The 72089-nt window shown below is 39.2% G+C and overlaps 13 non-coding genes and 2 pseudogenes across 13 annotated transcripts in view; 11 read left to right on the top strand and 4 right to left on the bottom strand.

The window, feature by feature from the left end:
• LOC140868907 (5S ribosomal RNA) overlaps positions 1 to 54 on the top strand; it is a 119-nt gene extending 65 nt beyond the window's left edge. Inside the window, exon 1 of the ribosomal RNA XR_012146305.1 lies at positions 1 to 54. This exon is cut by the window's left edge and continues 65 nt beyond it. This is a non-coding gene — a ribosomal RNA (5S ribosomal RNA).
• Positions 55 to 456: 402 nt separating this feature from the next.
• On the top strand, positions 457 to 575 carry LOC140868124 (5S ribosomal RNA). Its single transcript, XR_012145556.1, has one exon. It is a non-coding gene; the product is annotated as a 5S ribosomal RNA (ribosomal RNA).
• A 399-nt stretch (positions 576 to 974) lies between these two features.
• LOC140868945 (5S ribosomal RNA) lies at positions 975 to 1093 on the top strand. The gene has a single exon (XR_012146341.1). It is a non-coding gene; the product is annotated as a 5S ribosomal RNA (ribosomal RNA).
• A 400-nt stretch (positions 1094 to 1493) lies between these two features.
• On the top strand, positions 1494 to 1612 carry LOC140869325 (5S ribosomal RNA). Its single transcript, XR_012146704.1, has one exon. It is a non-coding gene; the product is annotated as a 5S ribosomal RNA (ribosomal RNA).
• Positions 1613 to 2008: 396 nt separating this feature from the next.
• On the top strand, positions 2009 to 2127 carry LOC140869149 (5S ribosomal RNA). The gene has a single exon (XR_012146538.1). It is a non-coding gene; the product is annotated as a 5S ribosomal RNA (ribosomal RNA).
• Positions 2128 to 2528: 401 nt separating this feature from the next.
• On the top strand, positions 2529 to 2647 carry LOC140869395 (5S ribosomal RNA). Its single transcript, XR_012146772.1, has one exon. It is a non-coding gene; the product is annotated as a 5S ribosomal RNA (ribosomal RNA).
• Positions 2648 to 28415: 25768 nt separating this feature from the next.
• LOC140868527 (5S ribosomal RNA) lies at positions 28416 to 28534 on the top strand. Its single transcript, XR_012145941.1, has one exon. It is a non-coding gene; the product is annotated as a 5S ribosomal RNA (ribosomal RNA).
• Positions 28535 to 28936: 402 nt separating this feature from the next.
• On the top strand, positions 28937 to 29055 carry LOC140868172 (5S ribosomal RNA). Its single transcript, XR_012145600.1, has one exon. It is a non-coding gene; the product is annotated as a 5S ribosomal RNA (ribosomal RNA).
• Positions 29056 to 29453: 398 nt separating this feature from the next.
• On the top strand, positions 29454 to 29572 carry LOC140868119 (5S ribosomal RNA). The gene has a single exon (XR_012145552.1). It is a non-coding gene; the product is annotated as a 5S ribosomal RNA (ribosomal RNA).
• Positions 29573 to 29973: 401 nt separating this feature from the next.
• On the top strand, positions 29974 to 30092 carry LOC140869208 (5S ribosomal RNA). The gene has a single exon (XR_012146594.1). It is a non-coding gene; the product is annotated as a 5S ribosomal RNA (ribosomal RNA).
• A 401-nt stretch (positions 30093 to 30493) lies between these two features.
• LOC140869297 (5S ribosomal RNA) lies at positions 30494 to 30612 on the top strand. The gene has a single exon (XR_012146676.1). It is a non-coding gene; the product is annotated as a 5S ribosomal RNA (ribosomal RNA).
• A 19366-nt stretch (positions 30613 to 49978) lies between these two features.
• Positions 49979 to 50097, bottom strand: LOC140869582 (5S ribosomal RNA; annotated as a pseudogene).
• A 400-nt stretch (positions 50098 to 50497) lies between these two features.
• On the bottom strand, positions 50498 to 50616 carry LOC140869652 (5S ribosomal RNA; annotated as a pseudogene).
• Positions 50617 to 51018: 402 nt separating this feature from the next.
• Positions 51019 to 51137, bottom strand: LOC140868022 (5S ribosomal RNA). Its single transcript, XR_012145459.1, has one exon. It is a non-coding gene; the product is annotated as a 5S ribosomal RNA (ribosomal RNA).
• Positions 51138 to 51536: 399 nt separating this feature from the next.
• LOC140869244 (5S ribosomal RNA) lies at positions 51537 to 51655 on the bottom strand. The gene has a single exon (XR_012146628.1). It is a non-coding gene; the product is annotated as a 5S ribosomal RNA (ribosomal RNA).
• Positions 51656 to 72089: the final 20434 nt, after the last annotated feature.

Raw genomic sequence — 72089 nt, 5'->3', positions numbered from 1 at the left:
GCAAGAGAAGTACTAGGATGGGTGATCCCCTGGGAAGTCCTCGTGTTGCACCCTTTTTTTATATTAGTTACTTTTTTTTTTACTCGTACATCTTGTTCTTTCGATTCCTCTTCGTCCTATTTCCAACTCTTTCAGTCCAATCCGCGGATAGAAAAGATGCAATAGACTGAATCACATGACGTGAACGTGCGATCTGGGTGATGCGGGCCACTTCGGTGGGTCCCAGCGCGCCCTACGGGAAAAATTCCCCCAAAGACCATCTCCGGGTTTGAATTTGAGCTTCTTCGTCTCTTAGACCGAGATACGCGTTGTAGGTATCGAGAAGAGCTTTGCGTGAGCAGGATGAAGCTCCCGTAACTCTCAGCAGATCGAAATTTATGTCCATTTAAAACTGCAGCTCCTGTTCCTCCGATCCGCAATTCGAGAGACAAAACAATAAAGAATTCATTCACTGTTGGGTGCGATCATACCAGCACTAATGCACCGGATCCCATCAGAAATCTGAAGTTAAGCGCGCTTGGGCGAGAGCAGTACTAGGATGGGAGATCCCCTGGGAAGTCCTCGTGTTGCACCCCTTTTTAATTAATTTCTTTTTTTCTTACTCGTACTTCTTGTTTTTCCGATTCCTCTCCGTCCTATTTCCGACTCATTCAGTCCAATCCGCGGATAGAAAATATGCAATAGACTTAATCACACGACGTGAACGTGCGATCTGGGTGATGCGGGCCGCTTTGGTGGGTCCTAGCGTGCTCTACGTGAAAAACGCCCCTAAAGACCATCTCCGGGTTGTAATTTGAGCGTCTCCATTTCTTAGACCGAGATACTTGCTGTAGGTATCGAGAGGAGCTTCGCGTGAGCAGGCTGAAGCTCCTGTAACTCTAAGCCGATCGAAAGTTATATCTGTTTGAAACTGCAGCTCCAGTTCCTCCGTTCCGCAATTCGAGAGAAAAACAATAAAGAATCAATTCACTATTTGGTGCGATCATACCATCACTAATGCACCGGATCCCATCAGAACTCCGAAGTTAAGCGTGTTTGGGCGAGAGCAGTACTAGGATGGGTGACCCCCTGGGAAGTCCTCGTGTTGCACCCCTCTTTTCATTAATTTCTTTTTTTCTTACTCGTACTTCTAGTTCTTTCGATTCCTCGCCGTCCTATTTCCGACTCTTTAAGTCCAATCCGCGGATAGAAAAGATGCAATAGACTGAATCATACGATGTGAACGTGCGATCTGGGTGACGCGGGCTGCTTCGGTGGGTCCAAGCGCGCATACGGGAAAAATGCCCCGAAAGACCATCTCCGTTTTGGAATTTGAGCGTCTCCGTCTCTTTAACCGAGATACGCACTATAGGTATCGAGTGTAGCTTCGCGTGAGCAGGCTTAAGCTTCAGTAACTCTCAGCCGATCGAAAGTTATGTCCGTTTGAAATTGCAGCTCCTGTTCCTCCGATCCGCAATTCGAGAGACAAACAAATAAAGAATTCATTCACTGTTGCGTGCGATCATACCAGCACTAATGCACCGGATCCCATTAGAACTCCAAAGTTATGCTTGCTTGGGCAAGAGCAGTACTAGGATGGGTGACCCCCTGGGAAGTCCTCTTATTGCACCCCTTTTTTTATTAGTTTCTTTTTTTCTTACTCGTACATCTTGTTCTTCCGATTCCTCTCTGTCCTATTTCCGACTCTTTCAGTCCAATCCGCGGATAGAAAAGATGCAATAGACTGAATCACAGGACGTGAACGTGCGATCTGGGTGACGCGGGCCACTTTGATGGGTCCCAGCGCACCCTACGGGAAAAATTCCCCCAAAGACAATTTTCGGGTTTGAATTTGAGCTTTCTCTTAGACCAAGATACGCGCTGTAGGTATCGAGAAGAGCTTCGCGTGAGCAAGATGAAGCTCCCGTAACTCTCAGCAGAACGAAAGTTATGTCTGTTTGAAACTGCAGCTGCTGTTCCTCCGATCCGCAATTCGAGAGACAAAAAAATAAAGAATTCATTCATTGTTGGGTGCGATCATACCAGCACTAATGCACCGGATCCTATCAGAACTCCGAAGTTATGCTTGCTTGGGAAAGAGCAGTACTAGGATGGGTGACCCCTTGGGAAGTCCTCGTGTTGCACCCCTTTTTTTATTAGTTTCTTTTTTTCTTACTCGTACATCCTTTTCTTCCGATTCCTCTCCGTCCTATTTCCGACTCTTTCAATCCAATCCGCGGATAGAAAAGATGCAATAGACTGAATCACATGACGTGAACGTGCGATTTGGGTGATGCGGGCCACTTTGGTGGGTTCCAGCGCGCCCTACGATAAAAATGCCCCCAAAGACCATCTCTGGGTTTGAATTTGAGCTTCTCCGTCTCTTAAACCGAGATACGCACTGTAGGTATCGAGAAGAGCTTCGCGTGAGCAGGCTGAAGCTCCCGTAACTCTCAGCAGATCGAAAGTTATGCCTGTTTGAAACTGCAGCTCCTGTTCCTCCGATCCGCAATTAGAGAGACAAGACAATAAAGAATTCATTCACTATTGGGTGCGATCATACCAACACTAATGCACCGGATCCCATCAGAGCTCCGAAGTTAAGCGTGCTTGGGCGAGAGCAGTACTAGGATGGGTGACCCCCTGGGAAGTCCTCGTGTTGCACCCCTTTTTCATTAATTTCTTTTTTTCTTACTCGTACTTCTTGTTTTTCCGATTCCTCGCCGTCCTATTTCCGACTCTTTCAGTCCAATCTATGGATTGAAAAGATGCAATTAGACTTAATCACACGACGTGAACGTGCGATCTGGGTGACGTGGGCCGCTTCGGTGGGTCCCAAAATGTCCTACGGGAAAAACGCCCCGAAAGACCATCTTCGGGTTGTAATTTGAGCGTCTCCGTCTCTTAGACCGAGATACTTGCTATAGGTATTGATAGGAGCTTTGCGTGAGCAGGCTGAAGCTCTCGTAACTCTAAGCCGATCGAAAGTTATGTCCGTTTGAAACTGCAGCTCATGTTCCTCCGATCCGCAATTCGAGAGAAAAACAATAAAGAATTCATTCACTGTTGGGTGCGATCATACCAGCACTAATGCACCGGATCCCATCATAACTCCGAAGTTAAGCGTGCTTGGGCGAGAGCAGTTGTAGTGACCCAACCCGGATCCACTACCTAATCAGAGTTATAGTAAAAGCACACGCAATAAAAGCTTAAAGCGTAAAGTGCGGATAAATTAAAGTACAACAAATCCAATCGGCAGAATACAACCGATGCTACCACAAGTGTATAAATACTGTTATACAACCAAATTGAATGTTCAGGGTAAAAAAATCCCTACCCTCTACTACCTCGCACTCCCCAAAGCTCAATCCTGCTGAGAGCCGCCTGGACCGTCTAGCCTCAAACCTGCCCCGCCACAAGGTATACAATACCCAAACACAGGGGCATGAGCTAGAATGCTCAATACGAAGCAATGATATAAATACAAATATGCACACACAGATGATTTAAAAATCAAGTGAAAACACTTGCTCATGGCGCCGAGAATATACAGTACCGGCTAGAGAGCTACTCCGCGGGGTACTCGTAAATTCCATATCAGGGCTGAGCCAACCCCATCCTGACCCGAATCCAAAATAGGATAGAAGTCCCATATGGAAACTGTCATGCCTGACTCGAGTCCAAAATGAGATCATCGTTCCCTATGGAGACTGTCAATGACTCACATCTCTCCGGATGCAGTCACACGTAAAATCATGTATGTGCTAAGACGGTAAAACATGCTAAAACATGATAAAACATATAGCACATACTCATGCAACATATAAGCAAATATATCATGCCGGCTATCTCGTTTAGTACTTACGTACCTCTAACACTGCTGGTCAAACTTAGCTCCTCTGACCTAGACTCCAAGCCTACTAGTCCAGTCTACTGCTACTACAATGCAAATATCCATGCATCAACAATTAAGCTCTAAAAGCTTTAACTAAGCTATTGCATACTCCTAAATATTTTTAGAATGCCAAAGCTATACCTGCGTCCGTCGTTAGCCCTTTGCTGTCGATAGCCTCAAAACTAGGTCGTAGCTCCGCGACAACGTCTAGATCACTAAGCCACTTCCGGATTCCCCGTAGGATGCCTAGATCTCCCTAGATCTGAGTTAGAAGGCTTAGGAATCAGAGAGAAGAGAGGAAATTGGTGCGAGAAAATGAATTCTCGGACCCTCTATTTATAGGCAACGTTCGGAGCCTCCGAACCTGGTTCGGACCGTCCGAACTCGATCGGAACCTCCAATCGCACCTTCGAAGCATCCGATCGCTCAATATTACGTCAGCCATGACATCACCTTGCTGATGTAAGCGATGACGTGTGACCTGGTCCAGATCGGAGCTTCCGATCTTGCCGACGGAGCGTCCGATCTCGATCGGAGCCTCCGATCCTGGCACGGAGCTTCCGATCCACTTCGGATCGTCCGAACTTCCTCTTCGGACCGTCCGATCCTGCTGAACCAATTCAACTAATTCGAGTGCTCTGAATCCATTTCTGAAGTCCGTTATCCCAACAGGAACTTACCTAATCATGTTTTACTTAATCTAAACATGATCACGTGATTAATTACTCATTAATCACTAATTAGAAATGCGGGTTACTACATTCTCCCCCACTTAAGAAATTTCGTCCTCGAAATTTAAGTCTTAGAGGAAAACATAAATAGCCAACCAAATGTTCTTTATTACAACTGAACAAGTACAAACTCGATACAAAGAAGTACAAAATCTCAAAATAACTCGGGGTGCTCGGCTAACATCCGGCTCTCCAACTCCCAAGTAGCTTCCTCTGTACCTCTGTGCTGCCATTGTACCATAACCAATGGTATGCGCTTGTTATGAAGTACCTTGTCCTTCCTGCCAAGAATCCGCAGGGGTTTCTCTACATATGTGTGAGACCCCGATTTTAATCATCTAATCGAGAGATAATCCTATCGAGAACCATTAAAATTCCAAAAGATAAGACATCAAATGAAATAAAAAAAAAATTATTTTTGGTGAACAGTGCTGCGCTCGATCCGGAAAAAAGCCAGGATTGAGCGCACCATATTCCAGAATTCTCTGCCGAGAAAAATTCAAGTGCTGCGCTCGATCCGAAAAAAAGCCAGGATCGAGCGCACCACTCTGTGCAACTCTCTGCCTCGGACAAAACAGGGGCCGCGCTTGATCCCGCAAAAACCTAGGATCGAGCGCACCCCCCTGCCATGAAAAATTACAAAACAGGGTGTGCCTTACTTTACCAACTCAATCCAATATCAATCTAACATGCTCAATTCTGAATTCAACAACATGCAATCAACATATAAACTTCAGTACTCATCATTCAATCGATTCTAATATTCCATACTTCAAAATCAAATACAATACATTTGAATTCTAACATGATTTCAAAACATAAATTAGATTGGCATGCATTTCCAATTCTAACTCGAAGTCTTACTTCTAATCTTCAATCTCGTTCTATCCCTGTCGTCTTTGACTCGATCCTGCCCCACCTGTTGCCATGCACACATACAAAAACAAGGCAACAACCGGATAATCCGGTGAGAATTGATATTCCCAGTAAAAGAGACAATCATGCAGTATCAATCAAACATATCAATCAAGACATGCATCAATCCAAGTCATATATCAACTTCAGATATAAATCAAGTAAACATATCAAGTCATGACATGTATCAACTTCCATATATCTATCACATCAAGATAGAATTCAAGTAATTAATCCAAGTACTGAATTAAAATGATATGCATGTCTTTAAAACTTCTGGATTATCAGACTCAGATAATCAAATGGAATTCTTCTTTCTTTCTTTCTTCAGTTTGGGATCCCGAAGTTAAAATATCCAACAATCACACCGAACTCCCCTCTCGAGGTGGACGAGGCATATTTTAATCCTCTAGACTCCAGAGCATTATAGAGAGTTTATTTGACAAGGTATAAAATCTCCAACCAGGTCATTCAACTACAATCTCTAGATCGTCTAATCAAATTGAAATGAATCAAGGCTCAATATGATTGCATATGTCATCTCATGCATTCTAATATCATTTCAATCATCAGTTCATATAAGCATTCAATCATGCTTTCATTCATCAATGCAAATAATAATTCAAACATGATTTCGTCAATATAACATATATAATCTCATGCATTCAAATAAACATTCAATCAAGCAAGTATGTGATTTCTTTGGAACACTCGAATAAAGTCTAATTCGAGTTAATCGTTCCATTCAATTCTAAGTCGTCTTTTACCTTATTCACTTCGAAGGTACTTCAATCTGAAATCAATAACAAGGATAATAGTCAATATCCAATCAAACTCTTTCAAAACTCAATCAACTTCTTCAATCGATAAATAAGAAAATCGATAATGTACCGACTTCAATCTTCCAACTGACCAAAGCTACTACCTCGCAACTCTCCTGACTTCAATTCAATCTATCATAAGAAGTCAATAGGATCAATATCGACATCCAAAAGCTCAATCAAACTTGATACGATCAAAATATTGAACGATATCCAAAACTCAAACTGACGGCATAACGGCTATAAACTGATCAAACCGGAAACACAGACAGCAAGATATCAATTCAATAAACTCATAATCATCTCAATATCATCAAAACAATTCAAATCCTTCAAATATAAAATCTCCAATTTCGAAATAATCTTCCAAAAATCATAACAATTCCGAACGACTCTCTATTTCAAAACCGACAGAGAATAAACGATCAGAACTCTGCCAAGATCAACATACTCCAAACTCAATCGATTCTAACAACATCTGAAAATAGAAGTCTAGCTGATCGAAGAAAAAATTTACTATAGAACGAAGCTCTCGCAGACGTGATCGCTAATCTGCCTTCAGAAATAAATTCCAATGGACGGATCGAGCTAAAATGGAAATCACAAAGCTTGGAAAGCTTTGGAGACACCTTCAATGGAGGGAGACGGCTTGGAGGGGAAGGATGAAGTAAAAAGTAGAGTCAAAGCTTGCTTAAATATCTATTTAAGTCCAAATTTGCGTTTTAGTCCCTGAAAATTCCAAAAATTTCATTCTAGTCCTTGATCAAAATCGAATCGGCCCTCGACTTCTAAAATCTCTGATTATCTCAAATAAAGTCCATTAAGATAATTTTGGGGAGTTACAATTCTCCCCCTCTAAGAATCGATTTCGTCCTCAAAATCAATCATTGTTCTATCACAAGGTCGAGGATCTAGTCAAAGGACCGCAATAAGAATTTACATCTTGGAACTAAGTCCAGAATCTTCTTCCAATCAAACTATGAATCGTTCGTCTCAACAGCTCAACATCTCAATCAATCAGAAAAGTCAGAAACTCTAGTCGAATAATTCATCAACACTCCGTTTGTCTATCAAAAGTCATCTAATCCTCGTCAGAAAATTCTTCTAAACTCAGCCACAATTCGAATCTTCTTTCGTTCTAAATCCTATGACACAAAAGTTCATAACAAAAGCAAGGATATCTTCATCTCTCCTCGTACAACTTCTATAACGTGCCTCCAATAACTCGTCAAACTCTGTCATTGCACGAAATTTTCACAAACATCAAGAATTTCTGTCAACTAGTGCTAAGTCGAGCACTACTACTCAATGCAATTCTTCTAAAGTTTGACTCATCTGATCTTGCTGTCCGTCGTTTTGAGGGTATCGAATCGAAAGTAGATGAATTCAACAACAAATTTCTCTTCGAAGTCTATGTCGAAAGGACAATGCATCAAGGATCTCAGTATAAACTGACAGACTTCGGCAATTCATGACATCTGACAACCTATATTCATTCTCTCCTCTACATCATAATCATTCTGTACAGAAAACTATAACGGATCTTGTCTATCGGTCAATCAAAATCAGGCAGTAGATAAAATAAGAACAAATTCTTTGGTTCTAAACATCAATTGCTGCATTCACTCCTTCTGCTAAAAAGATTCAAAACAGAAATCTCAATAAGAAGAAAACCAAGTACTGCAAGATTGTCAGTACTAAAACTCAGAATACAGAAGAACGAATAATCAGAAATTCCATTATCAGATAAACAGATCAAAGAAATTCATTCGATTCAATCAGAATTTCAAACGTCGAGATTAGTCTACAAATGATCGGCGTACAATTCTGAAAAGATTGAAGCACTGAACGATCAGTACAATTCTCACATCCAGAAAACAAGAATTCATCAATAAGAACTCCTAATTTCAACTCATACTTCTGAGAGATTCGATCAACAGAAAATTTTTCAACAATACAGGAGTATTCTTCAAATAAAACGGCCTGTCAAAAGCTCAAAATGGCCATACCTCAATCGGAAACGCTTCTGAGAAAGCTCACTTCACAAACTTCCTGTAGATAAAAAAAAAATTTGAATCTCAAATCAGTGTCGAACTCGTTCTGACAATCGGGACCAATCTAGAAGTTCAATCCGAACAACTTCATTCGTTCAATAACCACTGGCACATCAACCAGTTCAGGTTACAATAAAATACATCAACTGTAAAGTTTCGAGAGTTCGTTCATATTATTCTGTAACAACAGTCATTCTACAGAATAAAACAAGAATTCTTAGAATCGAGATTTCTTAACAGAGTATTCCATCACTCGATCAACGATACTCAGGTGACATCTCATCTCAGACTCAACAAAGTAGCCTTGCCACGAAAATCATCAAAATGCGATCTCAATTCCCTTCTGAATCAGAAAAGACTGTACAACAAAAAATCGGATCGCTCTCTCTCTGACTGCTGGCAATTCAAAACATCAGAAGCTATACTTCGAACTTCATGCTTCATCATCCTCTATTCGATCTGATTCCTCAATTCATCAAACATCTTCCGATCATCTGGAAGAACTCTGAATAAACTTCAAAGTGCAAATCTCTTGATACTCTATCTCAAACCGAAACATCTGGCACAACAAAAGTTATACGCTAAAAGGCATCACTAAAACCCTGAAACTCATATTATACTCAGATCTGATCTATCTTAGCGGTTACCATCAGTTCTCCAGATAACAATAAAAATTCGCAGTCAGAAAAATAATCCTCTAAAACTCTCTCTCCCAAAACAAAATCAGTTCGGACTGCGACAATCAAAACTTCTATCTTCCTAGATAAGAATAGATTACTGAAATCTTTCAAGCAATAAGATCTATGTGAGATTAAAATCGTAACTAACATTGCGTCTCGAGCGTCTTCAAATTCTTCGATGCTCAAGATAATACTGATTTCTTCTGAACAAGAATAAGTCTCAATACTCAATAAGAAGAAGTGGAAAGCACCAAAAGATCACCAAAGATACATTGAACAGAAGAGAATAATCTGCTGAGTATTCGTCTAATCAACAATAATAACTCCTCAAAGGATTCGCGATAGCACTCGCTAAATCCAAGAATCTTCAAATTCAGATAAGGACGTCGAACCAATCATTTCATATCAGCTCTAGTCTTGAGGTATTCAACAAAATTCCATATTCCCAGAGAAAGTTGGAGGAAAATACAACTCGGTCTCAAAAGATTCAGACGTCAGAAGAATAGCATAATTGATCGGCATGCAAATCTGCGAACAATTCTTAAAGAATCTGAAAGATCAATATGGCTCTTCGAAGGATAAAAGATTCATCGATAAGAATATTCAAGAACTCATCTATAAATCTCTGAAAGATTTGGTTCAAAGGACTCATAAACATTGCAGATGCAATTCCAATTCAATCTGTACGATAAAAAAAAATTCAAATCGGTCGTACCTCATTTCGAATTTGATCTCTGAAACCTCTTCCCTTCAGATTATCAGTCGATGATGTCTGATCTAAAATTAATGTTGAACTCATCCTCTCGACTCGGAGGTAAATCTGGAATCTCCACTAGAACAACATCAGCAAACTTAACATCTCTGATAAATCAACCAACACGGGCTGATTGAAGACATCATCTACATACATCAAACATTCCTCCGTACCATTCTGTAACAAACGGTAATCAACAATCAATAAGAAAGGAATTCTTAATTCAGGAGTTTTACCGGAGGAAATCCATTCGTCTATCGTCTCGGATCTGAATCTGGCAACTATCTGAAATCAACCTCGGTTGCCCTGTACTCGGTTAATATACTACATCGATAATATAATCAAATCTGATAACCGAAGTATAGTACTATTTAGTACAATCAACTCCCATCGAATCAAAGTTCAAAAATTCGAACTAAACTCACCGCAACTAATTCAGATACTCAAATGTAGAGGAAGTATTAATCTAACTTCTCAATAAGAAGAAAAAGTTGCATCAATATCTAACAGCAAAAGAGTCGAAAGACTAAAATCGAACAATTACCTGCTTCATCAACGTCAAGAGCAGTTAGAGTCTGTGAATCTTCGAGCAAGTACTAAAGCCTATCGCAGAAACTCGGATTTAACAAACTCTACGAAACGAACAAACCTTGTTTCTCTAAGGCTTTCTTCTTTGATAACCACCAACTTTTCGCAATGTCTTGCAGTTGGTAACCAACTAACTGAATCCGTCGTTAGTCGCTGTAGTTTAAAAGAATCAAACAACTGATCGATCACTTCTAATCAGCTTTCACACCAAAACTCATTCTCAGAAATCCTCAAAGTTGAAGGGTTAACAGACTGAAATCTCATCAGTAATGCTTCCATCAGTGTCGGAGTGAAATCCATCAGTCCAGTCACAGAACAATTTTGTACAATCGGGTTTGTTACTAGTTGAATCATGTTCAAAACTTTCCGAATAGAAAATCTGATTCAAGAGGATTAGGACACAATATCTCAATTACATCTATCTGGTGTCCAACAATCTCAACTCGACATACTCATTCGATCTCTAGAGTATTCAATGCAACCAGTAACCCGAAACAGTTCGTATCACAATTAATTCATGCTTTAAAATTTAAATCACATATCCAAGTAATTCAATTAATTCTCAATCATAAAGCATGCTCGCATATTCTTCAATCATAGAATTAATCAATCACATGCAAAAAATTAAGTTCAAGCGGACTTATAGAATTAATCAATCACATGCGAGAAATTAAGTTCAAGCGGGCTCAATCTACCCCGCTCAATTCTAAATTCAGTCCAAGAATCTTATTGCTTTGATACCACTTAATGTGAGACTCCGATTCTAATCATCTAATCGAGAGATAATCCTATCGAGAACCATTCAAAGACCAAAAGATAAGACATCAAATGAAATAAAAAAAAAATTATTTTTGGTGAACAGTGCTGCGCTCGATCCGGCAAAAAGCCAGGATCGAGCGCACCATATTCTAGAATTATCTGCCGAGAAAAATTCAAGTGCTGCGCTCGATCCGGCAAAAAGCTAGGATCGAGCGCACCACTCTGTGCAACTCTCTGCCTCGGACAAAACAGGGGCCGCGCTCGATCCCGCAAAAACCTAGGATCGAGCGCACCCCCCTGCCCAGAAAAATTACAAAACAGGGTGTGCCTTTCTTTACCAACTCAATCCAATATCAATCTAACATGCTCAATTCTGAATTCAACAACATGCAATCAACATATAAACTTCAGTACTCATCATTCAATCGATTCTAATATTCCATACTTCAAAATCAAATACAATACATTCGAATTCTAACATGATTTCAAAACATAAACTAGATTGGCATGCATTTCCAATTCTAACTCGAAGTCTCACTTCTAATCTTCAATCTCGTTCTATCCCTGTCGTCTCTGACTCGATCCTGCCCCACCTGTTTGTTGGAGAACGCGGCGATCAGATCAATTAGGATTGATACCCGGTGCAGCGGAAGTTTAAAACTTTTGTATGGAACGATTCCATAATAGGTATCAACCTTACGATTAAATTGTGTGTGTAAAAATTAAATAACAATTATAAAATTTTTACCTTTAATCTCGAATCGAGATTTTGGACACCAACAGATTTCTCTGCTCTTGTTGTATATCCTTGGAACTGATGGATGAACTGTTCTTCAATCAGGTCCACGAACGGATATTCGATCCCTCTGATAGATTGCACTAGAAAATATATCAGAAGTTTCTACGAAGAGATTAACGAATTTGATCCATTAAACCAGACTGTAATTCAAAATCACAGGCTGGATTTTTCTCAAGCAGAGGGAGAGGGGGCGGCGGCCACAATAAAATAAAATTAGGGTTTTCGAAAATTATTTTATGACCTGTTGTGTCTAATTTCTGTACTGCAATAACTTATTTATAATGTAGGCCACTAACAGCTTAGGGCCCATTAGTCATAAGTTCAAGCCCGACAAGCAAAGCCCGCATGTTCAGAAATTAATATAAAATTCATCGTGACTCCGATTGATAAACCGATTTCACCAATGTGCACAGAAACCATTTCTGCACCTTTTAAAGTCAAGATAAATTTTTCTGAATCCGAATTCAGTGATTTCCAAAAATGGCCATCCCTATGTCATTTTAGGAAATCTTACTCCTCTACTCTTAAATAAGAAGTCCAACTTCTTCGTTCATTAAATTTAACTCTTTAAATTTAACTATCTCAACGGGGATTAAAAACCATTACACTGTGTGACCCTCAATGGTTCAGGGATACAGCTAGCCGTGGGCTCACAACTCCTTGTGACTCGGAACAACAATTTCCGACTTGTCCATCGAATCATGGTATGAGCGCTAAGCAACATCGCCCCATGATTCCCTAGGTATCACTGATAGTGCCTACAAGAACCAATAGATTTTGGTTAGCGTACAGTACGGTCCCTTCATCCATATATCCCGATCGAATCAACAACCATTGGTATATCAAGAGTCGCTCGAGATTCGATAACTATGCAATACATCTTGAAGATCAAATAGTGACATCGCATGTGCTACTAAGAAACCATTTCTTAAATCACATCATGTACTCTGGACAGAGATTCGTCACACTAATATCTCCTCAGATCGCATAGGATATCCACACTCGCAAGTATGTGGTGAATCCTTGACAACAAAGCATCGACTCCTATATGTGTTGTAACTGTACCCAATCCCGACACCTGATGACCCCAATAGAGTCGGTAAACGAGTCAAAGCACAGTACTAGCATATAGAGTCTCAATGATATTTCAAGTAGTAAGGACTAATGGTGTACAACCAAAACCGCGGACTATATCCACTCGATAAGTGATAACCACTTGGAAAGTCCGGATAGGGTAGTTCGATCATTCATCATATGAATATCCATTTGCATGCTTCGAACATCTCTATGTTCCTTACCAATGAAACGTGGTACTCCGCATCACAAATGCTAGTCTCAAACTCGAGCGATCCTTATCCTTATTATCGGACGGCTCAATCGACTAGGAACAGTTTAGAATATACAGTGACTATAAGATGCGTTTCATGATAGACATCCCCATGTTCTACCACATCTTACATACACTATAGTATATTCAAGGTCTTTATCAAAACAACAATAGTATATCACAATATAACAATATGAAGAAAGATAAAGTCATTGCCATTAATAAAAGTGTAAATTATATTAAACAAAAGATTGTTTATACAAAGAGTCATCAAAGCCCTTAGCCACAAGTTGGCTCACCGGGCACCCACTCTTTCAATCTCCCACTTGCCCTATAGCCAACTAGTCATACTACGCAGTCCCATTGCTTCGCGATGTTTGTCAAATAATGGTCCTGGAAGGGCTTAGTAAGTGGATCAGCGATATTGTCTGCAGAGGCCACTCTTTCGACAGTGATGTCTCCTCTTTCCACAATCTCCCGGATGATGTGGTATTTCCTCAGTACGTGTTTGGATCTTTGATGAGACCTTCGTTCCTTTGCCTGAGCAACGGCACCCGTGTTGTCACAGTACACCGGGACTGGACCAACAACTTCAGGAATAACGCCCAACTCTTGGACGAAATTTCTCATCCAAACGGCCTCTTTAGCAGCAGCTGATGCTGCAATGTATTCAGCTTCAGTGGTGGAATCCGCTGTGGTGTCCTGCTTGGAACTCTTCCAAGAGACAGCACCGCCATTGAGCATGAACACAAATCCAGAGGTTGACTTCGAGTCATCCACGTCACTTTAGAAGCTAGAGTCGGTATAGCCTTCCAATTTTAGTTCTCTTCCTCCATATACCATGAACATATTCTTAGTCCTTCGTAAGTACTTAAGAATGTCCTTCATGGCTTTCCAATGCATTTGACCGGGATTAGCTTGATATCTGCTCGTGACACTCAGAGCAAATGCTACATCTGGTCTGGTAGATATCATCTCATACATGATACTACCTATGGCTGACGCATATGGTACATGTGTCATTTTCTCTATCTCTTCATCAGTCTTGGGACACATAGACTTGGATAGAGAAACTCCATGACACATGGGTAGATGTCCTCTCTTGGACCCATCCATTGAAAATCGTTTCAATATGGTGTCGATGTAGGTTGATTGAGTGAGTCCTATCATTCTCTTAGATCTATCTCTATAGATCTGTATCCCAAGAATATAGGATGCCTCACCCAAATCCTTCATCGAGAATCTACCTGATAACCATATCTTTGTTGACTGCAACATCCCTACATCATTCCCAATGAGTAAGATGTCATCAACATAAAGTACTAAGAATGTCACAGCATCCTTAACTACTTTCTTGTACACGCATGGTTCCTTCGGATTCTTGATGAAACCAAAATCTTTTATTGTTTCATCAAATTTCTGGTTCCAACTTATTGATCCTTGTTTTAGACCATAAATTGATCTCTGAAGCTTGCATACCTTATGCTCGCTTCCCATGGATGTGTACCCCTCAGGCTGCTTCATATAGATCTCTTCCTTAATGTCTCCATTAAGAAAAGCAGTCTTCACATCCATTTGCCATATCTCATAGTCATACCATGCAGCTATGGCAATAAGGATTCTTATGGACTTGAACATTGCAACTGGTGAAAAGGTTTCATCATAGTCAACTCCTTGTCTTTGAGTATAACCTTTTGCCACCAATCGCGCCTTGTAGGTCAATACCTTACCATCAGGCCCAAGCTTTCTCTTGTAGATCCATTTACACGCTATTGGAACAATTCCATCGGGAGGATCTACTAAAGACCAAACTTGGTTTGTATGCATCGAATCTATTTCCGACTGCATAGCTTCAAGCCATAAATTTGAATCCGCATCAGAAATTGCTTCCTTGAAGTTTCTTGGATCACATCCAACATCGGGTTCATCTTGATCCCCTTCAAGAAGTAGACCATATCGAATAGGAGGTCTAGAAGTCCTCTCGGATCTTCTAGGTATAGGCGTGTCCAGCAATGGTTCCTGAGGTGTAGGATCGTTATTTTGTATTTCGGGTTCTTCTCGAATTTCTTCGAGTTCCATCATCTCGCCTTTCTTATCCAATAAGAACTCCTTCTCCAAGAAGGTGGCATTCCTTGAAACAAACACCTTTGTTTCAGCAGGATAATAAAAATAATATCCGATTGAATTCTTCGGATACCCTACAAAATAACATAAGCTGGATCGACTATCCAACTTATCTCCCACTGTCCGCTTCACGTAAGCAGGACATCCCCAAATCCTCAAGTACGAATACTTAGGAGCTTTGCCATTCCATAACTCGTATGGTGTTTTGTCCACTGCTTTAGTGTGGACGTTGTTCAACAACAATACCGCCGTTTCAAGCGCATAGCCCCAAAATGAAGGTGGAAGCTCAGTGAAGCTCATCATGGACCGAACCATGTCTAACAAAGTTCGATTACGACGCTCCGATACACCATTAAGCTGTGGTGTCATAGGAGGAGTCCACTGAGAGAGAATCCCATTCTCTTTTAGATAGTCCAAAAACTCGGTACTCAAGTATTCTCCACCTCGATCCGATCGAAGTGCTTTAATACTTTTACCTAGCTTGTTTTCTACTTCAGCCTTGAATTCTTTGAACTTTTCAAATGCTTCAGACTTATATTTCATTAAATATAAATACCCATACCTTGAATAATCATCAGTAAAGGTAATGAAGTAGGTGTGGCCATATTGAGTCCCAACTCTAAATGGACCACAAACATCTGTATGGATCAAATCCAACAGATTTTGACTACGCTCAGGTTTCCCCTTAAAAGGAGATTTAGTCATTTTTCCTTTTAGGCAGGATTCACAAGTAGGTAGAGAGTTAATATCAGACATATCAAACATGCCCTCTCACACTAGCTTGTTCATCCTCCTTGAGGAAATATGACCTAGCCTAGCATGCCAAAGGTTTGCCGGGTTTTGACTATCGATTTTCCTTTTGTTTGTTGTTGCCGGTTTATCAACATAATTTATTGGAACGTCTTTTAGTTTTAAGTTGTATAGATCGTTTTCAAGTTGTCCATTTCCAATCAAACATTCATTCTTGTAAATATTGCAAATCGCATTCACAAAATTGCAAGAATAACCATCTCTATCAAGCATAGAAATAGAAATAATGTTTTTAATCAAATCCTGAACAAATAAAACATCTCTTAAAAGTAACTTAAAACCGTTCTGCAAAAATAAATAAACATCTCCCACAGCTTTAGCTTCAACTCTGGAACCATTTCCGAGCCTCAGCTGGGTCTCACCCATTCTAAGCCTGCGACTTCTTGTCATCATTTGCAACTCATTGCAAATATGAGATCTACATTTGGTATCCAATACCCAAGAAGTAGTATTAAGAAAAAAATTTATTTCAATGTAAAACATACCCTTTGCAGTTCGCAACTGCTCGAGGTATTCCTTGCAGTTACGTTTCCAATGACCGGGTTTCTTGCAGTAATGGCAAACTTGTTTAGACTTGTCCAATTTTGCATGTAACATTTGGCCTTGAGATCATGGTCCAACCATTTCTCTAGTTCGGCCAACCTTTCGGCAGTTACACCAGCCGGGGCTGTTTTCGGAGAAGCCTTTTCTAACACTTAGAAAATCTTTTCCAAACTTAGGACAATCTTAACTTATGGAATCATTTTGTATTGTTTGCGCCAATAAGTTTGTTTTGTTGGAGAATAGAAACATGTGGATTACTGAGATGAAATAGACAATTATCGATGATTGTTTAAGTAATTTACTAAGACATAAAATAGGCGAAATTTATTTTATGAATCTCACTCCCACTATTTTAACGATTTCACTACCCTCTAGTGAAAACGGGAAACTGTTTTCCTTAGTGAGAACATGGAGTCCAATTGACAAATTATGGTCCCGAATAATATCAGCCAACCATAATTTTCAAAAGGTAGAGCCCAATTGCTTCCAAAGCAACCTCCACGTTTTTACCTCATGTCCAATAAGGGCCCAATAATATGACGCCGTTTATTGTGACATGTCAAGATGACCCATAAATATTAAGTTGTGATGGACGGTCGCCATGTGGATCCCCCAATAATATGAGCCGGTCCCATGGGAGTTCCACCCAACTTACAACATGTGTCGATCCAATGTACAGCTTTCCGACGAACGGGCCCCCCCAATAATATGAGCCGGACCGTATCCGCGGGTAGCATCTCATACATTGATCGTTGATGGAAAGTAGGAACATTTAAATAATTTTAAATTTCCTTTATTTATCTTGATATCAATTTTAAATCATATTTAAAATGAGGAGTTTTAATTTTGAAAATTTGTCTCATCATTTTAAAATTTTGTATGCTTGCCGGATTCACACAATTTAGTCTAAAACATGCATACAACTATAATATCACATATTATATAGGATGATCGATTCCATTTCTAATCGACCCGTGGTTGCCAATCACGAGTCTTAGTCCAATCCTAGGTAATATGCAGTATGCAATGCAATCCTATTACATTTGCTTCCAATTTACATTTCTTCTGTCTTTATTGTCTGCTGGGCCCACCTCCATCTTCAAATCTTGATCTCCCACTAAATCTAATGTATTTACAATAAATAACAATGACAAGTAGGGGATACATTTTTAAGGGGTGGGAACGGGCCATAAACCAAGCCCACTTTTATTACATATGACATTCATATTGGGCCATAAACCAGGCCCATTAATAAAACCAACAACAATAAAACAAATGTAAATTCCTAACATACACCTACAAAATTGGTCATGGCAATCGATCATCCTTATCCAATAACATTTAATTCAAAATTAATTTATTGGATAACATGCAATGGCAATTTAAATTTAAAAGGATAAAATCATATTTCATACATAAAATCTTATTTTACATACAAAATCATATTTTATCTTTTTATCAAATAAAATCATATTTTATCTATAAAATCCAATTTTATACATAAAATCATATTTTACTCAATATATCCATAAGATCATATCTTATCATCAATTGTATCAAAAATAATTAATTTCAAAATTCAATTTAAGAATAAAATATTAAAATTTTCCAAAAATTCAAATTTATCCAAAAATCAATTTTAAAATTTCCGGACTCGAACAATTCGATCCGACGCCTCGTGGACCAATCAAAAACGATTTTCGATCGGACCAAAAATAGAATTTTAAATTATTAAAATTTAATTTAAAAATTAAAAAATTAATTTTTCCGCGGGCCGCCCGGGACATTCCCGGGCTGCCCGCGCCCCGTAGGGCTCGGGCCGGGCAGCGACGATCGCTGCCCCTACCCCGGGCAGCGGTCCAATCACTGCCCGGGTTTTTGCCCGAAAAATATTTTTATTTTTAAAATATTTATTTTGTTTCAAAAACCGAGGCCTAAAAATTTTTGTACAATCGATTAATTTAATCGCCTGATCTGAGCAACCTGGCTCTGATACCACTGTTGGAGAACGCGGCGATCAGATCAATTAGGATTGATACCCGGTGCAGCGGAAGTTTAAAATTTTTGTATGGAACGATTCCATAATAGGTATCAACCTTACGATTAAATTGTGTGTGTAAAAATTAAATAACAATTATAAAATTTTTACCTTTAATCTCGAATCGAGATTTTGGACACCAATAGATTTCTCTGCTCTTGTTGTATATCCTTGGAACTGATGGATGAACTGTTCTTCAATCAAGTCCACGAACGGATATTCGATCCCTCTGATAGATTGCACTAGAAAATCTATCAGAAGTTTCTACGAAGAGATTAACGAATTTGATCCGTTAAACCAGACTGTAATTCAAAATCACAGGCTGGATTTTTCTCAAGCAGAGGGAGAGGGGGCGGCGGCCACAATAAAATAAAATTAGGGTTTTCGAAAATTATTTTATGACCTGTTGTGTCTAATTTCTGTACTGCAATAACTTATTTATAATGTAGGCCACTAACAGCTTAGGGCCCATTAGTCATAAGTTCAAGCCCGACAAGCAAAGCCCGCATGTTCAGAAATTAATATAAAATTCATCGTGACTCCGATTGATAAACCGATTTCACCAATGTGCACAGAAACCATTTCTGCACCTTTTAAAGTCAAGATAAATTTTTCTGAATCCGAATTCAGTGATTTCCAAAAATGGCCATCCCTATGTCATTTTAGGAAATCTTACTCCTCTACTCTTAAATAAGAAGTCCAACTTCTTCGTTCATTAAATTTAACTATCTCAACGGGGATTAAAAATCCATTACACTGTGTGACCCTCAATGGTTCAGGGATACAGCTAGCCGTGGGCTCACAACTCCTTGTGACTCGGAACAACAATTTCCGACTTGCCCATCGAATCATGGTATGAGCGCCTAGCAACATCGCCCCATGATTCCCTACGTATCACTGATAGTGCCTACAAGAACCAATAGATTTTGGTTAGCGTACAGTATGGTCCCTTCATCCATATATCCCGATCGAATCAACAACCATTGGTATATCGAGAGTCGCTCGAGATTCGATAACTATGCAATACATCTTGAAGATCAAATAGTGACATCGCATGTGCTACTAAGAAACCATTTCTTAAATCACATCATGTACTCTGGCCAGAGATTCGTCACACTAATATCTCCTCAGATCGCATAGGATATCCACACTCGCAAGTATGTGGTGAATCCTTGACAACAAAGCATCGACTCCTATATGTGTTGTAACTGTACCCAATCCCGACACCTGATGACCCCAATAGAGTCGGTAAACGAGTCAAAGCACAGTACTAGCATATAGAGTCTCAATGATGTTTCAAGTAGTAAGGACTAATGGTGTACAACCAAAACCGCGGACTATATCCACTCGATAAGTGATAACCACTTGGAAATTCCGGATAGGGTAGTTCGATCATTCATCATATGAATATCTATTTGCATGCTTCGAACATCTCTATGTTCCTTACCAATGAAACGTGGTACTCCGCATCGCAAATGCTAGTCTCAAACTCAAGCGATCCTTATCCTTATTATCGGACGACTCAATCGACTAGGAACAGTTTAGAATATACAGTGACTATAAGATGCGTTTCATGATAGACATCCCCATGTTCTACCACATCTTACATACACTATTGTATATTCAAGGTCTTTATCAAAACAACAATAGTATATCACAATATAACAATATGAAGAAAGATAAAGTCATTGCCATTAATAAAAGTGTAAATTATATTAAACAAAAGATTGTTTATACAAAGAGTCATCAAAGCCCTTAGCCACAAGTTGGCTCACCGGGCACCCACTCTTTCACTGTTGCCATGCACACATACAAAAACAAGACAACAGCCGGATAATCCGGTGAGAATTGATATTCCCAGTAAAAGAGACAATCATGCAGTATCAATCAAACATATCAATCCAGACATGCATCAATCCAAAACATATATCAACTTCAGATATAAATCAAGTAAACATATCAAGTCATGACATGTATCAACTTCCATATATCTATCACATCAAGATAGAATTCAAGTAATTAATCCAAGTACTGAATTAAAATGATATGCATGTCTTTAAAACTTCTGGATTATCAGACTCAGATAATCAAATGGAATTCTTTTTTCTTTCTTTCTTCGGTTTGGGATCCCGAGGTTAAAATATCCAACAATCACACCGAACTCCCCTCTCGAGGTGGACGAGACATATTTTAATCCTCTAGACTCCAGAGCATTATAGAGAGTTTATTTGACAAGGTATAAAATCTCCAACCAGGTCACTCAACTACAATTTCTAGATCGTCTAATCAAATTGAAATGAATCAAGGCTCAATATGAATGCATATGTCATCTCATGCATTCTAATATCATTTCAATCATCAGTTCATATAAGCATTCAATCATGCTTTCATTTATCAATTCAAATAATCATTCAAACATGATTTCGTCAATATAAATGCATATATAATCTCATGAATTCAAATAAACATTCAATCAAGCAAGTATGTGATTTCTTCGGAACACTCGAATAAAGTTTAATTCGAGTTAATCGTTCCATTCAATTCTAAGTCGTCTTTTACCTTATTCGCTTCGAAGGTACTTCAATATGAAATCAATAACAAGGATAATAGTCAATATCCAATCAAACTCTTTAAAAACTCAATCAACTTCTTCAATCGATAAATAAGAAAATCGATACTTTACCGACTTCAATCTTCCAACTGACCAAAGCTGCTACCTCGCAACTCTGCTGACTTCAATTCAATCTATCATAAGAAGTCAATAGGATCAATATCGACATCCAAAAGCTCAATCAAACTCGATACGATCAAAATATTGAACGATATCCAAAACTCAAACTGACGGCATAACGGCTATAAACTGATCAAACCGGAAATGCAAACAGCAAGATATCAATTCAATAAACTCATAATCATCTCAATATCATCAAAACAATTCAAATCCTTCAAATCTAAAATTTCCAATTTCGAAATAATCTTCCAAAAATCAAAACAATTCCGAACGACGCTTTATTTCAAAACCGACAGAGAATAAACGATCAGAACTCTGCCAAGATCAACATACTCCAAACTCAATCGATTCTAACAACATCCGAAAATAGAAGTCTAGCTGATCGAAGAAAAACTTACTATAGAATGAAGCTCTCGCAGACGTGATCGCTAATCTGCCTTCAGAAATAAATTCCAACGGACGGATCGAGCTAAAATGGAAATCACAAAGCTTGGAAAGCTTTGGAGACGCCTTCAATGGAGGGAGACGGCTTGGAGGGGAAGGATGAAGTAAAAAGGAGAGTCAAATCTTGCTTAAATATCTATTTAAGTCCAAATTTGTGTTTTAGTCCCTGAAAATTCCAAAAATTGAATTCTAGTCCCTGATCAAAATCGAATCGGCCCTCGACTTCTAAAATCTTTGATTATCTCAAATAAAGTCCATTAAGATAATTTTGGGGCGTTACAATACGATAGATCTCGATCTACCTTAACCTCGATCGGATGCAAAATATGCGACTCGTCCGCCACATACTTCCTTAACAAGGACACGTGGAACACATTGTGGATCTCCGAAAGATCGGGTGGCAAGGCCAGACGATAAGAAACATCCCCAACCTTCTCGAGAATCTCGAAAGGACCAATAAATCTAGGTGTCAGCTTACCCTTGCGACCAAACCTCATCACCTTCCGAAAAGGTGACACACGCAAGAAAACGTATTCCCCTACCTCAAAATGAAATGTCCTGCGGTGAGTGTTCGCGTAACTAGCCTGTCGATCCTGGGCTGCCTTAATCCTGCGTCGGATCAACTCTACTGCATCAATCATCTGCTGAATCATCTGAGGACCCTCAACCTGACGCTCGCCAACCTCGTCCCAAAACAAAGGTGTACGACAACGGCGTCCATAAAGTGCCTCAAATGGTGCCATGCCAATGCTGCGGTGGAAACTATTGTTGTAGGCGAAATCCACCAAGGGTAAATGATCATGCCACGCTGGACCAAAATCCATCACCACCGCGTGAAGCATATCCTCTAAAGTGCAAATAGTATGCTCCGACTGTCCGCCCGTCTCTGGATGATAAGTCGTACTCAAGCTCAAGGTAGTACCAAGGGCTCGCTGGAAACTACCCCAAAACCTCGAAGTGAATCTCGGATCTCTATCGCTGACAATACTCAACGGAATCCCATGCAATCGAACAATCTCCCGCACATACAATTGCGCCATCCTATCAAAGGTGTAATCGCGGTTATAGGGAAGAAAATGCGCTGACTTCGACAGCCGATCCATGAAAACCCAAATAGCATCACAATTCTTGGAAGACATGGGCAAGTGGGTGACAAAGTCCATCGTCACATGCTCCCACTTCCATTCAGGAATCTCTAAGCTGTGAAGTAACCCTCCGGGTCGTCTAAACTCTGCCTTGACTTGTTGACACACAAGGCATCGGGACACAAACTGATAGACACTGCGCTTCATCCCTTTCCACCAAAATCAAGAGCGAAGATCCTTATACATCTTCATGCTGCCTGGATGTACAGAGAATCGACTACGGTGAGCTTGCGATAAGATCTCATCCCTCAAAGTAGAATCCTCGGGTACCACTACTCGACCAGAAAGACACAACAGACCGTCTTCTTGCAAATGAAAACCCAAAGTATTATCACCCTCAGCCAGTCGGGCTAACTTCTGAGTCTTCAGATCAGAATTCTGAGCTTTCCGGATTCGTCTGTATAGCGCTGGCTCTGCAAGCACAGAAGAGACACGAATCCCTTGTTGTTCTTTCTTATGACGGAACATGAATCCCAAAGAACAACACTCCTCCACTGCCTTCGAAACCGAACTGGTACGAAGGAAACTCACATAAACCTTGCGACTAAGCGCATCAACAACGGGATTTGAAGAACCTGGGTGGTACTTGATCTCACAATCATAATCTTTCAACAGATCCATCCAACGACGCTGCCGCATGTTCAACTTAGCCTGAGTGAACAGATACTTCAAACTCTTATGATCGGTGAAGGTCTCAAATCGTTCTCCGTACAAATAGTGACACCATATCTTAAGAGCAAAGACAATGGCTGCAAGCTCTAAATCACGTACGGGATAGTTCTCCTCGTGAGTCTTCAGCTGTCTGGAGGCATAAGCGATCACGTGGCCATTTTGAGTCAACATGCACCCCAAACCCTGGAGAGAAGCATCAGTGAAGACTACAAAACCACTTGATCCAGACGGTAAAGCAAGAACTGGAGCTATCGTCAGACGACGTCTCAACTCACGAAAACTGTCTTCACAAGCATCAGAACAAATGAAAGAAACGTCTTTTTTCGTCAACTGAGTCAAAGTCTTAGCTATTTGAGAGAAATTCTTCACAAAACGACGATAGTATCCTGCTAAACCAATGAAACTACGAATCTCAGAAGCTGTAGTCAGACGTGACCAATTCAAAATAGCCTTTGTCTTGCTAGGATCAACAGATACGCCCTCCTGAGAAATGACATGACCAAGGAACATAACTCGGTCAATCCAGAAGTCACACTTACTTAGCTTCGCGTACAACTGTCTTTCCCTCAAGACTTGCAGTACAGTATAGAGATGGTAGGCATGCTCATCCATGCTGCGAGAATACACCAAAATGTCATCGATGAACACCACCAGGAACTTATCCAGAAAGTCGCGGAAATCTCTGTTCATCAGATCCATAAAAACAGCTGGAGCATTCGTCAAACCAAACGGCATCACTAGAAACACATAGTGTCCATACCGCGTACGAAATGCTGTTTTAGGAACATCCTCTTGTCGAACTCGCAACTGATGATACCCAGACCGAAGATCAATCTTCGAGTAGACAGAAGTACCCTGTAACTGATCAAAGAGATCATCTATCCACGGAAGAGGATACTTATTCTTCACTGTCACCTGATTCAACTGACGGTAGTCGATACACAACCGCATCGAACAATCCTTCTTCTTGACAAACAGTACTGGGGCTCCCCATGGCGAAACACTAGGTTGAATATAACCCTTATCAAGAAGATCTTGTAATTGCTTCTGCAGCTCTTTCATTTCTGACGATGCCAATCGGTAAGGAGTTCTGGAAATCGGTGCAGTCCCTGGCACTAACTCAATGCCAAACTCAATCTCCCTTACTGGTGGCAAACCTGGAATCTCCTTCGGAAACACATCTGGAAAGTCACGAACCACTGGTATCTCTCGGATATCTGGCTTTCCTAAGGATGTGTCTATGGCGTAGATAAGGTAGCCTTCCCCGCCAGACTCTAAAGCACTTCGGGCCTTCAGAGCTGAAACCACTGGCATCGGGGGTTGCGCTCCCTCACCATAGAAATACCATGACTCATCATCCTCTGGACGAAACTGAACAAACCTCTAATAGCAATCCACTATCGCTCGGTAGGTAGTCAATAGATCTATCCCAATGATACAATCGAAATCCTCCATTGCTAGAATCATCAAGTTAGCACTAAGCTGATGTCCCTCGAAATCCAAAACACAACCCACAACTAGACGCTTGGCTAAAACCTCGCTCCCCATAGGAGTAGAAACCACTAGCAATACGTCTAAAGGAATAAACGGCAATCTATACTTCTTAGCAAAACGTGCTGAGACAAAAGAATGCGATGCACCGGTATCAATTAAAACATATGCAGGAAAACCACATAAACTACAGATACCTGCAATCATCCGATCGCTGTCAGCCTCTGCTTGCTCCTGGTTAAGTGCAAAGACCTGACCCTGGGTACGTGGCCTCAAAGATGAATGACCCCGAGAATGAGTCTGAGTAGGCTGTCTCTGAGACTGCTGTGGCTGTTGGCGCTGCTGCGAATACTGCTGCTGGAAAGGTGGCTGCTGGTACTGAGGTGGCTGAACGGATGCCTGAGAACCTCCGGAACCACTTGCTGCCCGAATCAGCATAGGACAATCTCTCTTTATGTGACCCTCCTGGCCACACTGGAAACATGTAGTGGTCGATCGACCACACTGCCCTGGCGGATGTCTGCGTCGGCACCGACGACAACGGTTCAGTCCCTGTCCACCAAAACGATGCACTCCCCCAGATCCAGAGGAAGAAGAAGAAGTACCTCCCGGCTTCTTGAAGGACTGCCCCCTAGGGCCCAAAGCACTAGCACTCGCAGACCTGGAAGAAGAAGAGTAAAGTCCCCTGTTCCTCCGAATACTATCCTCGGCCTGGCGACAACGGTCCACCAAATCCTCGTAAGTCCCATCGCCGCCCACAGCAACCATCCGATGAATATCAGGATTCAAACCCTGAAGGAAATGATCAAACTTCGCCATAGAACTATCAAAAATATGAGGAAAAAAGGGTAGCAGATCAAAGAACTTCTGCTGGTACTCCTCGATCGTCATCATCCCCTATCGCAAACTCAAAAACTCACTGGCTTTCTCCTGACGAAGAGCTGGAGGAAAATACAACCTCTGATAAGCAGTACGGAACTCAACCCACGTAGCTGCTATGAATGGTGCGGAAGTAGATCTCCACCACTTCCTCGCTCTGCCCTCAAGCATAAAGGCAAGAATCTCCATCCTATCCTCAGCCGTGCAACGGAACTCCTGGAAGCACTGCTCCATCCTCTCAAGCCAATCCTCCACCTCCTCAGCTGACTCACCACCCGTCAAAGGCTTCGGGGTTACCTCCTTAAATCTACGCATGCTAACTCGCTTGGGCTCCTCGGGCTGTCCCCGACGTCTACGATTATCCGGATCGCCCCAACGGCCGCCGTCTACGCTATCGTGGCTCTCGTCGTAATCTGCCATCTGTTGCACAAGAACAGATAATTACTTAATCCATTTTACGATATTCCCAGTGCAATGCGTCGCTCTGATACCAAAAATGTAGTGACCCAACCCGGATCCACTACCTAATCAGAGTTATACTAAAAGCGCACGCAATAAAAGCTTAAAGAGTAAAGTGCGGATAAATTAAAGTACAACAAATCCAATCGGCAGAATACAACCGACGCTACCACAAGTGTATAAATACTATTATACAACCAAATAGAGGGTTCAGGGTAAATAAATCCCTACCCTCTACAACCTCGCGCTCCCCAAAGCTCAATCCTGCTAAGAGCCGCCTGGACAGTCCAGCCTCAAACCTGCCCCGCCACAAGGTACACAATACCCAAACACAGGGGCGTGAGCTAGAACGCTCAATACGAAGCAATGATATAAATACAAATATCCGCACACAGATGATTTAAAAATCAAATGAAAACACTTGCTCATGGCGCCGAGAATATACAGTATCGGATAGAGAGCTACTCCGCGGGGTACTCGTATATTCCATATCAGGGTTGAGCCAACCCCATCCTGACCCGAATCCAAAACAGGATACAAGTCCCATATGGAAACTGTCATGCCCGACTCGAGTCCAAAATGAGATCATCGTTCCCTATGGAGACTGTCAATGACTCACATCTCTCCGGATGCAGTCATACATAAAATCATGTATGTGCTAAGACGGTAAAACATGCTAAAACATGATAAAACATATAGCACATACTCATGCAACATATAAGAAAATATATCATGTCGGCTATCTCGGTCAGTACTTACGTACCTCTAACACTGCTGGTCAAACCTAGCTCCACTGACCTAGACTTCAAGCCTAATAGTCCAGTCTACTGCTACTACAATTCAAATATCCATGCATCAACAATTAAGCTCCAAAAGCCTTAACTAAGCTATTGCATACTCCTAAATATTTTTAGGATGCCAAGCTATACCTGCGTCCGTCGTTAGCCCTTTGCTGTCGATAGCCTCAAAACTAGGCCGTAGCTCCGCGACGACGTCTAGATCACTAAGCCACTTTCGGATTCCCCGTAGGATGCCTAGATTCCCTAGATCTGAGTTAGAAGGCTTAGGAATCAGAGATAAGAGAGGAAATTGGTGCGAGAAAATGAATTCTCGGACCCTCTATTTATAGGCAACGTTCGGAGCCTCCGAACCTGGTTCGGACCGTCCGATCCTGCTGAACCAATTCAACTAATTCGAGTGCTCTGAATCCATTTCTGAAGTCCGTTATCCCAACAGGAACTTACCTAATCATGTTTTACTTAATCTAAACATGATCACGTGATTAATTACTCATTAATCACTAATTAGAAATGCGGGTTACTACAGCAATACTAGGATGGGTGTCCCCCTCGGAAGTCCTCGTGTTGCACCCCTTTTTTCATTAATATCTTTTTTTCTTACTCGTACTTCTAATTCTTTCGATTCCTTTCCGTCCTATTTCCAACTCTTTCAGTCCAATCCGTGGATATAAAAGATGCAATAGACTGAATCATACGATGTGAACGTGCGATCTGGGTTACGCGGGCCGCTTCGGTGGGTCCCAGCGCGACATACGGGAAAAATGCCCCGAAAAAAGACCATCTTCGTTTTGGAATTTGAGCGTCTCCATCTCTTTAACCTAGATACGCAATATAGGTATCGAGTGGAGCTTCGTGTGAGCAGGCTGAAGCTCCAGTAACTCTCAGCCGATCGAAAGTTATGTCTGTTTGAAACTGCAGCTCCTGTTCCTCCGATCCGCAATTCGAGAGACAAAAAAATAAAGAATTCATTCACTATTGGGTGCGATCATACCAACACTAATGCACCGGATCCCATCAGAACTCCAAAGTTATGCGTGCTTGGGCAAGAACAGTACTAGGATGGGTGACCCCCTGGGAAGTCCTCGTGTTGCACCCCTTTTTTAATTAGTTTCTTTTTTTTCTTACTCGTACATCTTGTTCTTCCGATTCCTCTCCGTCCTATTTCCAACTCTTTATGTCCAAACCACGGATAGAAAAGATGCAATAGACTGAATCACACGACGTGAACGTCCGATCTGGGTGATGCGGGCCATTTCCGTGGGTCCCAGCGCGCTCTACGGGAAAAAGGCCCCCAAAGACTATATCCGGGTTTGAATTTGAGCTTCTCCGTCTCTTAGACCGAGATACGCGCTGTAGGTATCGAGAAGAGCTTCGCGTTAGCAGGCTGAAGCTCCCGTAACTCTCAACAGATCAAAAGTTATGTCTGTTTGAAACTGCAGCTCCTGTTCCTCCGATCCGCAATTCGAGAGACAAAAAAATAAAGAATTCATTCACAGTTAGGTGCGATCATACCAGTACTAATGTACCGGATCCCATCAGAACTCCGAAGTGAAGCATGCTTGGGCGAGAGCAGTACTAGGATGGGTGACCCCTTGGGAAGTCCTTGTGTTGCACCCCTTTTCATTAATTTCTTTTTTTCTTACTCGTACTTCTTGTTTTTCCGATTCCTCGCCGTCCTATTTCTGAATCTTTTAGTCCAATCCACGGATAGAAAAGATGCAATAGACTTAATCACACGACGTGAACGTGCGATCTGGGTGACGCGGGCCGATTCAGTATGTCCCAGCGCGCCCTACAGGAAAAACGCCCCGAAAGACCATTTCGGGTTGTAATTTGAGCGTATCCGTCTCTTAGACCGAGATACTTGCTATAGGTATCGAGAGAAGCTTCGTGTGAGCAGGCTGAAGCTCCCGTAACTCTTAGCCAATCGAACGTTATGTCCGTTTGAAACTACCGCTCCTGTTCCTCCGATCCGCAATTCGAGAGACAAAACAATAAAGAATTCATCCACTATTGGGTGCGATCATACCAGCACTAATGCATCGGATCCCATCAGAACTCCGAAGTCAAGCGTTCTTGGGCGAGAGCAGTACTAGGATGGGTGACCCCCTGAGAAGTCCTCGTGTTACACCCCTTTTTTCATTAATTTCTTTTTTTCTTACTCGTACTTCTGGTTCTTTCGATTCCTCTCCGTCCTATTTCCGACTCTTGCAGTCCAATTCGCGGATAGAAAAGATGCAATAAACTTAATCATACGATGTGAACGTGCGATCTGTGTGACGCGGGCCGCTTTGGTGGGTCCCAGCGCGACATACGGGAAAAATGCCCCGAAAGACCATCTGCATTTTGGAATTTGAGCGTCTTCGTCTCTTTAACCGAGATACGCACTATAGGTATCGAGTGGAGCTTCGCGTGAGCAGGCTGAAGCTCCAGTTGCTCTCAGCCGATCGAAAGTTATGTCCGTTTTAAACTGCAGCTCCTGTTCCTCCGATCCGCAATTCGAGAGACAAAAAAATAAAGAATTCATTCACTGTTGGGTGCGATCATTGCAGCACTAATGCACCGGATCCCATCAGAACTCCGAAGTTATGCGTGCTTGGGTAAGAGCAGTACTAGGATGGGTGACCCTCTGGAAAGTCCTCGTGTTGCACCCCTTTTTTTATTAGTTTCTTTTTTTCTTACTCGTATATCTTGTTCTTCCGATTCCTCTCCGTCCTATTTTCGACTCTTTCAGTCCAATCCGCGGATAGAAAAGATGCAATAGACTGAATCACACGACGTGAACGTGCGATCTGGGTGACGCGGGCCACTTCGATGGGTCCCAGCGTGCCCTACGGGAAAAATGCCCCCAAAGACCATCTCCGGGTTAGAATTTGAGCTTCTCCGTCTCTTAGACCGAGATACGCGCTGTGGGTATCTAGAAGAGCTTCACGTGAGCAGGTTGAAGCTCCCGTAACTCTCAGCAGATCGAAAGTTATGTGCCTTTGAAACTGCAGCTCCTGTTCCTCCGATCCGCAATTCGAGAGACAAAACAATAAATAATTTATTCACTGTTGGGTGCGATCATACAAGCACTAATTCACCGAATCCCATCAGAATTTCGAAGTGAAGCGTGCTTGGGCGAGAGCAGTTCTAAGATGGGTGACCCCCTGGGAAGTCCTCGTGTTGCATGCCTTTTTCATTAATTTTTTTTCCTTACTCGTACTTCTTGTTTTTCCGATTCCTTGCCGTCCTATTTCCGACTCTTTCAGATCAATCCGCGGATAGAAAAGATGCAATTAGACTTAATAACACGACGTGAACGAGTAGCGCCCAGAATTTTCTTAGGTGATTTCGCATGCATAACTAGGAAATAATTAAATTAAAATTTAGAAAATGGGTTAAATGACTTTATGTGGATTACGTGAATTTATTTGCATGATTTAAATATTATTTATATCATTTAACCTGCATTTATGTTATTTATGAGATTTTTAGAAATAAAGTTTTTCAATCGCGTAGTCGGGACCGTTGACGGACGAGATATATGGATTTTATTCTAAATATTTTTGAGATAATTTTAAGAGCCTTAAAATATTATTTTAAGGTATTATTTTCATAAAATAATACTTTTTATATATATAGTTATATATGAAAGAAGTTTTCAGAAAAATAAGCTATTTAAAAGACTTTTAAGAAGTTTTAAAAATTATATATATATATATATATATATATATATATATTACGAAAATTACTCAGAAATTATTTAATTTTAAGAGTTATATTTTTATATTAACTTGATATATTATCTTCCAAAAATCTAAATAAATAAGTAAAATATATCTAGCTTATTTTCTTCAATCCTTCTTCACGTAGAATACCTAGCCGCCATCTCTTCTCTTCTTCATCGTTCGTTAGCAGAAAACCCACTTGCACACACAAGTTTTGAAGATTTTAAGCAAAAGATTGTAGATCGTTCGTCCTGGTGATCGCCGTGCGCGCCATATTATTGTTTTCTTCGAAATCTTCAAGAAAGGCACGTTTGAATTCTCTTTTTGGCCACCATTTAAGTTTTATATTCTGATTCTTGCATGAAAACCATTGATATTGCATGTGTGTTAGATTTTTATAAAGAATATGCAACCATGTTGAACCATATATGTTCTTTTCCCATATTTTCTCACGTTTTTCTTTTCTTTTCTGATATGGTTCGGATCAGGCCGTTGGCAGGGGGTTAGGGACGTGTCTTAGGGTCCTTAGGGTTGAGTGGTGTAGTCGGTTTGGGGCTGGAATGGTCAGACATGAAGCTGTTGGTTTCTGGTGCATGGTTCGCGCAGGTTCAGGGTTATGAGGAAAGGGGGTTCGTTCTCCTTCTTCAGGCCATGGATTTGTGCGTGGTTTGTTGTGCTATAACCGTATGGATGTTAGCTAGGTCTAGGATGTGGGGCCTCGGGTTGCTAATGTGGGGACCTCGGGTGCTAATCTCATCTTAATGGTAATAAATGATTAATCAACAATTAATCATATAATAAAAAAATATTCAAACAAAATTTTTTTTTTTTTTTCAGAACCCCACGCGTGCCCGCGCCCCACTTCAGGCGCGCCCGCGCATAAGTTTCGGACAGAATCTGGTAAAATGATAAACATAACAGTTGTAGATCTTTGTCTTAGCTTTCCAATTCCACCAACCGCACCCTAATCGGAGTTTTCAGTAAAAAGTTATGCTCATTCTACCAAAAAGAGTCGGTGCAGAAATTTACAAAAATTATCAAAGGCTACAACAAAGATCAAAGTTGCTAGGGCTATTTCAAATCTGAAAAATTGCATACATAATCTCAATATGTCCGAAGCATAAACACATGCATATCTAGACATAACAATAATCGCATACATGTTTCTAAGGTGCAATACAACAAACTTAATTCTAAGTTTTCTAAGCTCAAACTAAATCAACACTTTCTATCATGCATTTGACAGCAATCTATTCTTAGCCCGAAGTCACCACATGCTAATTTTTCTCAATATTGAGCTATCCAAGCCACATCTGACTCGCTTATGCCCCAAACCTGATGCAATGCACACATACAAACAAAGCAACAGCCGGATAACTCCGGTGAGAATAAATCTCAATATGAACAACATGCATATACATCAGTTAAACATATGATATCTATATGCCAAATGAATCATAAATCTTCAATCATGTAATAGGAGGTAAAACATGATAGTATGTTCATCTTTAATACCAAATATATAAACTCATTCAAATCTTGAATGTCATAACATAACATGCTAGCATTTATAAACGCATATTCTAATCTCTAGAAATCTCTAGGTTAATGCATAAATGCAATGCATGTGCCAAGGAATAGGCTATCGAATCTGATATCAATAAATCGTAATTCTGGGATCCCGGGGAAATAAAATCTTTAACTAACCACCGACTCTCCCAATCGAGGTGGCGTCAAATCTCTCAATCCCCTGACGTTGGTTCAACTATAGTGAGTTATCTAGCTCTGGAAATAAATCTATATTCCGTGCCATGAGTCATCTGACTCTGAAAGTAAATCTACATTCCGTGCCACTCAACTACAGTTCTCCAAACGTCATCTACACTCTAGGCCTTTCAACCCTCTGTACTTTTCAGGCTGAAGTTCAAGATGAATGCAACATAATCTGAATGCATCAAATCATACATAAGCTAAAACAACATCTTGAACACATCAATCATATAATCATATGATCATATAATCACTCAAAGATACCGACAAATCTGTAAGCATCACATGGAATATGTAAGACATGTTCAATACAAAACATAATATAAATCAAAGAAGACAAATAAACATTGACATAAATATTCTGGAAATTCAAAAAGATATCTATCTTGAATAATCTATCCCATTTATGTAAACGTAAACAATAACATATATTAAACATGTATGTATGTGATTTTAGGCAACTCGATAATCAGAAACAACCTCGAGTTATTCTGCCCATCTTATTAATGTTTATTCATACCTGCATTTCTGATTCAAATAGCTGACCCTCTGTCAATTCTTGATCAACTACAGGCTCCCCAAATCTGACATCAAATTCTGCTTATTTCAATCAGTGCTACTTGAAGGTATTCTTGATTCAACTTCAAACAGTTCAAGTCATTCGAACTTGAACTCATCAATTCAACTTCGATAATCTTCAAGTCAAATCTGAAATAATGTATAACATATCTAAACATCAATTTCCAATCTGAATCGATGTTTCTTTAAAGCTGATACATTTCAAATCTGACTAATACAATCGGAATTCAAACCGACGTCGCAACTATTTGACTTCGATAATTTTTTCGATTCAAATATCATTCTAAACTCAATTGCATATTCAATTCATCCACTAAACACTTGAGGATGAGCTTTAGACATTGATAATACATATCAATTCAAAATCTTGAACCGGCGGCGTAACGATATGATTTCGGTCTATCCAAAAGCTTAAACATTATTTAGACAATCATATCAATCACATATCATCACCACTTCTAGCAGCAAATAACGTGAACATCATCCCCTAAAAATCTGAATTGCTATAATTCTTTCAATATTCCAAAACATGTCCAAACAACGATCTTTTCTCGATCCGTCTTAGATATACTATCGTCGTATATGCTAGAACATGTTTATACAATCAAATCTTAATTCTAACAACAACATAAAATTCAAACATGATAGAACTTCATAAAACTTACGTCAAAACGTAGCACTCGGAGCTGTGATCGCAAATATACGATCAATCGGAAATTCTACCGGGCGGATTGAATTTAATCGGGACTCGAAAAGGCAAAAATGGTTGAAACCCCTTTTCTTTTCTCCCTCTCGACCACCTCTGAAATTTTTGGCTACAATCTGATCAACTTACACGTTTTTAAGTGGCAAGTTGCATGATTATTGCATTTTGGTCCCTGCACTTTGGCCTAATTGCAATTCAGTTTCTGAACAAGCGATTTAATTCAATTTCAATCCTAAATAATTTAAGAATATTAGAATTCAAGTATAAACTCTAAATATTCTCAAATTAAATATTCTTGGATTAAAATTAAATCATTTCGGACATTATTGCACTTTAGTCCCTGAATTGCTCAATATTTGCAAATTGGCCCTTTCTCGGATTTTATCCTCAAAGTTCATTCTTGATATTTATCATCTTGGAATTCACATCTTAAATTCCATAAATATCAATTGCAAATATTTTTAATCTTTTAATTTAAGAATTCCGGATAATAAACTTCTTAAAATCCGAAAATCCTCAAATTAAATATTTCTGACCCGAAATTGCAATTCCACATTTCTTAACTTCTTCAAATAAATATTTTCTCATATCCGAAATTTAAATCTTAAATCCCGTCATTAAGAACTTAATATTTACGGGCCTTACATTTCCTCCCCTCTAAGGAATGATTTCGTCCTCGAAATCGCATCGATCTTACTGCTGATTCTTGTAGGCTGTGTAGCTGACTGAAGTAATACTAACTTCAATTCTCTGATCTATCGATATCTATTCTGATATCTTCTCTTCTATCATAGCTTAATCTTCTTTCTGATTGCTTCTGCAATCATATCTATTCGCATTCACATATAATCATTGAGTCAACTTATATCTAAGTTGCTCTTTCTTGTGATCTAACTCTGCATCAATTACTTTGTCTTGCTTACAATCTTATTAACTTCTGTTGCATCTGAATTGAATACACATACATGTTCTAGCTGATATTCTTTAGCCAATGCATATATGTAACAATTCATCTATCGGACAATTCGAAATTGAGTATTAATCAATTAGCTAGATCAAATACTCACAGGGATCAATTCTTACATCTCTTTCTAAACCTATTGATGCTTGAGAAAGAACTTCTTTTCTGATCATTCTGTTCAGGCTTCAAAATCTATATCTGTTGCTCATTTGCTAGCTCTGTTCATGCTGCTCTATTCTTATTCTGTTCGAAACAATCTTCACATTCTCTATCGTTTCTTGACTCATATCTGGTCTGATAGCTGATATTTCTATAAGATTGTTTCAATATAAAGACAATTCTGTGTTTCTGATCAATCAATCATCAAAATATTGTCTTTATATCTATCAAATAGCTGTCACATGAATCATAGTAATCACGTGGCAAATAATCAAGCAACTAGTACCGAATCTAGTACTATAGTTCTGAGCATATCCTCGGAAATCTGGATAATCACATCTGATAGTCCACTAATCAGAGGATGGTATAATGAAATCTCATACAACCAAACACTCAGAACATCTGACAATCAATGCCACAATCTAGAAAACAAATCTAAAGTTTCTATCTTGACAATAGATTTCCATAATTCCTGTAATCTGATCATCTTGCTAAATGCATGACAAGTATCTTTTATGTTTGTATCATATCTAATACAACATATTCATAAATCTGTCGAAATCTACTACACTCTAAACCGCAAAATCATGACGATTCGAGTAGATTCAAACTAAAGTCGTTCACAAAGTTGATCTGTTTTCAACTCTTATGTAACTAATGTGTTACATAAACCACTTGCGTTCTTCTTTTCTGCTTCTTTTACTGGAATTTTAGTATTGGTACTGTCAATTCTGTCGTATCTGTTTTCAGTTCTTCTTCCAATACTAATTTCCAAGTACTGACTACGTGTAAGTCATACATGTTTAGACAACTAAATGGATATTAAATCTGTTGTCATATGCATCTTTCAGAATCTGATATTCCATATCTAGAATATCTGGCATAATCAAACGATTATTCACCGCAAAAATTCATCTGTTCTGCTCTGCTGTCTTATCTCTTATCTTAATCTAGCGTTCTCAATCAATATTCTATTGCTTGATCTTAGATCAATGTTACTTTTATCGTTCCAAACCAATCGAGTTTAGCTTGGATCGCAACAATTTTGATCGTTTAAGTATCTGTCAAGCATAAATATTCAACAAGTACAGATCCGTACCCAATAAATTCATCAATTATCTAAAACCCATAAATCTTGCTTCTAGTCTGAATCTGAATTTCTATCAGTTGCGAGCCAAATACATCAAGATACACTAAATAAACACATCAAATAATCAATAATTCTCAAATTTCAAATCAAAGGAACTCGCTCAAGGAAATGTCAGTCAAAATCAAATATTCTGAAGGACAGCGAGTGAATCAAAGTAGACTCTAGCAAAGATTAAGAGTCAATCAACATCAATCGAGGTCAAATAACACAACCTCTGAATCGATATTAAGAAATTCAAGAATCATGATTTCTATGATGTAATAGCTTCAGCAAAATTGAAGAAAAAACTCAACTGTAACTGATTTTTCTTATTCTCTATTGATATGAGTTCATTTATTAATTCTTAATTCTCAGCTGACAATAGTCGAATATACTCTTTTCGACTTAACTCAAGGTCATTGAATTAATCATCATTTCGGTACTACATAACTCTTTTCTACGCAATCTGCTAGCTGTTTCTGAAGTTCTTCAGTTCACGTAATGCTCTTCTATACGAGTAGCCATAATACTTTTGTACTAGACACCACTCTATATAGAACTGAATTCATGTCGTAGAAAGGTCAAAATATGTCATTGAACTATTTCTGTACAGTCTAACCACTGACATAACTGTCAATTCTTGGTTAATTCTGTACTAGTTCAATATATCAACTAAACTTCTACTGACATTCTTCCACGGTCATCGTGATATCATCAGTACCGACATAACAAAAATCTAATTTTTGAAACTCATATCATAAATTCTATTTATTTCTATTGCTTTATTAGTGCACGGATTCAATCAGCTGTTAACTGGTACTCAGTTATTGCATTAATATCTATAATGCATTCTAGCTTAATATCTCACGCCTGATATCAGCACATTCAATCTTATTTCCTCAATTTTGTATTTCATCTGCTATGACTAATCTTACAACTGTATTCCATCTACTCACAGGCAAAATCTCAGCAAATACGATGAATACAGGCTCATCAGATACAGAATCTATCATAACAAATCACTGATCTATGAATGTATGCTATGCAATCAATATATAAGCGGTTAACTAGAATTAACTCACGTACCTGTAATATTCTTATCTGATACAACTTGAGCCTTTCAGTTAGGGGAGCTATGCTTATATATCTTCATCTGCTGGCATTTAGACTGACTCGATCTTTGCTGTTATTGTCACTATCGCTTGCTTCATAGCTGTATTCCTATGAATGTTTAGTGAAGGTGATGATTATAGGTTTTCACACTTACAGAGGCGTGAATAAAATTTCAACTCTACCTCGTACTACCGGTTCATGATTTCGTTCTTCTATTACTGGCTTGAAATCACCTTATGCTTCTATTCTGCAAAGTCTTCTTTTCTATCTTCTTTATCATATACGGAAAGAAACAATTCTGTTTACTTACCTTCCAAACATGTAAATACTTCTTCTGGCAACTTCACCAACTTCTTGCTAAGTCCTGGAGTTGATATCAATCAAGCCGATTCTATGTTCATCAAAATATTCTTCACTTGAACAACTGATTCAGCTTTTCAATTCAACCCCTTTCTAGACATAGTATATTCTGTATCTTTCTGAGTTGGCGAGTACTAGCTTTGGAGTTGTTCAACTAACATACTCCTCAGGGCAATCATCATATCGATCGGCTCAAAAACGTACCTCAACTCTGTTCTGTTCTATCTGCGGTTCTGTTCTGTATAAGGTTCTCATTCTATCTGTACAATCTGTCTTATGCAATAACAGAAGCAATATATATGGCAGATATTATAACATACAATGTCAGTATATCGTACATATATTCTCATGCTTCTTAATAGAACACATACTTGCAATTTCTCATGCTTTTTCACATATTACATGCTTAAAACAAATTCACTTATTCTAATGAATTCAAGAAATCAGGCATACATAACAACATATAAGCATGTAATTCTTATCTCAATAAAGCAAGTAGTGTTCAATCAAGCAATCATAGTCGCATACAATTCTGTAAAGCAAGTAAAGCATACTCATGCCATACTATAAATGCATGCGACTCAATCTACCCCGCTCAACTTCTATCTTAGTCCAAGACTTTATGCTCTGATACCACCTGTTGTGGGGACCTCGGGTGCTAATCTCATCTTAATGGCAATAAATGATTAATCAACAATTAATCATATAATAAAAAAATATTCAAACCAAATTTTTTTTTATTTTTTTTTCAGAACCCCACGCGCGCCCGCACCCCACTTCAGGCGCGCCCGCGCATAGGTTTCGTACAGAATCTGGTAAAATGATAAACATAATAGTTGTATATCTTTCTCTTAGCTTTCCAATGCCGCCAACCGCACCCTAATCGGAGTTTTCAGTAAAATGTTATGCTCATTCTACCAAAAAGGATCGGTGCAGAAATTTACAAAAATTATCAAAGGTTACAACAAAGATCAAAGTTGCTAGGGCTATTTCAAATCTAAAAAATTGCATACATAATCTCAATATGTCCGAAGCATAAACACATGCATATCTAGACATAACAATAATCGCATACATGTTTCTAAGGTGCAATACAACAAACTCAATTCTAAGTTTTCTAAGCTCAAACTAAATCAACACTTTCTATCATGCATTTGACAGCAATCTATTCTTAGCCCGAAGTCACCACATGCTAATTTTTCTCAATCTTGAGCTATCCAAGTCACATCTGACTCGCTCATGCCCCAAACCTGATGCAATGCACACATACAAACAAAGTAACAGCCGGATAACTCCGGTGAGAATAAATCTCAATATGAACAACATGCATATACATCAGTTAAACATATGATATCTATATGCCAAATGAATCATAAATCTTCAATCATGTAATAGGAGGTAAAACATGATAGTATGTTCATCTTTAATACCAAATATATAAACTCATTCAATTCTTGAATGTCATAACATAACATGCTAGCATTTATAAACGCATATTCTAATCTCTAGAAATCTCTAGGTTAATGCATAAATGCAATGCATGTGCCAAGGAATAGGCTATCGAATCTGATATCAATAAATCATAATTCTGGGATCCCGGGGAAATAAAATCTTTAACTAACCACCGACTCTCCCAATCGAGGTGGCGTCAAATCTCTCAATCCCCTGACGTTGGTTCAACTATAGTGAGTTATCTAGCTCTGGAAATAAATCTATATTTCGTGCCATGAGTCAGCTGACTCTGGAAGTAAATCTACATTCCGTGCCACTCAACTACAGTTTTCCAAACGTTATCTGCACTCTAGGCCTTTCAACCCTCTGTACTTTTCAGGCTGGAGTTCAAGATGAATGCAACATAATCTGAATGCATCAAATCATACATAAGCTAAAACAACATCTTGAACACATCAATCATATAATCATATGATCATATAATCACTCAAAGATACCGACAAATCTGTAAGCATCACATGGAATATGTAAGACATGTTCAATACAAAACATAATATAAATCAAAGAAGACAAATAAACATTGACATAAATATTCTGGAAATTCAAAAAGATATCTATCTTGAATAATCTATCCCATTTATGTAAACGTAAACAATAACATATATTAAACATGTATGTATGTGATTTTAGGCAACTCGATAATCAGAAACAACCTCGAGTTATTCTGCCCATCTTATTAATGTCTATTCATACCTGCATTTCTGATTCAAATAGCTGACCCTCTGTCAATTCTTGATCAACTACAAGCTGTCCAAATTTGACATCAAATTCTGCTTATTTCAATCAGTGCTACTTGAAGGTATTCTTGATTCAACTTCAAACACTTCAAGTCATTCGAACTTGAACTCGTCAATTAAACTTCGATAATCTTCAAGTCAAATCTGAAATAATGTATAACATATCTAAACATCAATTTCCAATCTGAATCGATGTTTCTTTAAAGCTGATACATTTCAAATCTGACTAATACAATCGGAATTCAAACCGACGTCGCAACTATTCGACTTCGATAATTCTTTCGATTCAAATATCATTCTAAACTCAATTGCATATTCAATTCATCCACTAAACACTTGAGGATGAGCTTTAGACATTGATAATACATAACAATTCAAAATCTTGAACTAGCGGCGTAACGATATGATTTCGGTCTATCCAAAAGCTTAAACATCATTTAGACAATCATATCAATCACATATCATCACCACTTCTAGCAACAAATAACGTGAACATCATCCCTAAAAATCTGAATTTCTATAATTCTTTCAATATTCCAAAACACGTCCAAACGACGATCTTTTCTCGATCCGTCTTAGATATACTATCGTCGTATATGCTAGAACATGTTTATACAATCAAATCTTAATTATAACAACAACATAAAATTCAAACATGATATAACTTCATAAAACTTACGTCAAAACGTAGCACTCGGAGCTGTGATCGCAAATATACGATCAATCGGAAATTCTACCGGGCGGATTGAATTTAATCGGGACTCGAAAAGGCAAAAATGGTTGAAACCCCTTTTCTTTTCTCCCACTCGACCACCTCTGGAATTTTTGGCTACAATCTGATCAACTTACACGTTTTTAAGTGGCAAGTTGCATGATTATTGCATTTTGGTCCCTGCACTTTGGCCTAATTGCAATTCAGTTCCTGAACAAGCGATTTAATTCAATTTCAATCCTAAATAATTTAAGAATATTAGAATTCAAGTATAAACTCTAAATATTCTCAAATTAAATATTCTTGGATTAAAATTAAATCATTTCGGACATTATTGCACTTTAGTCCCTGAATTGCTCAATATTTTCAAATTGGCCCTTTCTCGGATTTTATCCTCAAAGTTCATTCTTGATATTTATCATCTTGGAATTCACATCTTAAATTACATAAATATCAATTGCAAATATTTTTAATCTTTTAATTTAAGAATTCCGGATAATAAACTTCTTAAAATCCGAAAATCCTCAAATTAAATATTTCTGACCCGAAATTGCAATTCCACATTTCTTAACTTCTTCAAATAAATATTTTCTCATATCCGGAATTTAAATCTTAAATTCTGTCATTAAGAACTTAATATTTACGGGCCTTACAGCTAATCTCATATCTTAAGGGCAATTAATGAATAAGCATCATTAATCTAATAAGGAAAGAAAGGATTCAAAAAAAATAAATTAAATTTTTTTTTTCAAAAAGGGGTGCGCCCCTGTCGCCAAAAACTACCGCGGGGGCGCCCCTGTTTTTTTCCAAAACAGTAGGCTAATCTCCAGGCTGCGCGCGAGCCGTCAAAAATTACCGCGGGGGCGCCTCCTGGAGCAGAAACTTGCCCTGTTCTTTGTCCGCAAATCTGATCCCTTCAACTCCTTCCAATTCATCAAACTCAAGTCTAAAACATGATATAAAAGATCCAAATCATGCATATTAATATAAACAAGGTCTCAAGCATCTATACATGTATTTATTACATCGCACAAGTCTCTAAAGAAACGATAAACGACATAATCTATCTCAAGTTTCATACATGTATTCCAAAACCCACAAGTTCTAAGGTTCCATGCTTCTAACATTCAAAACATCATCTATAACCCAAGTCCTCACGTGCTAGACTCTCTCCTAGCTGTCAATGACGTCGATGATCAGCTCCTGCCCTCTCTGTTGTCATGCACACATACAAAACAAGACAACAGCCGGATAAACTCCGGTGAGATACAAATCTCAGTATAACCAACATATCGAAAGCGTTAAATAAATCATATTTACTCTATTTAAAACTCGACTCAACAAATAGAGTACTCAAACGCTTTAAATACGAATTGATTCATATAACTTCGAAGCCATCAAGATTCATAAATGATCTTGACATGAATATCCATCTAATGAATTCGTAAACGACTCGCAAATAAGGTTAACCGCAACCTTGGCTTAGAATCAATTCGATATAACATCATATCAACTCAAATTTAAAGATCCACTACCTGAGATGGATCGACAACACCACAATCAAATCAAAACATAAACAAGTATGTGATTTTTGCGGGCCAACTCAAACATAATCGTTCTTGAGTTTCAAAGTCCCTACTTCGCGATGTCGTCATTATACCTTCATTTATCGAGGTTCTGAACTCTTCAAATCTGCGAGATATAATCAAAATACATATATCAAACTTCATACCAATCTATCATTTCAGAAACGAGTCAAAACCATCAAGAATTCATCAATCCCTTGCATTTCAAACCTCAACTCTTTCTTCGTTCGTTCAAGTCGGCGTCTTGTGTCGTTAAGCCTTCAAACTCAACTGAAACTGAATAAGAAAAATACTATAACATTCATAACATCTCAACAACAACTTCAACTCAGAAATTGGCTATCAAAATAGTTCCAAAACTCGATTAAACGACATAGCGATTCAAAATCGGTAACCGACGTAATCTCGACTTCGAAACTTGTAACTCCAATTCATATATCAGCATGTATCATATAAAACTCAGTCATAAAACATCTTATCAGCAGCTATAGTCATCGATATACAAGCTACAAATCATAATCAATCCCTTCAATCATCCAACTTTGATCCAGTTTCGAAAATAGAAGCGATACAATAGCAAGAACACAATCAACAACTAAAAATCTGATATCTGCTCCATAATGATTTCGAAATCCATAAAACACAGCATAAAACTTACACGAGATTGAATCTCTTGTCGTAAGGGTTCCAGAACAATTTACGGAATCGAAATCGGACAACCGGTTCAAAAGTTACAAGGATTTGAAGATCAAACTTTCAAAGAAAACAAATAAGATCTCGGATCTGTTTCTCAATTTCTGAATAAGGAATTAAGTACACGTGCAAAATCTGAGTAATCCAACACAAATCTGATAACTTTCAATAAAATTGCACTTTAGTCCCTAGATTCTTCAATAATTGCAATTTGGTCCTCGGCCCTTATTTTAATTCAATTTCAATCCTAAATAATTTAAGAATATTAGAATTTAAATAAAAACTCTAAATATTCCCAAATTAAATATACTCGGATTAAAATTAAATAAATTCGGATTAATCTCTAATTAATCCCGGGCCTTACATTTCTCCCCCACTAAGACATGAGTTCGTCCTCGAATTCATAAACAGTATAGATATGCAGTTCGTATGCTCATAAGAATAAAGAATAACTGAAAACTGAATAAGAACTCACATCAGTGGAATAGATAAGGAAATCGTTGCTTCATATCTTCTTCGACTTCCCAAGTCGCTTCTTCAACTCTGTGTCAACTCCATTGAATCTTCACCAATGGAATGGTCTTCGTTCGGAGTTGCTTCGTCTTTGTATCAAGAATCTGAATAGGTTGCTCGAAATAACTAAGAGTGTCATCCAATTCAGCTTCATCGGAGTGAATCACATGAGATGCATCAGATATGTACTTCCTCAACATCGATACATGAAAGACATCATGTATTCCAGATAAAGACATAGGAAGAGCGAGTCGATAAGCTAGATTGCCTATCTTCTCGAGAATCTCATACAGCCCAATATACCTCGGAGATAACTTCCCTCGTTTTCCAAATCGAACGGTACCTCTGAACGGTGAAATCTTCAGAAACACTCTATCTCCCTGATCAAATGATAACGGCCGTCGTCGTACATTCGCATATCTGGTCTGTCTGTGCTGTGCTGTTCTCATTCTCTGCTGTATCAGTTTCACCTTTTCAGTCATCTGTCTGATCATATCTGGCCTTAACTCAGGTACCTCAGAAACATCATCCCAATACAAAGGCGATCGACACTTCTTCCCATATAACTCTTCGAATGGTGCCATCTCTATACTCGTCTGATAACTGTTGTTATAAGAAAATTCCACGAGTGGTATAGAATTTTGCCATGTAACACCAAAATCAAGTACTACAGCTCTAATCATATCCTCAAGCGTCTGAATGGTTCGTTCAGATTGACCGTCGGTTTGAGGATGGTAAGTAGTACTCAAATGTAAACGCGTACCTAGAGCTTCCTGTAGGCTATGCCAAAAGTGCGAAGTAAACCTCGGATCTCGGTCAGATACAATAGACTTTGGCACACCATGAAGTCTTACCACTTCTCGAATATAAAGATCCGCCATTTGATCATGACGATAAGTCATTCGATAAGGAATAAAGCACGCAGATTTCGTCAATCTGTCAATGATCACCCAAACAGCATCGCATCCTCGAGATGATCGTGGCAACTTCGTTACAAAGTCCATGGAAATGTGATCCTATTTCCATTTAGGAATTGATAAACTCTGTAATAAGCCACCTGGTTTCTTTCTTTCAGTCTTCAATTCAGTCACATCAGACTTCATTTGTTTCCACCAGTACTGACTCTTCAAGTCGTTGTACATCTTTCTGCCTCCAGGGTGAACACTAAAGCGACTACATTGTGCTTCTTTCAGAATATTCTGTCTCAAGTCTGCAATATTGGAAACAACTATTCGGTTATTCATATACAAGATATCATCGTCACTAACTTTGTACTCAAACTGATGTCCTGATCTGATCATTTCAATCGATTTCTGTACATTCTGATCAACTTTCTGTGCTTCTTTGATACGAATCAACAACTCTGGCTCAGCACTGATTGCATAAACTCTCATAGGCCTTCTATCTGTCTCAAATACATATCCAGAAACACAACAATTCTCAATCAAATTAGATACACCTATAGTAGATAAAGATAAAGAACATACTTTTCTACTCAGGGCATCTGCTACTGCGTTAGATTTTCCCGGATAATATTTGATTTCACAATCAAAATCCTTCAATAAATCAAGCCATCGTCGTTGTCTCATGTTCAATTCAGATTGTGAGAATAGATACTTCAGACTTTTATGATCAAAAAAGATTTCAAACTTCTCGCCGTATAAATAATGTCTCCAGATCTTCAATGCAAAAACGATAGCAGCCAATTCAAGATCATGAATCGGATACCTAACCTCATGTGGTTTCAGTTGTCGAGAAGCATAAGCAACAACATGTCCTTTCTGCATTAAAATACATCCCAAACCCTGGTGAGAAGCATCACAATAAACAATAAAATCACCAGTACCTTTAGGGATTGTCAACACTGGCGCAGTAGTCAATCTCTTCTTCAGTTCAACAAAACTCCTTTCACATGCCTCAGACCAAACAAGTGGTGCATTCTTCTGTGTAAGCTGTGTAATAGGCTTCGCTATAGATGAAAAATCTCGAATGAATCGACGATAATAACCAGCTAAGCCCATAAAATTTCGAATTTCTGGCACAGACGTCGGTCTTTGCCAACTGATCACAGCTTCTACTTTGCTTGGATCCACTGATATACCATCTCCTGAAATTATATGGCCAAGAAACACGACTCGCTGCAACCAAAACTCACATTTGGATAACTTGGCATATAATTTTTCTTCCCGTAATGTTCTCAATACAATTCGGAGATGATCAGCATGTTCACACATATTCTTAGAATAAATCAAGATATCATCGATAAATATGATCACAAAATCATCTAGATATCTTTGAAATACCCTATTCATCAATCCCATAAAAAATGCTGGTGCATTCGTTAGACCAAAAGGCATGACTATGAATTCATAATGGCCATACCTGGTTCTAAATGCAGTCTTAGGAATATCTTCATCTCTAACCCTCAATTGATGATAACCGGATCGTAAATCAATCTTCGAATATACTGACGATCCCTGCAATTGATCAAATAAATCATCGATACGAGGTAAAGGATAGCGATTCTTTACCGTTGCTTTGTTCAATTGTCGGTAGTCAATACATAGTCTCATCGATCCGTCCTTGTGACGCCTAAAATCCAATATACTAAATCGCATGAATTAATTTAATAAATATTAGGATTATTATTATTTTTAGTTTAATTGATTTAAATTCTTTATGTGAATTATGTGTTAATAAATATTTTTATTATTTATTCAAATGATTTTATTTTACTAGCTATTTAATTAATATTTTTAATTGTTTAGGTTTATCTGTCCAAATGATTTTATTGTGCAATTTAAATTTCTTAAATATTTTAAAGGCTTAAGCTTGAATATTTAAATGATTTTTAATTGTTTAGTTTACTCATTAAAATTATTTTAATTGTTTAGCTTATTTATTTAAATACTTTTGATTGCCCAATTTATTTATTTTAAATGACTTAAATTTAGTGGTTAGTTATTTTAAATGATTTTATTGCTTAGTTTATTTTATTTAAAAGATTTTATATGTCCAAATCATTTTAAGGTTTTTATTTCTGCTCGTGTATTTATTTAAGTTACTTTTAAACGTTAGTCCAGTTTGTTTAAATTATTTTAAATCGCTTTGTTTGACATTTAAATATTTTACTCGTTGCCGTGAAATCGAAATATTTAAAGTGCTTAAATTCTTGGATTTTTAAGCTTGTATTTTAATTAGTGAAATTTAAATTTCCTAAATCCTAGTTCCTAAGTTTAGGTAGTATTTTTAGAGGTGTGTAGTATTTTCTTTTTATTTATTAAACCCTCTCACACACACCAATTAAAATACTACATATTATTATATATTATTATACACTTGTTTTTAAAAAATAAAATTTCCAACACAAGAAATCCCCAATTTATACCCTAAAATTCACACTCAAATCTCATTTCCCTCACACACCCCTTCACGACATTTCTCATATCCTCTCAAAGCTGCAACCCGTCGGCTTCAGCTCCTTTAACCATTTCTCGCCGCCTCAGCCGTCTCTTCTTCTTCTTCTCCGGCGGAGCATCTTCCCCAGCAGCTGGTCGGAGTCTCGAGCGTGAGTTAGCTCCATTTCCAGCCCCCTTCCAGCTCACTCTCCTCTTTGCATTTCGAATTTTGTGGGTATTAAAGGTTGAAGGCAAGTGTAGGATTTTCTTGGGCTCTCATTCAAGCTAGTTATGCTCTTGTTCATATTCCCTTTAATATTTTCGAAATGCTTGTTAATGTATGCATATAGGGTTCGAAATTTTGACAATTTTCAGCAGGGTTCTTGGGGGATTTTCGAAATTTGGAAGTGCCATAGGTTTTAAGGAGTTGCATTATGTATTGTGATGGAAAGAATGGGGTGTTTTGCTTTCTAATATGATTTTTGAAATTTTCAGAAGTATGCCCCGTTTATATTTCGAAACTTGCATTGTATTAGGGCTGTTTTGAATGTATGATTATTGCATTATGTTGTTTGCTATTGGTTGCATTGATTTAACAAGTCAAGGCACGTTTGGTTGCTTTATCTTGATGATTTTGATATGTGGTGTCGAAGTGAAGAAGTGGGCTGCCCAAGTGTTTGATGTAAGTCCTAAGAGATGGTTTTAAGTGTGTTTGATGGATTGGAGTGGTCTTAGAAGCAAGGGTGCATGATTGGTGAAGGTTTCACAAACTAGTAGGGCATTTGAGGTGTCTAGTTTGGACAGGGCAGTCTGAATTCGGGGCAGGGCAGTTTCCTGGTCGAGGTCTGTGTCGATTCTGTTTTGTCCTAAGTTTAGTTCATGACGTTTCGGTCGTGTCGGTATAAAATAGGCTTAATTCGGATAAGTATTCAATAAGTTATGAATTTTTGAGGTTTAAGTGTCGGTGCAGAAATTTATAGTCAAAAGTGGGCTGTCCGGGATGGGTTGTTTGGCATTTTGTATAAGAGGTCAAATGAAGTTGAAACCTGGTCATATGGTTAATTTTAAGAGTTAGGAAAGTGTCGGTTCAAGCGGGACGGGTTTTGGTTAAGGCATGAGTGAGAAAAAGGGTTTTTCAGTTTTCTTGCTCGATCTAAGTTGAAAAGTGAGGACTTTGTCAAAAGAGTAAAGTCTTGAGGGTTAGGGGCAGCCACTCGCTCATCGTTTTCACATGCAATGGAGTCGAGTCTCATTCTTGAAATTGCACGTTCGTGTGTGTGAGTCTCATTCTTGATGCCAAAGAAAAATTTAAAGAAAGTCTTTTTGAGTCTTGCATGCCAAAGTATAATTGAGTTGAGTCTCATGTCTTAAAGGTTGCCTATTCGTGTACATATGACATGTTCTTGAGTTTCATAAAGTGAAAGGAAGTTTTCTTGTTTTGCATGCTATAAAGAGGTGTGAGTCGAGTCTTAATGAATAAAAAGGAAAAGAAAGTAAATGTTTTTGAATGAAGTGATTTGTTTGTGACAAAGAGGGGTGTTGCTAGGCCGGGGGATGCCTCGGTCTACTCACCAAGAGGTTATAGAGGTTTAGGTAGGGAGCAAGAGACATCTTGTTTATCCTTGCCACAGAGAGCAATGTGGGATCGGGAGTAATCTCGGTCTCCTTGCCACAGAGGGGCAATGTGGGATCGGGAGTTATCTCGGTCTCCTTGCCACAGAGGGGTTAAGTTCGTCGGGAGAAATCTCGTCGTCTTGCCGGCATAGTGCACTGCAGCCATGATCATGATCGAAACAGAGGGTCACAAATCAAGGATCTGATTTCTAGAGGAAAAAGTAAAAGAAAAGAAAAGTTAAAGTTTCAAGTTTCAGTTGACTCGTCTTACGTTTATGTCAGCCAGTCAGTAATGCATGAAGTTCAGTTAGATGTTATGAAAAATTGAAAGTTATGTAAGTTGAATGTTATGAAAGTTGAAGGTCTCCCATAGCGTGAGTTCATCAATGCATGTTACTATACTTTCTAGTTTCATGCATATTTATAGTTAAAGTTCAAAGTATACTATGTATCATAGTTTGAGTACAGCATCATGTATTTTAAACCTTGTTATCAACTGTTTATGCTTGTTGAGTCTTTAGACTCACTACGCTTGTTTGATTGCAGGTGATGAGTTATATGTTGAGGTGATTGAGGGGCAGGATCCACTGGGTTGAGGCCACTGGTAGTGCAAAGCCCAATGACCGTCGCTGTTGAATGTTTAAATTTTCCGCGTATTAACTCTGATGTGTAGAATGATTATGAGAATGGTAGTTTATAGCCAGGATGTGTTTTCCCTGTGCTTGTTGAAGTTTATTCCTTAGCGCACTTTATTTTGTAACCGGGAGGTGGTTACTTGTCTTTGCATGTTTATGATTAACGCACTTTATTTTGTAACCGGGAGGTGGTTACTTGTCTTTGCATGTTTATGATTAGCGCACTTTATTTTGTAACCGGGAGGTGGTTACTTGTCTTTGCATGTTTATGATTAGCGCACTTTATTTTGTAACCGGGAGGTGGTTACTTGTCTTTGCACGTTTATGATTTTTGCATTTGAGACTTTCAGTCATCGTTTCTTTCCTTATTTGAAATGCTGACTGGGTCAAGGTGGCTTGTTTACTTTTCAAACGTCTAAGAGACAAAGACGCACAAATTCCAACCCGTAGATTGTCTTTCGTGTAATTTTTCCCATAGGCATGCTGGGACCCACCGAAGCGGCCCGCGTCACCCACATCGCACGTCAACGTCGTGTGATTCATTCTATTGCATCTTTTCTATCCGCGGATTGGACTGAAAGATTCGGGAATAGGACGACGAGGAATCGGAGGAACAATTAGTACGAGTAATAAAAAAAGAAATTAATGAAAAAGGGGTGCAACACGAGGACTTCCCAGGGGGTTACCCATCCTAGTACTGCTCTTGCCCTAGTACGCTTAACTTTGAAGTTTTGATGGGATCCGATGCATTAGTGCTAGTATGATCACATCCAACAGTGAATTAATTATTTATTGTTTTGTCTCTCGAATTGTGAATCGGAGGAACAGGCGCTGCCCTTTCAAACGGACATAACTTTCGATCGGCTGAGAGTTACGGGAGCTTCAGCCTTCTCACGCGAAGCTCGTCTCAATACATATTGCGCTCATCTCGGTCTAAGAGACGGAGACGTACAAAATCCAAACCAAAGATGGTATTTCGGGTCATTTTTCCCGTAGGGCGCGCTGGGACCCACTGAAGCGGCCCGAGTCACCCAAATCGCACGTCCACGTCGTGTGATTCAGTCTATTGCATATTTTCTATCCGCGGATTGGACTGAAAGAGTCGAGAATAGGACGGCGAGGAATCGGAGAAACAAGAAGTACGAGTAATAAAAAAAGAAATAAATGAAAAATGGGTGCAACACGAGGACTGCCCAAGGGGTCACCCATCCTAGTACTGCTCTCACCCAAGCACACTTAAGTTCGGAGTTCTGATGGGATCCGATGCATTAGGGCTTATATGATCGCACCCAACAGTGAATGAATTCTTTATTGTTTTGTTTCTCGAATTGCGGATTAGAGGAACAAGCGCTGCACTTTCAAACACACATAACTTTTGATCGGCCGAGAGTTACGGGAGCTTTAGCCTGCTCACACGAAGCTCGTCTCGATACCTACAGCACGCATCTCAGTCAAAGAGACGGATACACACAAATTTCAACCTGGAGATGGTATTTCGGGTCATTTTTCTCGTATGGTGCATTGGGACCCACCGAAGCGGCCCGCATCACCTATATCGCACGTCCACGTCGTGTGATTCAGTATATTGCATCTTTTATATCCGAGGATTGGACTGTAAGAGTCGGGAATAGGACGGCGAGGAATCGGAGGAACAAGAAGTACGATTAATAAAAAAAAAGAAATTAATGAAAAAGGGGTGCAACACGAGGACTTCCCAAGGAGTCACCCAACCTAGTACTGCTCTTGCCCAAGAACGCTTAACTTCGGAGTTCTGATGGGATCCGGTGCATTAGTGCTGGTATGATTGCACCCAACACTGAATTAATTCTTTGTTGTTTTGTGTCTCGAATTGCGGATCGTAGGAACAGACGCTGCACTTTCAAACGGACATAACTTTCGATCGGCTGAGAGTTACGGGAGCTTCAACCTGCTCACGTGAAGCTCGTCTCGATACCTATAGCGCGCATCTCGGTTTAAGAGATGGAGACACACAAATTCCAATCCGGAGATGGTTTTTTGGGTCATTTTTCCCGTAGGACATGCTGGGACCCATCAAAGCGGCCCGCGTCACCTAGATCGCACGTACACGTCGTGTGATTCAGTCTATTGCATCTTTTCTATCCGAGGATTGGACTGTAAGAGTTAAGAATAGGATGGTGAGGAATCGGAGGAACAACAAATATGAGTAATAAAAAAAAATTAATGAAAAAAGGGGTGCAACACGAGGACTTCCCTGGGGGTCACCCATCCTAGTACTGCTCTCGCCCAATCACGCTTAACTTCGAAGTTCTGATGGAATACGGTGCATTAGTGTTTGTCTGATCGCACCCAACAGTGAATGAATTCACTTTTGTTTTGTCTCTCGAATTGCGGATCGGAGGAACAGGCGCTGCCCTTTCAAACACGAAGCTCGTCTCGATACCTACAATGCGCATCTCAGTCTAAGAGACGGAGAAGCTTAAATTCCAACCCGGAGATGGTTTTTTGGGTCATTTTTCCCGTAGGGCACGCTAGGACCCACCGAAGCGGTCCGCGTCACCCAGATCGCACGTCCACGTCGTGTGATTCAGTCTATTGTATCTTTTCTATCCGTGGATTGGACTGAAAGAGTCAGAATAAGACGGCGATGAATCGCAGGAACAAGAAGTACGAGTAATAAAAAAAGAAATTAATGAAAAAGGGGTGCAACACGAGGACTTTGTTAGAGTAGGTGCCCGTCGAGCCAATGTGTTGGCCGATGGTCCTTGAGAGAACTCTTGTATGACAATTTTTATTTTAATAATATTTGACATTATTTAATTTGGCAAATCTTTATCTGTATACCCATGTAAGCTGCATAGATAAAGCCCTTGAATATACAAATAGTAGAAAGAATATGAGATGGTCCTGTGATGACTATCATGAAACTCATATTTGGAATACTGTATATTCTAAAATGTTCCTAGTCGATTCAGCAGCCATAAAGAAGGATAAAGGCCACTCGAGCTTGAGACTAGTATTTGCGATGTGAGTACCATGTTTCATTGGTAGGGGACATGGAGATGTCCAAGCATGCAAATAGGTGCTCCTTGTAGACCCTTCCTAAAGGATTTTCCAAGTGGTTCTCACTTATCGAGTGGAGAAGTCCTAGTTTATGGTTGTACACCATTAGTCCTTATGATCCGGGACAACATGGAGACTCTATATGCTAGTGCTTCACTTTGACTTGTTTACCGACTCATCTGGGGTCATCAAGTGGCAATGTTGGAGGTTGTGACGAAACATATAGGAGTCAATGCATTGTAGTCGGGGATTCAGAGCTTACCTACGAATATGGATATCCTATGTAATCTCATGCATACGTAGCTTGAAATCTCTGATCAGAGTAGGTGGTAATTAAGAAATGGGTTTCTTGAATTACACCTTCGATGCAACTACGACATGACACATAGTTATCGATTCAATGACAACTCTCGATAAACCAATGATTGTCGAATTGGTCGTGATATATGATTTGAAGGGACCGTGCTGTACGCTAACCATAATTGATTGGTTCTTGCAGGCACTATCATTTGATACCTAGGGAGTCATGTAAGAAATGCTGTTAGACATTTAACATGACTGGTTGGGTACTATCAGACTTGAGTTTTCTGACGTTCTTATTATCAAGGAGTTGATCAATAAGAATGGAGCTATATGGGGTATGCTCACATAGGGGACTTGTTGATCCCGAATCACATGGAGATGTGAACCCACTGCTAGTTGTATCAGTGAACCATTGAGGGTCACACAAGTACTAGCTTTCTGGATCCCGTTGAGATTAAAATTAGTTCAATGTGTTGAACAACTTATAAAGGAGTTTATAAGTAAAATAAATTAGAAGTTTGACTTCTAAATTGGAGATAAAATGAAAAGTAAATTTTAATTTGTGAATGTGTTTCAAGATTAAAAGTTGACTTAAAATAATTAGTTTGTGAAAATGTTGATTTTCTAAACTATTATTTTGAACTTAATTAATTAATTCAAGAGTTGAATTAATTTAACACTAGTAGACTTTGTAATGTACAAATAATTAAATTAATTCAAGTGTTGAATTAATTAAACACTTTTGAGTCTAGTAGAGCTCAAATTAATATAGTGTTGAATAAATATATACTAGTGGACTTGAATGAGTTCAAGTTAGATTTAATTAATTATTTAAACTTAATTGGGATTAAGTTTAATGTTTAATTAAATTAAATAAGTTCAAAATCATGTTTATATATTATATATATATTCGAAATATATATATATATTCATGTTATATATATGTGTGATGGAATTTGAAGGGTTGGAAGAAGGGTTGCAATTTTCCATGCAAGTCTTGCACTTTTCCATGCATGGTTTAATTGTATCCATTTAATCCTTTACCTTTAATATATTATTATGAATAATATACACACATTATTCATTCCAATTTGGAGGAGAAGTGGCCGAACACTTCTTGACAATATTCTCCAAGTTTTCTTTCAATTTTTGAGGAAGAAGAAAAGGAAAATATCAATGCAAAATTCTCTAAATATTCTAGTGCATATTTAGAGCGGATCTAGATCGTCTAGTCTTGGACCCAATTCAAAGGCTTGAAGTGTTGAATCCATTTTGAGCAAGGTGTGCTTTGGAAGCTTGTAGATAGTATCTACCACTTCAAGAGCCTAGTTGTTTATCAACTTGGTTGGAGCCATAAATCAATCTTTGAGATTGATAGGTAAAACTTCTAAACACCTTATGGTTGTTTTATTTTGAATGCTACACAAATGCTCGGATCTCTTTTGTTAAAAATTTTAATATTTCCACTGCGTTTCCGGGCACGAGTTAACCGATCACCTATAGTGGTATCAAAGCCTAGGTTACTCTTTTGTGTAGCATTTGTTTGATATTATGTTGAGGTCAATTTCTAACCGCATGAGAAAATCAAGATCTATCAATTTGGGGCTGTTTTTTGGAAAAATCTTTTTATAAAATGTTGCTGCCCATTTCGGGCAGCAGGGGCAGCCCACGGCTGCCCGACGAGCAGCTCACTTTTAATAAAAAAAATATTTTTTTTGGGTTGGCCGGAATCCGGCAACGGTGCTCCGGCAACGATTATGACGAATTTGGTTTCCAAAAAGTGTTTTGTGATATCCAAGTGTCATAAGCCCTAAGTTGTTGAGATTGTAAAAGTTGATATTTTTATGAAAAATTGAAATTTTAAAAATTGTGTATTTTCTCATTAAATAAATAATTAAAGTGAGACTTAGATTATTTATAGTAAATGGTGATTTACAAAAAATTCGATTATAAATAAATTAATTATAAAATAAATAAAGGTTTTTGTTTATTTTGTTAATTTAATTTATAATTATGGTGGTTAGTGATTGGACCAAGAAATATAATATTTAATCAATTGATTATTGTGATAATTAATTGATGGTGTATGATATGTGATATTATGCATGAAGGATGATCAAAAGCCCAAGACCAATTTGCTAGGTGTATGCTAGGATATTTTGTGTTAAATGGTTGTAATAATTATCAAATTATAAAGTGGGCTTGGTTTATGGCCCGTTTCCACCCCATGAGATGTATCCCTATTTTCCATGGATATTTTAATGTAAAATATTTGATAGTGGAAGTTCAAGATTGGAAGATGGTGAGCCATGATGAATTATGAAGATCCAAGACATGTAAATATTGGAAGCTTATGTAATTGTTGCATTTGCATCCCATGCATTCCCTAGGAATTGGACCTAGACCCGGGTTTGGCTCACACGGGCCGAATAGTTTTGGGGAGATTGATCATCCTTGTTAATTTACTGTTTATAATATATGCATGATATATTATAAATAATGAGTATGTGCGTTATTATTTTATAATAACAAAATTGCAAGAATCCGGCAAACATACGATCAGACATGGCGAGTTTTTAAAATTAACGATGAGACCATTTCAAAATTAAAAACCCTCATTTTGAATTAGATTCAAAATTTATATCAAGCCCGAAAAGGGGAATTATAAATTTGTTTATAATTTCCATGTCTTCCATCGACAATGGATGCATGATGAACGCTACCCGTATTCAATGCTCGACTCATATTATTGGGGGCTCTTGGATGCCAAAAAGCTGTGACATCCATTGACATGGTGATGTGAACTACGTGGAACTCCCATGACTTCGGCTCATATTATTGGGGGAACTCATGGCGACCGTCCATTAAGGTTCGATATCGATGGGTAAGGCTTGACACGTAAAGATGAACGACGTCATATTATTGGGTCCTAATCAAGCGTGAGACAAAAGTTTACATAAGGGTTGCATGGAGATGCAATTGGAAACTACCTTTTAGAAATTATGATTGACTGATATTATTCGGGATCATGATTGGCTAATTGGACCTTATGTACCTACTGAGAAAAGGAGTTTCCCGTTTTCACTAGAGGGTAGTGAAAATGTCAAAAACAGTGGGAGTAAAAATTTATAAAGTTAAAGTCCATACTTTATATCTTATTAAATATTTTAAAATAGTCATTGACATTTATCTGTTATTATTTTTCAGTACAAAGTTTTTGACAATGTCATCAATTCGCAATCCGTTATCTGCAATACTCGACAAACATATACTGGCTGGTCCAAATTACCTCGATTGGCTAAGAAATCTGAAAATTGTCTTAAACTCGGAAAAGATTGCATATGCACTTGAAAAGTCGCCCCCTGCTAAGGCTTCGACTGGATGTAGCCCTGTTGAGCTACAGATTTACAAGGATTGGTGTGACCATGACTTGAAAACTAAGTGTTATATGCTGGGTTCTATGTCCGATAAACTGCAGAGGTGTTTTGAGGATGCTAAGAATGTGTTGTGAAAATTCTCGCAAGCGTACGAGTGTCAAGTTTTAATATAGTGATAAAATCAGATATCGATCCCACAGGGAGTAAAATGAAAATATTCAGTGCTTGTAATTAATATATTCTAAACTTTATCTAGAAAATCAATATTTGAGAAATTTGCGATAAATAAAAATAATCAGGATGTTTTTGATAGCACGCACACAACTTGTTGATATAATCAATCAGAGAAAATTGGTCTAGAGGTATAGATTTCACCTGGTTTCAACAACAGTCAATCCTAAATGATTAATCTTCATGAATTTCAGTCAATTAATAGCCAAGAACACTTAAGTTTATTATTTCCCTCTCCCGAGCAACAAATAATGTTTATCAAATACAATTCAATTCCAATATTCCTATTAAGAATTTATCGCAGTGATCTATCACAAAACAATGTTCTTTTTAAAAGCTCTGTTAAAATCATACACTCTCCCGAGCTGTATAAATAATTTACAGTGTAGTTTCTAATGTCCTATTCAAAATCCTCTCTCCCGAGCAATGATTTCAAATAAATATAACAAATCAATTATTGATCAGATAATTGAAAATACAGTCAATTCTAGAAAAAACAATTAATCTAGAAACAAAACTCAATTCAATAAAATCAAAAATTCATGAAAGCGTCTACACCAGGTTCCATCCGACCTCTAGACTCTAAAAAATTAGTTCATAATAAAATTATGAATAAAATAATAATTCATAAATTCAAGCATATTCAGAATAAAATAAAAGATAAGAAACAAATCCGTAGATGCGACGCCGTGTCCGGTCTATCGAACTCCGTCTTCGTTCTTCAAGTTAAAGCACAAAATCCTCCAGATATCTTCACATGATCAAACCCTGATTCTCTGATCTGTGCGTAATGTGTGTGGCGGCTCTCCTAAATTTGTTAGATAAAAATCCTTTTATATCGCTCAGCAAAAGCCCACTCAAAAGCCCATAAAATAATTGCCCGAAATAATAAAACTTTCCAAACAGCAACAGAGGGCGGACGCTCAAAAATTGGCGCGGGCACGCCTTGATCTCGAAATCTCAATTCTCTCGCTTTTCCAAATCTTGCACGATAGCTCTTCTTCCCTTCCTCATCAGCGCTTGTTTTAGCGCTAAACTTTTAAGGCCCAATAAGAAAGCCCATTTTCTTCCTTCTCTTGACCTGATCGTTCCTTTCTTCTCTTCAATTTTCTCTTCTTTTCTTTTTCCTTTCTTTTATTCTTCTTTTCTCCTTTTTCCTCTCATTTCCACATAAATTCAATAAATCACTGTAAACACAAAAACAACAAAATACCCACATAAATCTGCTCGAAACAAATATTTAACAATTAAAATCATATATAAATTAAGTGTATAAAATACACTTATAAAATACCCCCAAACTTAAAATTTTGCTAGTCCCGAGCAAAACAATATATATCATACTTCCAAAAACTCAAATCATCATAAACTCACAAGAATAGTCAAAAAATATTATGGAGCAATGGTCTCGACAATGATTTCAAAGAATTTTCAAATCCAATCTCATCCAACCTACTAACACTTGAAAGTTTCAGTCATAACAAAATAACCGCATAAACTTACAATCTCCGCAACTCAAGTTCAAAACACCATTCTCCAAATTCAATTCAAACATTCATAGATCATGAGGACTTTTCAAGGTAGCATAGGATCAAATAAAGGATAAAAAATCAAAAACACTCACAATTAGTGTAACGCCCTGTTTTTATCTTAAATGAGTTTATTTGAGTTAATCAGAGATTACAGAGTTCTCGAGCCGGTTTGATTTTGATCAGGGTCCTTTTTGCAAATTTTGGAAATTTCAGGGACTAAAACGCAAATAGGGGATTTAATATATTATCTACACTTAGATTTTTATTTAGATCACTCTCCTTCCTCCCCAAAGCGTGAACCTCCATTGTAGGTGCCCAAAACGTTTCTTCAATCTTTGGAATTCTCCGATTTTGTCGATCCGTCCGTTAGAAATTATTTCTGAAGGCAGATTAGCAATCACAGCAACGAGAGCTTCGTTATATCGTAAGTTCTTCTTCGATCGGATACATTCTAGTTTTTGGATGTTGTTAGAATTGTTTGAGATTCGAGTATGTTGTTCTCTACAGAGTTCTGAGCGTTTATTATCTGTCGGTTTTGAATTAGAGAGACGTTCGGATTTATTATGATTTTTGGAAGCCATTTTTGAAAATGTGGATTTTGAGATTGATGGGTTTGCTTTGTTTTGGTTGTCTTAGAATTTTTATGAGGTTATATCTCTATTGAACTGCTGTTTGCGTTGTCGGTTTGTTCAGTTATAGCCGTTATGCCGTCGGTTTGAGTTTTGGAGATTTGAACCGTTTTTGAAGTTGTTGAACTTGGCTTGTAAGTCGATCATGGTAATTGATCTTTGATTGTATCTGAACAGATTCGTTTGGAGTTGTCAAACCCTGTGTTAGAAGCATTTGGTCGTCGAGAATTGGACAAAGAACGGTAAAGAGATTACCTTGAACCATTGCCTTTGTTGTTGGATTGTTTAGTTGTTGATTAAACCTTTTGTTGTAGCTTATCCAGAGTTGAAACTACTGCATTGAAAGGTAAAAGCAGTCATCGTAGCGGGATAGCATACTCGGGACTGTTGGTTCTCGAGTTTCCCCTTTTTAAAATCACATATTGCATTGATAATTGTTCTAGCACGTGGAACTTGTATTTGTTGATTGATTGAGTTTTTGTTATGTGGCTTACGTTTATGTTTCTGTTATGCATTCATCTTGAGCCTACTTTGATTTTAGCGGGCAGAACCGCCCTTTTTGTTAGACGTTTGGGAACTATGATTGAGTGGCCTAGGTTGTAGTATTTCACCAAGTACTAGCATACTCATTATGGTTGCTCAAAGTCTAGAGGAGTGGGATACGTGGCACCACCTCGATTGGGAGAGTCGGTGAGTCGTTACGTGATCTCATCCTCAGGATCCCAAAAGCAGAGTAATACTCCCGTGTTCATCAGATTCAATATCCTGGTTTTAAAGACATGCATATCATTAACTTCAATTTGAATATGTGGTTTGATAGCGTGTTGTATATTCATTACTTGATATGTTGCTTTTACTGGGATTATCATTCTCACCGGTTATCCGGCTGTTGCTTTGTTTTGTATGTGTACTTGGCAACAGGAAGGGCAGGATCAAGTCAGCATAGACCTGGTTAGCGTCCAGAGCAAGAGATAGAAGTGAGACTCGTTTAGAAGTCGAATCAGCATGTCAACCTAGTTATGTTTTGCGATCATGTTTAGTCATTCGAACTTCTCGTATATGTTTTGTAAGCAAGAACGATGTAGGTACTATTGAATTCAATGTTGCTCTTCCCTAAACCTTTCTTTTATTGTTATTGGAATGTCAAATACTCTTAATGCAAGTGTTTAGGTTTTGTTTGAGTTTATTACAGTGCCTTAACTTTTCTGGGCGAGGGGACGGCGCGGGCGCGCGGTTGTTGGCGCGGGCGCGCGGCCTCTTTGCGAGATATGAGCGCGGGCGCGCTTCCTTTAGCGCGGGCGCGCTGGGATTTGCGGGATGTAGGCGCGGGCACGCTGATGTCAGCGCGGGCGCGCGAGCCTCCTTCAAAAAAAAATATATATTTATTGGGTTCTTGATTTCTTATCGCTTGTTGTCTGATATTAGTTTTTTAGAAACGAGGTCTCACATTAAGTGGTATCAAAGCCTTAAGATTCTTGGTCGAACCAGAGTGAGCGGGTAGATCGAGTCTGCATGTATTGACTCCTCGCATGTGTTTGAATTATTTTAACTATGTACTTAATTCCATGCGAGCAGGCTTTATTATTGAGAATTATTGAATTACATGGTTATGTGATTTAATTTATAAAGCATGATCTACTTGAGATATAACTGTTTCTGTTATCGACTGGTATCCGGTATTCCAAGCGGTTGTAAGGGCACTGATTGTAGCGATTGAGATATCTCGTGTCCTAACCTTTGATTATCAGATGGGTCCTCGTCGAGTGATAAACAGAAACACACCGCCAGTTATCCCTGCGACTGAGCAAGCTAGCACTAAAGTTGATCAGTTGGATGCTTCAGCAACGCCTATGGAAACCTTGCTGAAGAGGTTTCAGTCGTTCAATCCGCCGTTGTTGATGGGTTCAGAAAATCCAGTTGACTGCGAGAGTTGGTTGGATTATATTGATCAGCTGTTCGATTCCATTGACTACACAGATGACCGCCGAATCAGGTTAGTAATTCATCAGCTGCGTGGTGGTGCTAAGAGATGGTGGATCATGACAAAGAAAGCATTCGAGAGTAGAGGTACAGAGGTTACTTGGACTCTTTTTAAATCTGAGTTTTATAAGCGGTTTTTCCCTATCTCGTATCGTAAGGATAAGGGAGCAGAGTTTGAAAATCTGAGGCAAGGAAATCTGAACATTGAAGAGTACGTGGCTAAGTTCGATAGTCTGTTGCGTTTTGCACCTCTAATTGCCGGAGATGAAGAAGCTAAGGCAGATCAGTTCATCAACGGGTTGAACCCCGATGTCTTCACGTTGGTTAACACCAACAGGCCTAGCAACTTTGCGGATGCCATGAATTACGCAAAGGGAGCAGAAGCAGGCTTGTGGAGGCAAAGAGGTAATCAGGGAGCACCTCAGCAGCAGAGGCAGTATCAGAACCTACCATCTCAGTACCAAAATCAGCCACCTCAACATCAGAACCAGCAGCAGAGGTATGAAGGTGGTAGTAGTGGGGGAAACAGAAAGGATCAGTACAAAGCAAGAGGTAAACAGTTCAAAAGGCAAGGGAACAGTTCGTCTAGTTCCAGTGGTTCGAAGCAATTTGGTTCCGGACAGAGTTCTGGATCTTCAGCCATGTACTGCAGCAAGTGCGGGGGAAGACACTCACCGGATCAGTGTGTGGGAGTCTTCGGTAATTGTAACACATGTCAGCAACCGGGACACTTCTCTAAGGTGTGCCCAAAACGTAACAGAGATAGAGCTCAGAGTGGGAGTTCGTCTAGACCTGCAGCTCAACCGGAGAGGCAGTCATCGGCAGTGCACTCTTTCCAACCCCAGCAATAGCAGAACAGACAGGGAGGAAGCACTAGTGCGAACCAGCCTCCGAGACAGCAAGCTCGAGTCTTTGCATTGACAGAGGATCAGGCTCAGACAGCACCTGACGATGTCATAGCAGGTAACTATTCGATTTTCGGTCATTCTGCTCATGTCTTGATAGATACATGTGCTTCCCATTCCTTTATCTCTGAGAAATATGTGTTATTGCATGCTTTGCCAACTGAATTGTTGCCTACAGTAGTAGCTGTTACTTCACCTTTGGGTGGAGGAATTGTTTCTGTCCGACTAGTCAAGAACTGTGAACTTTGTTTCGAGGGGAATTTGTTAGAATTCGACTGTATTGTGCTTGGGTTGTCAGATTTTGATTGTATTGTCGGTATAGATGCTTTGACCAAGTACAGGGCAACAGTTGATTGTTTTCTGAAAGTTGTCAGGTTCAGACCTGAAATGGCAGACGAGTGGAAATTCTTTGGTAAGGGTTCTCGATCTAGAATTCTTTTGGTTTCAGTGTTATCTATGACTCGTTTGTTACAGAGAGGTGCAGAAGGATTTTTGGTTTATGCGGTTGATGTACTGAAATCTAGCCCAGCTTTGGTTGACTTACCAGTGGTTAGAGATTTTGCTGATGTGTTTCCGGAAGATGTTCCTGGATTGCCACCCATTCGAGAGGTTGAATTCAGCATTGACTTAGTGCCAGGTACTCAACCTATTTCAAAAGCTCCTTATCGTATGGCACTTGTTGAATTGTGAGAGTTGAAGGAGCAGCTTGAGGATTTAATTGCCCAGGGATACATCAGACCTAGTGTGTCGCCTTGGGGTGCTCCTGTTCTATTCGTTCGGAAGAAGGATGGTTCTATGCGGCTCTGTATCGACTACCGTCAATTGAATCAGGCTACAGTTAAGAACAGGTATCCTTTACCCCGAATAGATGACTTGTTTGATCAACTGCAGGGTTCTTCTGTCTACTCTAAGATTGATCTGAGGTCAGGTTATCATCAATTGAGAGTGCGAGAGGAAGACGTTCCTAAGACCGCATTCAGAATGAGGTATGGTCATTTTGAGTTTATAGTCATGCCATTTGGTTTGACTAACGCTCCAGCGGTTTTTATGGATTTGATGAACCGTATCTTTCAGCGTTATTTAGATGAGTTCGTCATTATCTTTATCGATGATATTCTTATCTACTCGAAGAACCGTACTGACCATGCAGAGCACTTGAGGACCGTACTGCAGATTTTACGAGTTGAGCAGTTGTTTGCCAAGCTGTCTAAGTGTGAATTTTGGTTGGATCGAGTTGTTTTTCTCGGTCATATCATTTCTGGAGAGGGGATTTCTGTCGATCCTAGCAAGATTGAAGCGGTTATGAATTGGCCTAGACCTACTTCAGTGCCGGAGATCCGAAGCTTCATGGGTTTAGCTGGTTATTACCGTCGTTTCATCGAGGGTTTCTCGTCTATTGCCAAGCCTATTACCCAGCTGACTCAGAAGAATGCGCCTTTTGTCTGGACTGCAGATTGTGAGGCTAGCTTTGTTGATCTGAAGAGGAGACTGACCAGTGCTCCAATTCTTTCTATTCCGAAAGGTACTGGAGGTTTCACAGTCTATTGTGATGCTTCTAACCGAGGCTTGGGTTGTGTTCTTATGCAGCATAAGAATGTGATAGCGTATGCATCGAGGCAGCTGAAACCGCATGAGACTCGTTATCCGGTTCATGATCTTGAACTAGCTACGATCATCTTTGCTCTGAAGATCTTGCGTCACTATCTTTATGGTGAGTCCTTCGAGATCTTTTCTGATCATAAGAGTCTTAAGTACTTGTTTTCTCAGGCAGATCTGAATATGAGACAGAGAAGGTGGTTAGATCTGTTGAAAGATTTCGACTGTGAGATCAAGTATTATCCGGGGAAGTCGAATGCAGTTGCAGATGCGTTGAGCCGAAAGCTTTGTTCTTTATCTCTTTCTACTATTGGTGTTTCTCAGTTGATCGATGATTGTTGCACTTCTGGTTTAGAGTTTGAAACAGAAAGGGAGACTATCAGAGTGTTTGCTATTCAAGCCGAACCGGAGTTGTTTGTTGCAATCAGAGAAGCACAGAAGTCTGAGCCGAGCATTCAGGTTTCAGTAGAGAAAGTCAGATCTGGGCATCAGTCTGAATTCCAGGTTAGAGATGATGTACTGTATGTGAATAACCGTATTGTTGTGCCTGATATTTTGGATTTGAGGCAGCGTATTCTTCGAGAGGCTCATTGCAGTCGGTTTAGTATTCATCCTGGAGGTCGTAAGATGTACAACGATCTGAAGATTCAGTTTTGGTGGAAGAGAATGAAGAGCGACGTAGCGAGGTTTGTATCTCAGTGTTTGAATTGTCAGCAGGTGAAAGCAGAACGGAAGCGACCAGGAGGTCTGTTGCGCAGTCTATCTGTTCCTGAATGGAAGTGAGATCACATTTCCATGGATTTTGTCACGAAGCTACCACAATCCGTTCGAGGATGCGATGCCATTTGGGTAGTGATCGACCGATTGACGAAGTATGCGTGTTTTATTCCGTACAGGATGACGTATCGTCATGATCAGATGGCTGAGTTGTATGTTAGCAATGTTGTGAGACTGCATGGTGTGCCGAAGTCGATCGTTTTAGACAGAGATCCTAGATTCACTTCTCACTTCTGGCACAGTCTTCAGGGGGCACTTGGTACTCGATTGCATCTGAGTACAGCTTACCATCCTCAGACCGATGGACAGTCAGAGCGGACTATCCAGACGTTAGAGGATATGCTGTGAGCGGTGGTGCTAGACTTTGACACTAGTTGGCAGGATTCTTTGCCTCTTGTCGAGTTTTCTTACAACAACAACTTCCAAGCGAGTATCGGTATGGCGCCTTTTGAGGCTTTGTATGGTAAGAAGTGCCGATCTCCGTTGTTTTGGGATGATTTATCCGAGTCACCAGATTTGGGACCGGAGATGCTTAGAGATATGGCAGAGCAGGTTAAGATCATTCAGACCAGAATGAAGTCAGCTCAAGATAGACAGGCAAAGTATGCGAATGTCAGGCGTAGACCTCTGAGTTTTGATCAGGGAGACCGAGTCTTTCTGAAGATTTCACCTTTCAGAGGCACTGTCAGATTCGGTAAGAGAGGGAAGTTATCTCCAAGATTCATCGGGCCGTACAAGATTCTCGAGAAGATAGGCGATCTTGCCTACAGACTTGCACTTCCTCCGTCTTTATCTGGTATTCACGACGTTTTTCACGTCTCTATGCTGCGAAAGTATCAACCAGATATTTCTCATATCCTTCAGCCTGACGAAGCCGAGTTAGACGAGACTCTGAGCTACTTTGAGCGACCGATTCAGATCCTTGATCGGAAGGAGAAACAACTCAGAACCAAGTTGATTCCGTTGGTGAAAGTGCAGTGGAGCCGTCACGGAGTCGAGGAAGCGACTTGGGAGACAGAATCTGACATGAGACAGCAATTTCCGGAGCTATTCGGATGACGTGAGTTCTTCTTACTGTCCTTAGTTCTTTATTCTATCTTATGAGTTGTGGTTCTCGTTGATTTCGAGGACGAAATCTCTTCTTAGTGGGGGAGAATTGTAACGCCCTGTTTTTATCTTAAATGAGTTTATTTGAGTTAATCAGAGATTACAAAGTTCTCGAGCCGGTTTGATTTTGATCAGGGTCCTTTTTGCAAATTTTGGTAATTTCAGGGACTAAAACGCAAATAGGGGATTTAATATATTATCTACACTTAGATTTTTATTTAGATCACTCTCCTTCCTCCCCAAAGCGTGAACCTCCATTGTAGGCACCCAAAACGTTTCTTCAAGCTTTGGAATTCTCCGATTTTGTCGATCCGTCCGTTAGAAATTATTTCTGAAGGCAGACTAGCAATCACAGCAACGAGAGCTTCGTTATATCGTAAGTTCTTCTTCGATCGGATACATTCTAGTTTTTGGATGTTGTTAGAATCGTTTGAGATTCGAGTATGTTGTTCTCTACAGAGTTCTGAGCGTTTATTATCTGTCGGTTTTGAATTAGAGCGACGTTCGGATTTATTATGATTTTTGGAAGCCATTTTCGAAAATGTGGATTTTGAGATTGATGGGTTTGCTTTGTTTTGGTTGTCTTAGAATTTTTATGAGGTTATATCTCTATTGAACTGCTGTCTGCGTTGTCGGTTTGTTCAGTTATAGTCGTTATGCCGTCGGTTTGAGTTTTGGAGATTTGAACCGTTTTTGAAGTTGTTGAACTTGGCTTGTAAGTCGATCATGGTAATTGATCTTTGATTGTATCTGAAAAGATTCGTTTGGAGTTGTCAAGCCCTGTGTTAGCAGCATTTGGTCGTCGAGAATTGGACGAAGAACGGTAAAGAGATTACCTTGAACCATTGCCTTTGTTGTTGGATTGTTTAGTTGTTGATTAAACCTTTTGTTGTAGCTTATCCAGAGTTGGAACTACTGCATTGAAAGGTAAAAGCAGTCATCGTAGCGGGATAGCATACTCGGGACTGTTGGTTCTCGAGTTTCCCCTTTTTAAAATCACATATTGCATTGATAATTGTTCTAGCACATGGAACTTGTATTTGTTGATTGATTGAGTTTTTGTTATGTGGCTTACGTTTATGTTTCTGTTATGCATTCATCTTGAGCCTACTTTGATTTCAGCGGGCAGAACCGCCCTTTTTGTTAGACGTTTGGGAACTATGATTGAGTGGCCAAGGTTGTAGTATTTCACCTTGTGCTAGCATACTCATGATTATGGTTGCTCAAAGTCTAGAGGAGTGGGATACGTGGCACCACCTCGATTGGGAGAGTCGGTGAGTCGTTACGTGATCTCATCCTCGGGATCCCAAAAGCAGAGTAATACTCCCGTGTTCATCAGATTCGATATCCTAGTTTTAAAGACATGCATATCATTAACTTCAATTTGAATATGTGGTTTGATAGCATGTTGTATATTCATTACTTGATATGTTGCTTTTACTGGGATTATCATTCTCACCGGTTATCCGGCTGTTGCTTTGTTTTGTATGTGTACTTGGCAACAGGAAGGGCAGGATCAAGTCAGCATAGACCTGGTTAGCGTCCAGAGCAAGAGATAGAAGTGAGACTCGTTTAGAAGTCGAATCAGCATGTCAACCTAGTTATGTTTTGCGATCATGTTTAGTCATTCGAACTTCTCGTATATGTTTTGTAAGCAAGAAAGATGTAGGCACTATTGAATTGAATGTTGCTCTTCCCTAAACCTTTCTTGTATTGTTATTGGAATGTCAAATACTCTTAATGCAAGTGTTTAGGTTTTGTTTGAGTTTATTACAGTGCCTTAACTTTTCTGGGCGAGGGGACGGCGCGAGCGTGCGGTTTTTGGCGCGGGCGCGCGGCCTCTTTGCGAGATATGAGCGCGGGCGCGCTTCCTTTGGCGCGGGCGCGCTGGGATTTGCGGGATGTAGGCGCGGGCGCGCGAGCCTCCTTCAAAAAAAAAATATATATTTATTGGGTTCTTGATTTCTTATCGCTTGTTGTCTGATATTAGTTGTTTAGAAACGAGGTCTCACAATTAGGTAAATGCAAAGAATAATAGTGTGTGCGTGTTTCGATCAAAATTCATAATCATTAAAAGCATCAATCAACAGTCCATAGGCTAAATTCTCGCAACTCTTCTCTTTTAATATATTGGGCAACTGAGACTCGGTCAATAGGACTTAATAAGCTTATAATGTCAGGCCTGGCTCATGGCTATAAATAAAGGATAAAAATTGAAATTAAGGAGTAATTTATATTCATGCTTAAACTCTAATTTCAACTCATTTTCTTTCACACTTTCACACTTAAATTTTTTTTTTCAATTCACTTCACTGATTCAACTTTTTCTCACAACTTCTTTCACAACTTTTTCAAATTTTTTTTCTTTCTTTCTACTACCTCTTTTCATATTTTCAATTCATCCACCACACCATTCCATTTTTCACAAATATTAACTAGGAGCATAAAACAATTTAGCATTCAAATTACTCCCTTAAAGGTAGGAATTAGTGTATAAGCTATTCAGGTAGTCAATGTAGGACCTTGAAATAATGACGAATGGGGTTTAATCACATGTTTACACGCATGTCATTCGATTTTCAATAAAGCTCAAACAAGGTACTAGGGATACATATAAAATAGTAGGTAGCTTGAAAGGCTCAAACGAATTCAGAAAAATCTCCTAAATCATTCCTAATCAAAGTTTTGCCCGTATTTTGCCTCGAAGAGTGTTTTGAACTAGTTCTAGACAAGTCTCAATCCACAATTAAATCATACAAATATCAATCAGTGCAGAAAGATAATCATCAACAGTTAACGATGATTTTCACAAAAAATTCAGATTTTCTCGTACCTCAATGTACTAATATACGTGTAGGCTCAAATAGGCAACTAAGGATAAATTTGTTCAATGAAAATTAGGCCCAAAATTTCAAGCAATGCCTCAATCATCTCTATGTCTGTATGTTTCACAACTCAGATTCAAGTATTAATCACAGAGTATATAGGAAATTGTTCATCCAATTGGTTCCATTTTCTCAAAAATATTTGTCAGATAGGCAGACAGTCATGGATTTCAGTTATAGCACAAAACAAAAAATTTTCAGCCATGCATCCACATATTTCTCAACTTCTTTTAAATTCAACTCAATAAAACTCAACAAAAATTTAATCTATGAAGCACACAATAAAATTCAACTACTCAACCAACCAACTAAATCAAACATTGATTCACCCCCCCCCCCCCAAAACTTAATATAATCATTGTCCCTAATGATTAAAAACAAAGAAAAGAACAAGGGACACGTACCTTCGACACCGAGCATCAGTACTCGACATCATCATCTCCATTTCCATGGAAAGAAGGTGTAGCATCATCAGTATCATCAGGAGACCACTGCGGAGGAGTTCGATAAGGCACAACAGTGGGAGGATAATTCTGGGCAAGAGCGGCAGTGAAGTCATGCATGTATGTCATATGTGCCCACATCATCTTCCACTGCTTCTTCATCTGAGCAAGCACGGCCGTAGAATCATCACGAGTAGAATACTCAGTGGCCGGATGCGTCGGTAGTGACATAGGTACTTCCAAATGGGAAGGTGCTGGCTCAAAGTGTGGTAGTGGCTCAAAGGGCTGCGGTGGTTCAGCTGCCTGTTCAGAAGTACTGACCGCTTTGTTCTTCTTATCCCGTCGTAGTGCATTAGTAATTCTTATAGGACCTCGAATCGGAAGAATCTGCTCCGTATCATCCCACACAACACCGGCTAACCGACAAAGTTGAGTAATCAAGGACGAGTGGGGTAAACTGATAGTCGAGGATCCCCTAACAGCAGCAATGATAGAGTCCTGAATCACCCTCCCCGCATCAACAAATTTTCCAGTCACAATGCAGTACACAAGACCAGCTCTAACCTTAGTCACATCAGATGTATGCCCAGATGGCAACATCCTGGCAGCCACAAAATCATGCCAATTATTAGCTTCTCTGCGAAGAAAGATGGATGGAAATGTAACAGCTTCATCCTTCGCATTCCTCTTCCATTCCACCACATCCTGACACAAAGTCTGAATTACAAGATTATCTGGAAATGGCTCATTCTTGAATACCTGATACTCATCATCTGCAATTTCCAAATTCGGCATGTCATAGAGACTGTTAATTGTACTCTTATCAAAAGGAACCTTTAGTAGCCCGTAACCAAAATAAGTAATTAAGGAATTTATCATAATTACTTGGATAGAGTTCGGAGGCTCCGAAAGTGAGTTCGGAAGTTCTGAACAGGATCGGAAGCTCCGATCAGGATCGGAAGCTCCGATCACCCCTATCCAAAGTCAACAAGTGATATTTTGACACATGGCAGATCAGGATCTTCGGAAGCTCCGATGGCAAGATCGGACGTTTCGATCGAGGTTCGGACGTTCCGATCGAGGATCGGAAGCTCCGATCGTTGTCTATAAATAGAAGGACGAGAATTCATTTTCAATTTCCAATTCCGGATTTCCTCTCTACTCTAGTCGTATTCGAGTTGTTCTAGCCTTCCTAGGCTTGACCCGGGAGTCGTCGAGGCGTTTAATAGTCGTAGCGGAGTTGTGCTCAAGTTTTGGAGGCAACGACATCAAAGGGCTAACCACGGACGAAGGTATAGCTTTTGCTTACTATAAATATTTAGGAGTATGCAATAACTTAGTTAAGGCTTTTAGAGCACTTTAATGATAGTAGTATCATTTGGCAGTGTAGAGCGGACTATAGGCGTGGACCTAGAGTTGATAGAGCTTGCACTAATTTGAGGTACGAAAGTACTGTTCGAGATATCCTGACTGAGTATGCATGTATTATGTGACTGCATGGTTTATATTTCATTGATTTATTATACATTCATTTGCATACTGAGCTATCTCCTTCGATATGTCTGTTAGTAGGGTTTTTCCCTATCTTGTTAGTGGTCGGACTTCCATCGATTTGGGTCCGGCATATCCACTTGTATTATGGTATGGGAGCCACCTCCTGAAGCGACGGCACAGCGTGCTACATACCAGGGCCCGGTCTGTCTCTGTTATCTGATCCTTGACCTCGAGTTTATAGGGAGTTCACTTTGCATGCATGTATACTCATACTCTCATAATGAGCGTTTTATGCTCACGTCTCGTACTCTGTGTTTCTGGACACCCTATTCCATGGGGCAGGTTTGCGATTGGACGAGGCGGGTGGATCCAAGAAGGGCTAGTCAGTGGTTGACCAGCTAGAGCTTCGTCTAGGTTTTATTTCTGTTGTTTTGAGGTTGATACAGCTATTCGATTTGGTTGTATATTATTTGGATAAATTACAGATTCTTTGCCTTGGGATTGTATAATGTTTATGGTTTCCGCAGTTTTATTCTGATATCTGTTTATTAAGTTAATTGCATGCCTAAGTTCTGTTTAGTAGGTGATCCAGGTAAGGGTCACTACAGCACCAATTTTCCTCAAACTCAAACTTTCAGATTCACGTCTTTAACCATCAAATTTTCATAAAACTCATGAATCAATGATATAACAGCATCTGGTGGACTCCTCACCAATATCTCCCAACCTCTTCTCTTAGCTTCAATTAACGCCGGAGCATTACACTCTCTCAAGCACATTCCCCTTTCTTTGTGCATCCCTCTCTCCATTACATCAAAACAGTAATCCTCTGCTGTGGCATTCCAAAATCTGTGTCTATCATACGAACCAGCAGAGGACGAAGAAATTGCACCCTTTCCTTTAGTTTTCGGTGGCATTGTAACTCAATAATTCAACTCAAATCAAATGCCTCAAACAATGCACTAAACTCCAAACAATTCCAGCAACGTTCAAATACAACTTTAACCCAAGCAATTCAACAAACACTTGGTAGGCATGAAGAAAATGATATCAACTTTACACTGCATCAAACGTACTCTACACCATAGCTCAGACAACCCAATAGCCTCAAATCACAACATTTATCACGGCTCAAATGTAATAGATAAAATTTCAGCTTTTGTACCGTTCAAGAAGAAAATTTTCCAAATCCTCCAAATTCCCCTTTCTGGACGAGTGTAGATGGAGCAGGATGAATTCTGGAGGAAGAACAAATTTTGGAAATCTCTGCTTTGTAATGAAGATCAAAATCCTAGCGATGGTGATATTTTGTTGAGTGGAAGATTTACAATGATCGTGCGAGAGTGTGAGATTTGAACAGAGCCTGGAAACGAGCAGACTGGAGAGCTTTTAAATCTATGAATCAGAATTAATCCGCGGTGCCCTTAATTTGCGCGATAGCGCATGGTGGAGTGCGGTCAGCGTGCGCGATAGCATATGATGCTGCATCCTTGGAGTGCGCGATAGCGCTTGAATGTGCGCGGCTAAGATTGCGTGATAGCTCTTGCTTTAGCGTGCTTAGAATGCGCGATAGCGCTTAATTTGTGTGCCGTTGACGTAGCGCGATAGCGCATGGGTCAGCGCTGTTGTTGCATAAGTGAAACGAAGGGGAGGCGCGGGCGCTCGAAAGGAGTGGTGCGGGCGCGCCTATTGCTCGCATATTTCATCAGGGTATGGCGCGGGCGCTCAGATTAATGTGGTGGGTGCGCCGCTTGCTCGAATTTGAGTTTCTGGAGCCTGAAAAAAAAAAAGGAAAAATTAAGCAAAAAATAAAAATAAAAATAAAAAAAATACTTAAAACAATTAAATAACGAAAATTAAATAAACTGAAAATAAAAGCAAATAAAATGAAATAAAAGAAAATGCTTAGGTTGCCTCCCAAGTAGCGCTTGGTTTAAAGTCATCAGCCCGACTTTCACCGATGTTAGATCATCCCTTTCTCTTTGACACGCCAAATAATTTCCACGAACCGCCTTTTAAATTTTTCTCTTTTTTTCGTGGCCTTCTTTGGTGGTAAATTTGGCGTTTTCTTCTTTGACGATTCAACCGTAATATTAGCTCTTTGACAGCTCTCCAACTTCAGAACCTGTTCAATTAAGCATAATTATTCGATGGGTGGATTAGGTGCTTTCGTAAATAAGTTGAAGATTACTCGTTCGCACTCCACACCCATTGACAACTCCCCTTTCATCACTTCAATTTTTGCATCCGCCGTGGCCAAGAATGGTCTCCCAAAAATTAGCGGAGCACCATGATCTGCTTCTATATCTAATACCACAAAATCCGCTGGGAAGATGAATTTATCCACTTTGACTAGAACATCTTCAACAATTCCTAGTGGATATTTAATGCTTCTATCCACCAATTGCAATGAAATTTTAGTCGATTTCATGTCTCCCAACTCCAAGGCCCTGTAAATAGATA

Source organism: Henckelia pumila, chromosome 4 (assembly GCF_033568475.1).
Source record: "Henckelia pumila isolate YLH828 chromosome 4, ASM3356847v2, whole genome shotgun sequence".
Taxonomy (NCBI): Eukaryota; Viridiplantae; Streptophyta; class Magnoliopsida; order Lamiales; family Gesneriaceae; genus Henckelia; species Henckelia pumila.
The sequence above is the reverse complement of the archived record's forward strand: the minus strand, read 5'-3'. Positions and strand labels throughout refer to the sequence as shown.